Genomic DNA, 72089 nt, shown 5'->3' with positions numbered 1-72089 from the left:
TGTATAAGAGAATGATAAGATCTCCCACTTTTCTTATGGAGACGTTATGAGGCTGAGACGAGGCTGAGACGAGGCTGAGACGAGGCTGAGACGAGTTAATCCACGTGTGGGACAGTGCTTTGATCATCTGAGTTTTATTTCTCAGGAGACGAATTTCAGATTCAGGAGAAAACGACTTGATTTCCAACCAAACTGAACCAGGTTTAGCAGAAGAGCCTGAGACCAAGAGTCTGTCTCATTTAGAGCATTTCTGACCTCTGCGTATCGACGTTGTGCTGCATTACATAATCAATTCAATGTAAACATATGATTAAATACATAATTCCACGATTATCAATTACATTTACTTTTGTATCAGCAGCTTTGATTCCGCACTGCACTGTAAAGATTTGGCTTTTTCACGACAGAGCACACAGAAAAAGCACCTCATCAAATTCAGATCGCATTAAATTTGATGAAATGTGGACTGAAGCTTTAGAATCTGCTGCTTCCACACCACTGTGTCTCCTGCGAGTCACAAATCATTCATATACATGTGTAGCGTGATCATCGCCGGAGATGACCAGCCTGCCCTGGAGGTAGAAACCTCATGAAATGACCAGCGTAGTTATAAGTTCTAAGCTGTTAGTGTTTGTGCTGATTTGTCGGCGGACGTCCTGATTTCTCCTCTGTCCCTCAGGGTGACCCAGGTGCTGAAGGACCGGTGGGTAAGACTGGACCTGTCGGCCCCCAGGGACCCCCTGGAAAGGCCGGAGCTGAGGGTCTAAGAGGAATCCCTGGCCCTGTGGTAAGAGAGAAAGGATGTTTGAAGGATATTTCAGATGTTTGGAGAGATGGATCAATAAAACCTCCACGCAGTAACTCTAGTGCTTCGTCAGCGCTGACTAACTATTTAAGGCTTGATGCAAAGAAAGTGCCTATTTCTGGGGTTTACCTCTTAAAAAGATGGTTCTTCAGGTTCTTTAGTAAAGAAAATGGTTCTATATGAAACACATGAACACTCAAAACTATGCATGCCTGCCTAAATGGATCTTTGCATGGAGAAAGGGTTCCTCAGAGTGATGGATATGGAGATGTGCTGATGTAGAACCTTTTGAAAAGGGTTCTGTATAGGAACAAAAATTGTTCTGCTGCTGTTATGAACTTGCATAACAATATAAGAACCCATTTAGGTGCTACATAGAACCACATACAACACATTTTCCATTAATCTGAAGTCTGAAGAACCATTTCAAGATTCAAAGAACCACTTAATCATGTTCATGGTTCTATGTAGAACCATCTTCTTCACTGAAGAACCCTTGAAGAACCAACTTGTGTATCTTTCATTAATGATGTGATTTCTGAGTGCTACTGTTGGGTTTAGTTGATGTGTACTAACAGGCAGAAATCAAAAAGATTGTTCTTCAGTATAGGAAGTTCTATCTAGAACCATTTACATGCTAGAATGGTTCACTGCATAGTGAGATTCTTCAGATTGATGGAGAATGTGTGTTGATGGTTCAGTATAGCACCAAATAGGGTTCTTCTATTGATACAAGCTTGACATCGTAACTACACAAGATGGTGCCATAAAGAACAAGTTTCCACAAAGGAAACAATCTCAATCAATCTGAAGGACTATTTCACCATGCAAAAAAGGGGGGCGCTATAGTGGCAAGCATTACAGCAGGGGGCGCTATAGTGGCAAGTATTACAGCAGGGGGCGCTATAGTGGCAAGCATTACAGCAGGGGGCGCTATAGTGGCAAGTATTACAGCAGGGGGCGCTATAGTGGTAAGCACTACAGCAGGGGGCTCTATAGTGGCAAGCATTACAGCAGGGGGCGCTATAGTGGTAAGCACTACAGCAGGGGGCGCTATAGTGGCAAGCATTACAGCAGGGGGCGCTATAGTGGCAAGCATTACAGCAGGGGGCGCTATAGTGGCAAGCATTACAGCAGGGGGCGCTATAGTGGTAAGCACTACAGCAGGGGGCTCTATAGTGGCAAGCATTACAGCAGGGGGCGCTATAGTGGTAAGCACTACAGCAGGGCGCTCTATAGTGGCAAGCATTACAGCAGGGGGCGCTATAGTGGTAAGCACTACAGCAGGGCGCTCTATAGTGGCAAGCATTACAGCAGGGGGCGCTATAGTGGTAAGCACTACAGCAGGGGGTGCTATAGTGGTAAGCACTACAGCAGGGGGCGCTATAGTGGCAAGCCTAGCTTAACTGTTTGTTCTCGTCTACTGTTCACATGCTTAGTCATTGTGGCTGTGGGAATCACAGTAGATCCCGTTTTACAGACACTGTAAATAATAAGCCAGTAAGAAAGAGTGAAAATGTTAAACATTCTGTGCTGCATGCAGATTTCCCAGTCTGAATGCTGCTGAGGGTAAACAAACGTATCGTGCTCTTTCACGAATTCAGCAAAGTGATCGATTGGCCTGTTTATCCATTCGTTAAAAGAATCTGGTAGAATGTTCTTGCAGTGCTACGTAGAACATTGTGTCTATGAGTGACCAGCATGTACAAGCTGTATGTTGTGTGAGTTAGAAACTCTAGCACACTGGCGCTGGTTGAGAGCCCCCTAGTGTCCGGAGGTTCTAAGCCAGTAGACCCAGTTTGCAGTCTACCCCTGTTAAAAAGCCTGGAGCTCAGTCAATCTGATAGATGTTCTACACCTTCTCAGGGTGAACAAGGACTTCCTGGAGCTGCAGGACAGGATGGACCCCCTGGCCCACTGGTAAGAAAACATCACTAAATCTGCTTTACTTACCTCAACACTTCAGACAACTGCGTGGAATCTCTTGATTTAACATCACTGCTCATGGTGTATGATGATGTGTTTCTCCCTCACATTTAGGGTCCTCCCGGTCTGCCCGGCCTGAAAGGTGACCCCGGCAACAAGGGAGAAAAGGTGTGGTGGATTCACAGTTTTAACACAAAAGCTTAAATTAAACAATTAAAAAATACATTTTAAAACAAAAGCTTAAAATGTTTGAGCTCTGATGGGATTTTTGTGCACACAGATGAGCCGTTTCTCTCATTAAGCGCATTTCATTGTATCGTTTTATTATATTATGGAAAACGGCGCCGACGTGAATAAAAATCTTCAGTTTCTCAAGCAATAGTGCTGAGCTGAGTCGGCAGCGCTGCCGGCGTTTGAAGCCCTGAGAAATATACATTACCGAGCTGTGCTTCCAGTCTGACAGATGATGATTAAACTGTTACTTAGCCTGCAATTCATAAGCAGCACAATATACGCTCATAAATCTGTTTTATGAGCAGACGTGGGCGCTGCTGAAGTGTATCAGTTACAGCAAGCCAGGAGAAAATGACTGCAGGAATACGATAATCAATTCTCCCAAACACTTCACACATCGCCCACTAAAACAGCTATAAACGCCTCTTTACGTCCAAAACTTACGACCCGGCTTTATTAGACATAGATTTCTGTTTATCTGCTCTGTGGTAGGGAATAAGTAGTGTTTATATGGCTGATTTGTGCACTCGCTCTAGTGCAGCAGCTTTCCAAGCCGTTTAAAAGTGGCCTGTATTTTTAGCCCTTTATGTTAAACATAAGAAAGTTCCAGGATGTTAAATAAAGCAGATTATATTGAACTAAATAAACACAGTTAAATCCTGCTGATTGTGAATTAAACAGCTGTGCTGGCGTCGTAAACGCTTCCTCCACCTGTGTGAAGGTTTTGGTTCCAAAATGCATTAAATGCCACTTTATTTTGGGGTTAAGCTTCACACATACAAGAAATATGAATTTTAAAAATTAAAAAATGCAATTATACACCAGCTGTTATTCTTTAAAAACTTTTCTCATTATAAATGTGTATCTCTATATCTGGCATTTTAGAGTTAAATCATTTAAAATGTTATTTATCTGGGCACTAAACCAAAAAAACACACTAATATTAGAATAAACTGAATAGTATTCGTATATTTTAGTGTGTCAGTGTGGTGCTTAACCATAACGTGTCCTCCATCATTCAGTATCTGCTTTATCTAATCAGTGCATCATTACATTAAAAACGGGTGATAGAATTGGACGAATCCTTGCGAGTGCAGGGAAAAGTCAAGAACCACACCTGTGTTCTTTTTACCCACACTGACTACTGTACCTCTTTTATCTGTATTTATTCTAATATAACATATAGCTTCACTGGCAAAAACTGCACCCAGATAAATCATTTTAAACCGTTTCATTTATTCTATATGACAGCGGTTGTTGTGCACTGTAGGGCTTCAGAGATGCCTGTGACACTGTTTGATTCTCTGCTGTTCTTCCGTCTGTACTGTAATCTACTGTCCTGGTCTGAGGTTCCATATAAAGTGCCATTTAACCTTTTCTAGATCACTGGGCCGATACGGGCACCTGTCCATCAAATCGTTCACTTCCGGTTTATTATACATCATTTTTATGCATCACATGGTTCAGCAGTGAGTGAGTCATCTGTTAGAAAGCTTCACATCTCGGGATTCGACTCCCACAAACCATCTTATGATCCGCTGTTCACAGCAGTTACGATCGTCTCATTGGCACCATATGAACAAACAGACACCATCACCCAAAAACGTGGTCTGATAACACGGCAAGAGTCAGAGATCAGTGTAGAGATCTGTGAGTGAGGTGGAAACAAACTCCTACGTTCTAGACTCTGTACCTCGGTGTCAGTGATTCATACAGGTACTCCAATAAACCTGAGAGTGTTTCCTTTCAAATAAGACGGAGATCATAACTGCAGCCCAGAGTCTGTGGGAACAGCGCCCCCTTTACTTTGGGAACACCGTTACAGGCTAAAATGGGGCCAAAGTTAACAGTTTAATGTGTTGTCCTCCCTCGGCAGGGTCATCCTGGGCTGATTGGTCTGATTGGGCCTCCAGGTGAACCAGGAGAGAAGGGAGACAGAGGCTTACCTGGACCTCAGGGAACAGCGGGAGGCAAAGGTGACACTGTAAGTGATGCACCAATCTGCAAACACCATGATATGATGATCTTAATGCTGATGTCCTTCTAAACTGTGTGCAGTAGGTGTTGTCCATCTTCAGATAATGATGTATGTATGTTATTACAGCAGTTATTGTTCAGATCCTTGACGTCAGGATGTGTTGGTTTGTTTTTGAATGCAGGGTCTCGGAGGTCCTCCTGGTCCTCTTGGTCCTCCAGGTCCTCCTGGTATTCCTGTAAGTTATTATTACATTATTTTGGTCAATATTGAGAGCACGATTATTTAACATGATGACTCAGTGACTTTGGAAAGATCATGCATTTACTGATCTTTAAAAAACTAAATGAACTTTTTTACAGTAGAACTGTAAATGTACTGTAACTCAACTGTAAATATAATTCAATTGAAAAATGAAAGGAAAGAGGTGCAAGATTTATAACGCAGGACAAGAGTGTCATTGAGAAAAAGAATGCGGCACAATAATTGTTTCATCTCAATTACAGTGTTTTCATAATCGTTGGAATCAAAAATTGTAATTATAATAACAGGTCAGTTAATGACCCAGCCCTAACTGCCATACACAGTTCCTGCTTTTATTCCTGCTTTAACCCTTTGCCGACCATGATTCATCGTTTTCTCTGTCCATAATTAGGGAACACAAGGACAAAAAGGATCTAAAGGATCTTCTGTAAGTAACTGAACCTCTAATATAATATAATATTATGTATATGTGTGTATTTTGCTGCTGTCGGTACAAAACCTCGTATCTCCAAAACGGTAACTGCACAGGAGAAGGAAAAAACCTGCTTTACTTTAAATGGAAGTCAATGGAACCAGAATTTTCTCCATGTAATTTTGGGCCGTTTCTTTTGGTCCATTCTTTATGAAATTTATACACAATGTAAAGAACAACAGGCGCTTTCAAAACACATCAAAAACTGAAAAACAGCTAAATTGAAGATATAATGTTTTGTTCTGACAGCGATATGTATATTACACTTTATAAACAATATATTTTGTTTACCACTCTGCCATCCTTAACTGTACATATTGTACTACAACATCACTTTACCACTGTTACTTTCCTGCACTTTATATAAATTATGCTGTATTTTGCACTTCTGGTTAGATATTAGCACCACCATCCACCTAATACGGGTGATTCTGTGTACACTCTCAGAAATAAAGGTTCTAGACTGTCACTGGGGTGGTTCCCTCAGGGCTCCATCTCAGCACCTTTAGTCAGGGAACATAACTGAACCATAATCCACTGAGATGATGTTCTAAGCTGGACTGACTCCACACACCCCGCCTCGCCTCGCCTCCAGGCTTTTACTCTACTGCTCTGTTTTAAAACATTCGGTTATGAAAAGGAACAAATACCAACTTTTCACCTGGAGAACCTGATTTAAGCTCCACTATCAGACCTTAAACCCACTGCTGGAGCTTTGAGGAACATCTACACTGTTTGGACCTTGATGAACGAATCATGTACCTGCACAGAACCTTCATTTCTAACTGGATACTGGTGGGAGAATTTACTGAACCTGCCAGTCACAGCGGTAGATAAACAAAAACACACACAAATAATCAACAGTAAGAGCGATTTGTGACATTACGCAATACAGAGCGAATCACTCGGGAGACTCGGGAGGCCACAGAGGCAGCCTCAATGCTAATTCACGACCAAACGGTTAAAAAAATCGCCTCAGGTCCAGCCGCCTCAGCTAAAGCAGACAAACAAAAACAGTGTGGGGTTACATCACGGGGGTCAAGACGTCTGCAGAGAAAACCTCCCCGGAGGAGACAGAGACCGAAGAGGTGAAGGTCAAAGAACTTTCTCATTTTCTTTAATGAGAAAAGCCAAAAATGGAGAGTCCAGCGATTGGTTAGTTTACAAGAAGACAAGCCAGATAATGTTTCTCATCCATGAATATCTCCCCATGTGGTGAAGGTCCCAAGAAAAAGTCTCCGTCAGGTTCATGTTATGTTCTTAAAGTGCAGAACCGTTCTCTCCTCTGTGCTCTTGAGTGTGTCGAGATTCTGTTCTTACCAGAAAACAAAGAACACATCAGAACGTCAGAACTGCATGTGTGGGTTTAAGAAGGAATTTCTTCTTGAGAACGGTCGGGGAACGAGGCCGTTGTTCTGTTCGGTATGCCGCCGCTTCACGCCAGCAGAGGGCGACGGCAGCAAGGTGTCCAGCCTGCACCGACTGCTGCCAGCAGAGGGCGACGGCAGCAAGGGTCCATAACGTCAGGGAACTCCAGTTCCCCGGAGCCCTCGGGCTGATTAGATCCAACTCGGCACACCTGCGGACTCCTCTGCTTAAGGCTGTGGCAACAAAAAACTAGTGCTTGTCACACCTTTGTAGAGGGGTGACCGGTACGGTACTTAGACAAGGAAAAAGCTGTAAACGGCTTCAAGAAATGGAAAAGTTGCTGCTCCGCCAAGAGCAGACAGCTCAACCAGTCTACCTCCAGTTCGTTCTTACAGAGGAGGTGTGTTTCGCCTTTCCAGTTCAGCTTTGGTTTTGACGTTTCCGGCCTTTTCATTTCCCCTTCCTTGAGGTGCTTTACCCGCCGTCACCCGTGTGTCCCGGTGGTGCAGCAGTAACTCCACGGACCGCCGATCAGTACAGTGGCGGTTCGAGCCTGGCTCCGGGTCACATTGGCAGCGTCCCAGACAGACACTCCGCTGGCCCGATGTTTAATCCTCTTTCTCACTGGTTTCCAGTTCTGCGCTTGGGTCCGCCTCGCCGCCGCCTCGCCGCCGCCTCGCCTCTTTCCCTCAGTAATCACACTGTAGATCTTGTGTTATTTTTCATGCGCAGCCGCACAGCGCGGGTCAAAACAAAGTGTCTGCTAAACAAATGAAGTGGCAGGTGGATCTGCTGAGAGTTCATTTGGAGCCCTGACTCCCGAACACGGGAATATCCACCTCTGCACTGATTGTACACACACTTCCTAAAATCTGGGCACTTCATCCTATTTTAATTCATTTGTTGCTGCAGTTTTCTCTCCAGGATCAATGTCGTCTGTGCGTGTCCTTCAGTAATGAACTGTTTGTTCCCAAATGATCCTGATGATCTGTGTTTCTGAAGGGTCCAGCAGGTCAGAAGGGAGAGCCTGGATTGATAGGACCCCCCGGACCACCTGTAAGTGATAGACTCCGCCCTTAGGCTGACTTGAATGTAGTTTTAAAGCTTTTTATCAAATCTGGATGACAGTGTTTCAGTGAAGAGCCACAGGCCACAGCACACGTCTCTCATCTTCACTTCTAAGAGTCGAAATAACAATCATGCTTATAAACAGAACCATTTCCTTCACACCCTCCAAACGATTTGTCAAGGGTTCTTTAGCAAAGGCGGTGGTTCTGTATACAACTGTGGTTCTTTGCTGGATGAAGCAGTTCTTCAGATTGATAGGGAACAAGTTGTGTGTGGTTCAATATAGCAGCAAAAAAGGTTCTTCTGTTGTTACAAGCTTGACATCGTAACCCTAGAAGAACCATTTCTGCTGCTATGTAGAACCCTTTTGGAAAAGGTTTATAAAGAACCATATGCAACACATTCTCCATCAACCTGAAGAACCATTTCACCATAAACTGGCTCTACATAGAATTTATCCTTCTATATAGAACCATTTTACACTCTTTAAAAAGATGGTTCTTCAGGTGGTTCTTTTTAGAGCCATGTGTTCTATGTAGAACCCTTTGCTTGGTGAAATGGGTATTCAGATTGATGGAGAATGTGTTGTATGTGATTTTATGTACACTCTTAAAGATGGTTCTTCAGGGGTTCTTTGGAGAATAAAATGGTTCTATATAGAACCATGAGCACTCATAGAACCTTTTGCTCTTGAAAAGGTGGTTCTTCAAGTGTTTTTTAGAACCATGGGTTCTATACAGAACCCTGTGCCTGATGAAGGGAATCTGAAGATTGATGGAAAACATGCTGTGTATGGTTTTATCTACCATTTAAAAAGATGGTTCTTCAAGGGTTCTTTAGAGAAGGAAATGGTTCTGTATAGAACCATAAGCACTCAAATAACCCTTAAAGAGTTCTTTGCATCATGAAATGGTTCTTCAGACTGATGGAAAATGTGCATGTATGTGCTCTAGATGGTTCTTCTGTTGTTGCAGGCTTGACATCATAAAAATTGAAGAACCTTTTTTAGGGCTAAATAGAACCCTTTTCATAAAGGTTCTATATAGAATCATATGTAGCACATCCTCCTTAAATCTGAAGAACAAGTTTTACCATACAGAGAACCATTTACGCATGTGAAAAGTTCTTTGAGAGTTCATGGTTCTATATAGAACCATTGTCTTTAGTAAAGAACCCTTGAAGAACCATTGATTCTGTTAGTTCTAAGAGTCTCTCCTCTTAAATGTGATATTATGTAACTGGTATTTGGAGAAATTGATCTGTGATTCCGTTTTAATCAGGGTCCTGCTGGTGACATCATCCAGCCACTGCCCATCCAGATGTCCAAGAAGTCGAGGAGGTCACCAGACATGCAGGACGATGAAGCGGCCGGAATGATGGACTACGGCATGGAGGGCATGGAGGGAATAGAGGACGTATTCGGTTCCCTCAACAACCTCAAACTGGACATCGAGCGTATGAAGTTCCCTCTGGGCACGCAGGACAATCCGGCCAGAACCTGCAAGGACCTCCAGCTCAGCCAGCCGGACTTCCCTGATGGTGAATTCACAGAACATAAGGACAGGACGATTAGCACACTTAAAAAAAGATGGTTCTTCAAGGGTTCTTTAACAAAGACAGTGGTTCTATATACAACCATGGTTCCCTACATGGTGAAATGGTTCTTCACACTGATGGGGATCATATTGTATATGGTTCTATGTGGCACCAAAAAGTATTCTTCTGTTGTTACAAGTTTGACGTCATGACTCTAGAAGGAACCATTTTTGGTGCAATATAGAACCTGTTTTCAAAAGATTTATACAGAACCATATACAGCACATTCTCCATCACTCTGAAGAACCATTTCACCATGAACTGGCCCTATATAGAATCTATGCTTCCACAACATCTTTAAAAATTGGTTCTTCAAGAGTTCTTTAGCAAATACAGTGGTTCTATATACAACCATGGCTCTTTGCTGAATGAAATGATTCCTCAGATTGACATTTTGTGTATGGTTCTGTATAGAACCAAGAAAGATTCTTTTATTGTTACAAGCTGGACATCATAACACTAGAAGAACCATTTTTGGGGCTATGTAGAACCCTTTGGAAAAAGGTTAATAAAGAACCATATACAACACATTCTCCATCAATCTGAAGAACCACTTCACCATTTATCCTTCTATATAGAACCATTTTACAAAAAGATGGTTTTTCAAGTGGTTCTTTTTAGAACCATGCACTCTATATAGAACCCTTTGCATGGTGAAATGATTATTCAGATTGATTGAGAATGTGTTGCACATTTTTTATTTTTATATACAAAGGGTTCTTTGGAGAAAGAATGGTTCTATATAGAACCATGAGCACCAAAAAAACCCTTTGCTTGATTTTTTTTGCATCATAAAAGGTTCTTCAGATTGACAGGAAATGCACATAGTTGTGCTATAGATGATTCTTCTCTTGTTAGAAGCTTAAGTTGAAGAACGTTTTTGGTGCTAAATAGAACCTTTTCAAAAAGGCTCTATGGGGGATCATATGCAACACGTTCTCCCTCGACCTGAAGAACCATTTCAGCATGCAGAGAACCATTTGAGAGGTAGAAGAACCCTTGAAGAACCATCTTTAAGAGTGTTCATATGATTGTATTTCAATCCTAATGTAAAAAACAAACGAATCAGTTTCATTTATACGAGTAATTAATGAGTTTCATGCTGTTAAATTGCACTTTAGTGACCGGAGGATCAATATGTGTATAAATGTCCGTGTTTAGTGACCTGATATCGTGGGATATTGGAGTTACGGAGTGTGTGCTGTGCTGTGTGTTTGTAGGGGAATACTGGATCGATCCCAACATGGGATGCATAGGCGACTCCTTTAAAGTGTACTGTAACTTCACTGCAGGAGGTGAAACCTGCATCTACCCTGATAAAAAGTCCTCTGGAGTAAGTACTGTCCACTAATTACACTGACCTCTAAGCTCCGCCCACAAATGCTTTCCTTCATAGGAACTGTTGTGAGGTCAGACAAGCTTTACAAAACACTGAAATGACATCATACCAAGAGAAATCATCTCAAATCTCGTCTGAATATCTAATGTTGCTCATTCTGAAGGTTTTAATGTTAATATGTAAAACCCTTTCACTGTAGTGGCAGATACATTTTGATTGTTTCAAGCACAGTTTCTTAAAATAAACAAAAATATTTGTTTTTTTGGTGAAAATTTGGCTTTACATAATTACTCAAAACACATAAAAATGTCTAGAAATTAGTTAATAATCTTATAAGCTTACAGCTGATCTGCACATGAAGAATATCAGATACATGGACCAGATTTTAGAAACTTTCCCTTACCATGAGACCAAGAGACAGACTCGGTTTATATCACAACACCTACACTTAGAGCCGGTTATTCATATAAATATAACAGTAATACATATAACATATAGTATGTATACTAGCTAGCAGTGTAGGCCACACAGATAACTTATCTAGCTAGCAATTCTAAAGCAGTACCTTATCCCTCTGTGGTCTGAGTTCCTCTCTTCTTAAACCCTCCTCTAAAGGTTCTTCATAGAACAGGATCCTCATGTGTTTCATATCTAAACGCTCCGTTATCTTCATCACTACTTTCCAAACCCGCTGCAGCAGCTTCAGCAGCTGGAAACTCTCTGACGCCGTTTCTCACTAGTCTCCGATGTGGACTGAATGAAGAATGAAGGGTTTCCGGCGTGACGGTCAGTCCTTAGTGACCTCCTGAACGTCCGTCGGTCAGTTTCACTCAGAATGTAGACGGACACACGAATCCAGCAGCTCCACACGGTGAGAGGCAGATGACGTGTGTCTCAGCCCCTCTTCACAGGCTCATAACTCCAGCTGTGAGTCTCGTATGATCTCGAGATAAGATGCCATGGAAAGGGCGGCTCTACGGATTCAGGAAGGGTTTGAACTGGATTTCTGTGCTGGATCATCACAAAGAGACACAGACAGAAACAGTTCTTGGAGGGTTCATGAATAATGAATGGGATATTTAAAGCTTGTCTAAACTCACTTCAGTAGCTGTGAAAGAGCAGATTTGTGGGCAAAGTCTGAAAGAGGCACATTCGATTTGTGTTTCAGACCAAATCAAACAAATTTCTGACTCTGTTTATTTCTTTCTCCAAACAGGTTAGAATATCTAACTGGCCGAAGGAGACGCCAGGCTCCTGGTTCAGTGAATTCAAGCGTGGGAAAATAGTGAGTATCATTTGTCATGGATTTGAAAGGAGACGTGTGAGCAGACAGACGGACAGACAGCAGCTTGTTTTCTGTTTAGTCTGGCAGATTCTGCCAGCAGATCCTTCCCCTGTTCGTTTCTGTAACCCCTGCTCTGCTTCACAGCTTTCCTACGTGGACGTGGAGGAGAGCTCGATCACCTCGGTCCAGATGACGTTCCTCAAGCTGCTGAGTTCTTCAGCCCGGCAGAACTTCACCTACATCTGCCACCAGTCCGTGGCCTGGCACGACGCCAAATCCGACAGCTACGACAAAGCGCTGCGCTTCCTCGGCTCCAACGACGAGGAGATGTCGTATGACAACAATCCGTTCATCAAGGCCGTCTCAGACGGCTGCTCGGTAAACCTTCACACACACATACGGTGGATCAAGTTCACCACCAGCAGCGACAAAAACCGTGGAGTTTTAGATGATTTCTAATCTGATTGGATTAAATCACAGCAAAGCTTTTAAAAGTCCCTATCATATTGTGTTTAAGTAAAAGAGGAGATATATTCTGATTTTAATTAGACAAACATTGTGTCATTGAAACAGAGGTCAAGGCTGCGGTGTCCATACTGAGTGTAAATCAAAAGCAGGGCGGGTCTAGATCATTAGATTTGAGTCCTTGAATAATTAGATGAGTAATCGTTTGTTAAATTCAGTTTTTTTGTTTTTTAGAAGATTTTTTTTCATTAATTTAATTTAACTTAATAATTTAATCAGCAAAGGACTTTGAAACAGTCCGTGGAAGTGTGAAACAGTGTGGAAGTTGCTGGTGATAAATTGATTAATTATGATTTGCTGCAGGGATGCAGGGAAGGCGTTTTAAGTTGTGGGTGCTGAAATTTTAAGCAGTGTGTTTATGACGTGACCGATGATGTCATGCGAAACATAATTTGCATCAATCAAAGCGCGTCGTACAGCGCTGTAACGTCACGACTGTGCTGGGGGGAGCAGTTCCAGAGCTTCTGACCCGATGCCCCAGGAAGACGATCTGAGCCGGCAGACAAACAGTGAATCGTTTAAACACCTTACTTCACTGAAAACTGAAGAAATTTGACTTTTTTAAACAAAAATATGTTTTTGTTTTGAATTTAATGGCAGAAACATGTTCCAGACATTTAGGACAGGGCCGTGTTCACCACTCTGCTGCATCACCGCTTCATTAATTCAACATTTGATATGTTGTCTGTATTATTTTCAATTACATAAAGGGTTTTAATGATTTGGACGTCAAAACAACAACTATAACTCTGGACTTCTAAGGGTTAAATTATTGGTATTAGTGGTTTTTGGGTTATTGATTTTGCTGATTGAAGCATCTTTTTTGTTGTTGTTTTTAGCTGAAGCAGGGCTACGCGAAGACCGTGCTGGAGATAAACACGCCCCGTATCGATCAGGTGCCCATCATTGACGTCATGTTGAATGACTTTGGAGATGCTAACCAGCGGTTTGGTTTTGAGGTAGGCCCGGTCTGCTTCCTCGGCTGAAGGGCTTCCTCAGGTCAGGACGGGTCGAGCAGTGTGGACAGCTAACATCGCCACACAAGCACATACATACACACACATACACACACGCACACACCTACACACTCTTTTGTTGGCTAACACCAGCGCGGCACAGTCACCACGGGAATGTTCACCGTCCTCGTGTGGCCGCAACGAAAACGACTGAGACCTGCATCCGGAGAACCAACGTGAGGAAAGACGTGAACTGACTGGAGAACAGTGGTGCACTTTCAAAAAAAACAGAGGATCACTTCCTTTCTCCATCCATCCATCCCTCCATCCATCCCTAACCAAGCCGAATCCGTCCATCTGACCCCAGCCAAGCCCAATTTTACAGTTATGCAAAATCCCAGTGCCAGTCTTAATCCCAGCATCAGTCTAAATCCTAATCCCAGTTTTACAGCTGATCTTAAACCCTAAATCTCTAAAGGTCTGTACCAACACAATTTCATAGCAGAGAATGAATAATTTATAACAATAAGTCTAATCATAAGAATAATTCGCCTACTGGCAGGTTATTATTTACATTGTTCTTATCGGTGCTTCTTCACATTCATCCATTTATCTCCAACATTTTAGACTTTTCCTTTAAGATTAATAACCAAGTAAGTCATTTTGGGCATTTTCTCTCCCAATCCTAATCCCAATCCCACTGTCCTTGGATGTTCCTCCAGGTGCTTCCTAGAAAACACCCCCCAGCAGCGGCTCTCGTCCTAAATACCCGAAAACTTGAGGTGCTATGGAAAGTGCATTGTTTAAATATAACTGTAATTATTATTTTGTACATTGCTGTTCTTTCTGATTCAGCCTTCAAACCTTGCATGTGTATCAGAAATGCATCTGACTCTTTCATCTGATGAAATGTTGGTACCTATACAGAGAGAGTTTTTCTCCAGATATGGTTCGTTTTTTTAATGTTTGTTTTTTATTTTTACCCTGATGTCATCACTCCAATAAAATCAGCATTCAAAAGCATTCCATATTTGTAATGATAGAGCATCCCTCTTGTAGATATTGTCCACTTTAAGCAAAGACGGGTGTCCAAATTTTCAATTGGCCGGCTGTTAAATTTCAGCAGATTGTGAAGGAGCAGCTCGAAAGTTTGAGGCATGAGATGTTTGTGGACTTTGATTTGACCCACTGATGTTCTGTGTTCTGACGTGGTGGCGTTGAGGCTGTGCTGATCTGAGCACTTCTCCCGTGCAGTCCTGACTCAGAGGAGAGCTCCACCCATCTTCTCCGTGGTTTGGTGTTGAATGGTTCTCAGAGTTCTTCACAGCGGTGGTGACGTGTTTGGATGTAATATTAATGGTGGTGAAATTGTGGTAAATCTGGTTTAATACGTTTCTGTGAGGGAGCTTTTAAAGGCGTTAACTGTCCTAATATCTTTGACCCCGTTCAGCATTTAGTGTCTTTAAATAAATTATTCTTTTAATGACTATTTCTAAATCAGGGCCGTCAATCTCAAACACTAACTGGCTATTGTTTGTTCAAAATACGCCGAAACTACAACGGCAAAAAACAGACGCTGAATACTTGAACAATTAAAAAGCAATTTTAAATAAAAATTCATTATTTTATATAAAATAACTAAAATCACTACATTAGTGGCATTTCACTGTCATTTAAAAATTCATTTAATTTAAAAATTAAAAGTCCCCAGAGTGCAGAGCTTTATTAAAACTCGAACTGGACGCCTGCCCTGGCATCTCTGTTCTGTTCTGTTTGTTTTTGTGGGGCAGACCCATAGATCATTGCTGGGGAGGGGGTGGGAGCACACATTTCGTTGCAGTGCATGCTGGGAACTGTAGTGCAGTCATAGAATAGTCATAGAAAATGAAAGTAATTTTGCTGGCCGGATACGACTTTTGTGTTTGACACATGGGTCCTAAATTAATGAGCACAACTGGGCATCAAATTAACCTGTTTTCAATGTCCTGTACTTATTATTAGCACATCTTCAGGGTTCTTTGGGGTCACGTTGACCCCAGACTGTTTTAACTGTACAAAACACAAGACGTTTTAATATTTCAGACACATTTGGCTGTTCTGGATGACATTGATGCCACTGTTACAGCCGATTATATAATCTCCCCTCTACTTTAGGGGCCTGACCTAATAGAACCGCATCCGTAGCAGCGCTAGAACCACTGATGGGTCACACCACGCCAGATCTCTGATTTTTAGACGTTGAGATTTAATTGCTCAGGGCAAGAATAAAAGATGTTAGTAAATCTGAGAGCTATTCCACATCGGACCACTCTGACCGACTTTGTTTACACCTTGACGGTTAAATTCCGTAGAAATTTGGAAAGATCAGTGGAGCCGTCCTTTTCTCAGACTGACTCTAGAGGTATATTCCTCTTTAAGGAAGTGCGAGGAACCCTGTCCTCACTGAAAAACATGACGAATTAACGTGATTGAAATGTGTGCATCATTTCTGCGTGAAAAAACACAGTTTGTTTACTTTTAGTGTATTTTATTCACGTGAAAATGACGGGAATCGAGTAAATCCAGCTCATTGCTTGAGTTTATGTCTATATATGTGGGGAGGGAGGTGATAAACACCTGTTCTGCTCTGTTGTGAATGGCAACACTGCCCAGCTCTCAGATGCTCTGTGATCAGAATGGGGACGTGATTTTCGTCAGTTCATCAATATTAAAACTGGATTTTGCCCAGCTCTGTATTAGATGTGTTAATTGTGGACTGTGTGTATGAATCGGTCAGCCATGCATTTTTGTTCTGTGTGCTGTTTTTACTACAAGGCTTTGCTGCATTCCTCGTATTTAAGCTTCTGTGGTACGATGTGTTCAGATGGTGTGGTTTTATCTTGCAAGGCTCCGGCCGTTTTGTTTGATTTCTTCATATTTCTTTTGTTTCCTCTCTCTGGATCTGTGTGTGTCCCTCAGTCCCCCTCCAGATACATGACAGTAGACTTCTAAATTTATACGCTCGTGTAATTTTGCCTATAATTTATGTAAAACCTGGAATAAATGATTGGTACAAATAGGTAGTTCTGCTCCATTCTAGTGCTGGTGTGCTTTCTTCAGGAATCTTCGACCCACTTGCGGGAAGGTGAAGTGAGTAAACACCATGATGTCTTCATGCCGTTTCGGCTGGTTGAGGAGAAACAGTCTTTTGTTTTGTTTTGTTTGGTCAAATCACTTGGAATTGATTTTTTTGTAGAAGAGGATTCCAACGCACTTTGATCCGTCCACGTCTGCGAAGCCAGACTTAAAGCAGAAAAACTGGAGCGTTTTTTTTCCTTAGTTCCAGAAAAAAGTCCAAACCATAAAGAACACAAAGGAAAGTCCATCTGTAGGTTCACATGCATGAAGATCTCATTCATCTTCAGCGTGTTTGGGACGTTCTGTGCTGCTGTTCTTTAATGAACAGCCTAATTAAGCATTAATCAGAGTCGAAATACTTTATTGATCCCAGAGGGAAATTGCAGATGAAAATGATATAAAACGGAGGTTAGGGAACCGGCCCTGTTTAGTCCCACAACAGGGAAATTTGACTTCCGCATTTAACCCGTCCGTGCTGTAAAACACCACACACACACTAGGGGGCAGTGAGCACACCTGCCCAGAGTGGTGGGCAGCCCTATCCACGGCGTCCGGGGAGCAGTTGGGGGTTAGGTGTCTTGCTGAAGGACACCTCAGTCATGTGCTGTCGGCTTTGGGGATCCAACCAGCGACCTTCCGGTCACAGGGCCGGCTCCTTGACCTCCATGAACCACGAACACACACACCCCTTTAATGCTTAAAGGCTCCTCTGCACGGTGAAGTGGTTCTTCAGATTGATGGAGAATGTGTTGTATATGGTTCTATATAGGACCTAAAAGGGTTCTGCTAGTGTTACAAGCTTCACCATGCAAAGAATCATTAAAGCATGAAAATGGTTCTGAGTGTTCATGGTTCTCTTTTTTAAAGAACGTTTGAAGAACCAACTTTTACAAGAGCTGTGGAGTTGTGGAGATCTTTTTTTTCAGAATGTCGCATTGAAAATGTGGCTTATAAACATGAACATTTATATAGTCATAAAAGTTTAAAATAATTGAAATTATTATTATTATTATAACAATAATAATAACAATAATAATAATACTTTCATGACCAGGTCATGTCCAAGTACAATTACAATTATAAATAAAAGCCACAAACAAAAAATATGTAAAATTCTGTGTAAAAAATTTGAGCCATTTAATTTTAAATATTTTAAATGTAGCTAAAAGTCTGAATTCCTTACATGATCATTTATTGATTTTATGTAATACTTGTATACGTGGTCAAAGCAGGCCGGACACAGCGGTGCACTTGTGTGTGTGAGTGTAATCATTTGTAATATATACTGCTATATATTACATTCATTCATTTATTGCCAGCTGCATTATTTTTGCATTATTTTATTTTTAGATAAGTCTTTATTCCTATCCCAATCCCGTTGTCCTTGGATGTTCCACCAGGTGCTTCCTAGAACCCCCCCAATCAGTCTTCCATGAAACTACCACCACCATGTTGGTGGCTCAGTCTGAACTCGCTGAATGTGGCTGTGTTCAGCAAAGACTGAACAGCAGTGAGTTCCTGTTTGTTCAAACAGACAGAACTCGAGATCTGTATAATGATGTTCTTCAATCAGGAGAACCTGCGGCCGCTGTGACTCTCTTCCTTCACACTCTAAAGCCACTTATACACACTTAAAGACGGTTCTCCAAGGGTTCTTTAGCAAAGGCAACAGTTCTAATCAGAACTAATCTTATCCTGCGTTTCCTGATGGGTTGATTTCACAGTGTAAATGGTTTAACAGGAGTTCTGACTTCAGATGCAATTGATCGCTCCCAATGGGATCTACCGTAAATTAGTGGTCTCTAATGGAAACCATCAAGCCAATTAATTGTTCTAATGGCATTTCTTCAGCAGGTGTCAACAACAACATTCAGAACATCTCAACTTCTGAATATTTACAGGTAAAGATGGTTCTTCAAGGGTTCTTTAGTAAAGACAATCGTTCTACAAATAAACATGAGCACTCGGAGAACCTTTTGCGTGATTAAATGGTTCTTTGCATCACGAAAGGTCTTCTTCAGATTGAGGGGGAATGTGCTGTACATGGATCGATATAGAACCTTTTGAATAAAGGGTTCTTCTATTGTTAAAATCTCAAGCAAATAATAGCAGAACATTATTTTGTGCCGTATAGAACCACATACAACACAGTCTGTCTCAGTCTGAAGAACAATCACACAATGCAAAGAACCAACTAAGCATGCACATAGTTATTTAAGCGTTCATGGTTCTATATGAAACCACTGCTTTCACTAAAGAACCCTTGAAGAACCATCTGTGAGAGCTTGTATTTTAAACCTATATCTAGCACATCAGTGAAATAGTGCTGCACTCATCGTGTGCAGGAATTCTGGAGCTCTCATTAACTCCAGCTTTGGATGATGTAAATTATTAGTCTAATTATATATTCATTTATTTTGGTTTTGATACAGTTTGGTAATTATTTGCTTTGTGAGATGAGAGAACCCGAGTGCAAAGTGTTCCCTGGTTTTCCTGGTATAGTTCAGGTTCATTTGAGTGATGTGGGTCAGGGAGAGTGGCCCGTGATACAGTGTAAATATTAATTAGATCTAATTTGCATTATGCTAATTGGACTCTAATAGCCTGCATTGATCATTAGTAGTGACAGCAATTATGGTTGAAAAATCTGGATCGGTTCCAGCCGGAGACGATGAGTGGATCAGCCCGGAGGTCAGTCTCCAGATTGGATGCATTGTCTAAGAGGTTTGATGGACTGACCAAACTAATTCATGAAAATGAATCAATTAATAATCGACGTTAATCCCAGAAGAGAGTCAGTAACGATGAAAGCCTGAACGCCGGACTGACTCTGGAATGAAAACGTCTTTCTGAATTAAAGCTGAAAGTTTAGAGCAGTGGGATTGATTTTTACTCACCGCTCCACATCAGCTCTACCAGACCCAGTCTACCCCCCCTAACCCCCAACCCCAACCCCCAGGACCCTCAGGTTGGAACAGAAATCCAAACACCTACAGAAATGATTTCAAAACAACATCAAAAAATGACACCTTAAGAATAGAAATCGTCTTAAATCCAGTCTAAATATTTTATATTTCCCCTTGTGAGGCGTTTGTACCAACATTATGAGATTATTCCATTTATTTTTAGATGTTTTTGCTCATTTAGGGTCATTTTATTTAGTAAATTTCTTGAATTTAAATAAAAATATGGTTCTTTAAGGGTTCTTTACTAAAGAAAATGGTTCTATAGTGAACCATGAACATTCAAACAACCCTTTGCATGATTAAAAGGTTCTCTGCATGGAGAAATTGTTCTTCAGACTGATGAAGAACGTGCTGTAGACGGTTCCATTCGGAATCTTTTTGAAAATGGTTCTGTATTTGTCAAAAATACGTTCTTGTTAGGGGCATTGTTATGGTGTCAAGCTTGCATACAATAGAAGAACCCTTTTGGGGGCCATTTACATCCCTTGTACCCTTGAAGAACCATCTTTACATATTTAGAGCACTTTTAGAACACTTACCCACTGAATGAAAACGTGCGATATTCAAAAGAAACACCATTAATGCATGTTTAGCTATTATCTATACTTTTTTAAAATAGATGGTTCTTCAAGGGTTCTTCAGTAAAGACAGTGGTACTATATAGAACCATGAGCACTCAAATGTTTAGGGTTTGCTGCATGGTAAAATGGTTCTTCAGATTGATGGAGAATGTGCTGTAGATGGCTCTACATAGCACCAAAACCGACTATGATCTGCGCTGTACTTTACATGAACCACGTACGTCTGCAATCAGACTCTCATACACAATGTACTTCACATGAACAAGATATCAGATCAGACCTGCATCTCAGAGTATCAGTACCTACAGCCCTCACTTCTGTCCTGCTAAAGGACCATCAGATCAGATTTAACATGAAGAGACTGGAACACAAACTCATTTCTAAAGGAATCAGACAGTGAAGAGCATCAGACAGGATTCTGGAGATGTTCCTCCACTTTCAGATGGAGCTGATAAACATGTTTACATACATTTATGTTTTGTCTGTGTGTAATATTTCACCATATATTTTAAAAGAAATATATTTTAAAATACACAAAAAGTTTTCACTCCCCCGTCCAGATCACTGAATCCAGGTGTTCCAGTCTCTTCCATGGCCACAGGTGTATAAAGCCGAGCCCCTCGGCCTGCAGACTGCTTCTACAGACATTAGTGAAAGAATGGGTCGCTCTCAGGAGCTCAGAGAATTCCAGCGTGGTGCCGTGATCGGACGCCACCTGTGCAGCAAGTCCAGTCCTGAAATTTCCTCACTACTAAATATTCCACAGTCCACTGTCAGTGGGATTATAACAAAGTGGAAGTGATTGGGAACGACAGCAACTCAGCCACGAAGTGGTCGGCCACGTAAAATGACCCCTGTTCCAACATGACTGCACACCAGTGCACAAAGCAGGTCCATAAAGACACGGATGAGCCAGTTTGGTGTGGAAGAACTTGACTGGCCTGCACAGAGTTCTGACCTCAACCCCATAGAACACCTTTGGGATGAATTAGAGTGGAGACTGTGAGCCAGGCCTTCTCGTCCAACATCAGCGTCTGACCTCAAATGAGGTTCTGGGAGAACGGTCAAAAATTCCCGTAAACACTCCTAACCCTTGTGGAAAGCCTTCCCAGAAGAGCTGAAGCTGTTATAGCTGCAAAGGGTGGGCCGACATCATATTAAACCCTATGGATTAAGAACGGGACGTCACTCAAGTTCATATGCGTGTGAAGCCAGACGACCGAATACTTTGGGAAATATAGTGTATATTAGGGTGAATATGGCAAAATATTCTGAAATACATTGTATTTGGAATGTATTTCAGCGCCGACTGCAGTGTCTTTGAATTGTCCATATATTTCTTTCCATATAGGAAGTGTTGATCTGTCTTTTACTGTCATGCTTTTGTCTGTATTTGACAGGACAGTTTAATCCCTCTGTTCTCTTAAACATTCTCTCGGCTCGCAGTGAAACGTCATGACGGTGATGAAGTTTTAAATCAGTAAAGCCTGAGATCACATCAAATACTCTGACAGACGCTGGTGACTGATTGCTACTGAACGCCTTCAGCCTTTATTGCATTATTAATCGCAACCCTGAAAAACTTCTCAAAGGCATCAGAACAGTGGTCTAAGTTTCTTCTCTGGACTCTTTGAAAAATCTGAATATGAGGCAAACCTCCACATGCTAAATATCCATGAATATAGTACAGGCAGTGAGTCGACTAGGCTCTGTGAACTGGTGCTCCTCCAGGAAAGCCCCGGGCTATGGACTTCCAGAAACTCTACTTACAGAGAACTGACCTCTTCAAATACTCAACATCCACTGAATATTGCAGACAAGACTGAAAGACAAGTTCCTCTAAAGCACTCACTCCAAATGTAGTCGATCAAGCAAGACGTTTAGTGTCTGAGGTTTGCTTCCTAAATAGTTAAATCTCATTTCTCTACATTTTAAACGGTTTAGACATAAAATAAGTGGTTTTAGATGTAAACAGAGCGGTTCTGAGCAGTTCTGAGCGGTTTGGTGTGAAACTCTTTGTTCTAGATAAACTGACAGACTCAGAGCTGCTCACAGTGGTGGTGATGGGAACCAGACGTCCCCCTCTAAAAGCTCCTCACAGTGGTGGTGATGGGAACCAGACGTCCGTCTAAAAGCTCCTCACAGTGGTGGTGATGGGAACCAGACATCCCTCTAAAAGCTCCTCACAGTGGTGGTGATGGGAACCAGACGTCCCTCTAAAAGCTCCTCACAGTGGTGGTGATGGGAACCAGACGTCCCTCTAAAAGCTCCTACAGAAAGTTCCTACATGAGCTGGTTCTGAATTCACTGCCTGATGACTGAGACGCTGTTTTATGAGAGTTTAGAGAACTTCAACTCCATTCATGGTGGAGGGAGACATGCAGGGCGCTGTGCGGCAAAATAGTCCCCAAAGAAAACTCATTATTCCAGATTTTCCACTGTTTTCCATCATCAACATTCCATATAAGCTCAGAAGACTGGTGTAGGTTCTCTGGTGGTTCTGGATGGTAAATAAAGTGTCTATATCTGTTTCACACCAAACCGTCTGAATCCCTCTGTTTACATCTCACTCACTGAAATCAGGCAGAATTTTGGAAAAATTGGTGGAATTCCCGTTTACATATGCTTCTTGTTGAGGTATAAACTTTCATTACTTGTTAATTTCATTAGCAGCTGCACATAAAAACATGACTGAAGTTATAAATATCAATTAACCTATAACCTATTAACCTTTTCTCAGGAGTGTTTTGGTGTGTAAATGAAGTTTTTAAGGATGAATGTCTGATTGATGGTCTATACTGAAAGTTCACTGTTTCAACATTGCCAGCTAGGTAAGCTAGCATCACCACTAGCATGGTGAACATTTCAAATTTTTATTTTTTCAAATTATCATCAGTTAATTTTGATTATTTCGTTCAGGACCTCGAGACAATTACTATTGTTTTGTGAAAACAATGTTCATGACGTAATAAAAGTTATACAAGTAACTTGAGAGCTTGAGAAAACTAAAAATAACAAATAATTCCAGTATTATGAGGAATAGGCAGGACGACTGTTGTGTGATATTAGCTGTGCCTGTTATTTTAATGTTTATCCTAGCCTGAGGCACCAGAATACAACTGCTGCACTACTGTAACAGGAAAACGTAAACAAGAAACTGGCAAACAGACGACGACTTCAGCTTCCTCGAGAGATGAAAAGCTTGAAAACGGATGAGGAGGCTGCTTTGTTTCTGGGTAACATTAACTTAGCTTTGCTGTTTCACAGAACCAACAGGTTAGTATTATTTTGTCCCGTTGGCCAATGTTTGTGATCGCTAATCACAACTGATTAGCCTTGCAGCAGCAATTGTAGCAACAGTTTGCTAACCCACAACCGAGCTAACACTAGCTACAGTACTTGCTGTGCTGATGTTTGCTCTATGTTATGTTATGTTATTATGGTATTTGTCCAGACAATGTTTGTGAAGAGTTTTCTAGCCAAGAAAAGCTCAAAGTGTGGTTCTGCTTAGAAATGCAATATATGTGGCTTCCAGCCCGGTCCTCGATCGGTATCAGCTACCGGCCCCACAAACGCTGATCGGTGCGTCTCTAGATTTTACTGAGCGTTAATTAACATAATATCTTACTGCATTTCAAAGCATGAACATCTTCAAAACATCCCTCTCAGTCTGAACATGTTTCTGGACACTTTTTGACAGATTAATTGGCTTTAGGTTCAGGTCTGAAGTTTAGTCTGGAAAAAGCATAAGATAACATAAAAATGTGTAACATCAAACAGACCCCAGTGCTGAGCCACCGCACAGAGATTCAGGTTAAACTAACGCAGATTATTAAAAAGAGTGAAGGAAAGCTAAAGCCCACAGGAACACGGCGCTTCCAAGAATCGGCTCACAACCCGTCTGCTTTTGTTTTTCCTTTGCCGACTCTGAGTCCTAAAAGGCTTTGCTGGATTACAGTCATTAGGCAGCAGTAACAGACAGTAACGCAGAACAAAAGTAAGAAAAGCTCTTTCACACGACTGAATGCTCAAATGAGAACTTCTGAGTGAACCAAGGCTCAGCTGTTACCAAGCAACTGACTGAGAGTGTAGACTCAACTTCTCCATTCACTCCGTAAATACAGCCCAATAATGTGCGCAGATGTATTACAGCCCACTGAGGTTGCAGTGGATCTGGGTTAATAGTCTTTTTTCTGATCAGGGCACACGCATTAGCCTTTAGCTACGAGCCCTTGACAGCCAGGGGGGTACAAACCACAGGAATGGCGCCCCCTGGACACTCACTTTTAAAGTACACTCCTAAAAAATGTGGTGATGAAGATAACGGCTCCATGAACAGTAACTGCATGATTAAAAGGTTCTTTGCATTGTGAAATGGTTCTTCAAGTTTTGCTGCTATAGAACCATGTGCAACACAAAGGGTTCTTCTGGTGTTACAAGCTTCTATATAGAACCATATACAACACATTCTCCGTCAAGCTGAAGAACCATTTCCCCATGCAAAGAACCTTTTAACCTCTGAAATGTCCGGCAGGCCCAGAGTTTTATTACACACTTCTATAGTCTGAGAACAGCTCAGCCGGTTTGCACTGAAGTCCCTGTAGTTACTGAATAATAGGCCTTAGTGTGTAATTAACACTGGGATTTTAAGGGGTTATTCTAAGCCATCAATGCTGAGAGGATCAGATCAGTACTGACTGTCTGCACCTTCACACACTAATCTACAGCCTTAACCCTTGTGTGGTGCTGGTGTGTGTGTTCCTCAGTGTCTGCTGGATCCACAGCATTACTGTTTATTAAACATACAGCCATAACAATTTATATAAAAATACCAGGTGTTTAAAGTATCACAAGTGTCCAGCGTAGGGGTCTACTTTAGCAGCTATAGCCAGTCAGCAGCACATATTGTCTACACACACACACTCACTAACAGCAGGCCATGTAGGAGAACAGAGTGAAGGACACAGCACCTCCACACTTTCACTCCCCGTGGGTTCAGCCCAACACCACATGTGTAGCATAAATATGTGGGGGGGTGAACAGAGTGAAGACCCTGAAAATGGGTTATTTTATATGTTTTTCACAGAAATGAGCAAAGACCAAGAATCTGAGATTGAAATAATCATTTTTTTCTGTTGGTAAACACTGAACATGAGTCCCTCAGCCCTGGACAGCACACTAGGGTTAAAGAAATCAGAGTGAAAATGTCTCCACACTGACTTCCTGCAGCTGTTTGTTTAATGATTAGTTATCAAGACCATTATAGGCTTAATGCTCTGCCATTTTGGGCTTGGTCCCAGGAACGTAATAATAATAATAATAATAATAATAATACATTTTTGCATTATTTTGTTACTATTATTAATGTTACCATAATGCTCTTTCGGTTTATTTAATATCCTGATATCGTTATCATCTGATTAGTAGAAAATACCGTGATAGAAATTTGAGTTCACCTCATCCACCACTACCATTTCGCTGTGGTCGGAAGAAAACCTCGTATCGCCCAACGGAAACTTTACAGGAGAAAGAAAAAACTTTACTTTACTTTTAATGTAAGTCAATGGAACCAGACGTCTTTCCAAGTCATTTTGGGCCGTTTCTTTAGGTCCATTCACCATGAAATTAACACACAATGTCAAGAACAGGTTTCCTTCCCGACAGCAGTGAGTTGGATAGTAGCAGTGCAGATCTTTGTTTATAGAGGCAAATCATTGCATGTGAAGATCTTTTCAAGCCCCTTGCTCCTTGTTTTGTTTGCTGATCTGTGTTGGTTTGGAGCCAAACTACAGATATAAGCCCTTCCTGAGACACCGGACAAATCTAAACATTTTTAAGCAATTATCTGCTAATATCAATCTGATTCTGAGCTCGTCATGTATTGTTAATAGATTACAGAGGCAGGTTTCAGCATCTGTGCTCTGACATGCTCAGCTCCATTAACTACTGCAGTCTGTAGTGTGTGATGCTGTTAGCTTCGTCAGTGCTGCTGGAAACTTTCCCGCTGCACTGCTGGCGGAGCTGCGACGCCGGTGAGGCTGCCCTGAGTGCGCGTGTTCGTGTGTATGTGTGTGTGCTCGGAGCAGGCGGACAGGAGGAGAGGAGGAGATGTTGCAGTGAATGAGGGGGTTTATAGCTGAGGATGCTGCCGCTGTCCGTGGTGCTGAAACTGCTGCTGCTGATCTGCATCCAGCGACCTTCTGCCGTGAGTACATCACCAAACACGCATTAAAGCGCACGCTGGACACACCAAACACACGGTCACGCTTGCTGTTCTAGATCAGAGGCAGAGAAACGCAGGCAGTTCTGAGTCGTTTACAAAGCTGTGGAGTGATTCAGTTGAGCTGCATCATAATATCCAACTTATTCCGCTGTTTGAGGTTGTTGATGCTGTCCTGGAGGAACGTGAGCACAGGGTTAAAGGCAGACTGGGACTGTTTAGCACAGGTATTTGCAGCCTTCATGTGTTTTACTGCATGTAGCCCAAAACAGAGTGACATGCCACCAGCAGAGGTGGGCGATAATGCAAAAACAGAATACTGCAATACTATTTTCACTATAGCCAACATGTCCCAGTGTTTCTGGGACATCTGATCAGGAACAGAGAGAAAAGTGGTCCATTTTAAAAATACAGGGTGTCCCAGTCAACTGAGATCATCTGAGGTGTGAGTATCTGAGTAACTGCACGTCCGAGGCAAACGACACGAAATGGGCTTCGTGTTCAACAACACAAGGTTTACTTATCAAAATTCGAACAAGGAATTCCGAGGGAGGGATGTAGGTTTTATAACCGATTTCACAGCTTCACAAAGGTTCCGTATGCGCACCGCCGGTGACGCGACACACGTCCAGTCGTAGTCCAGCTCCTGACAAACTCACTCGCATGACTTTTTTGTGCCGTGTCCAAATCTGCTGTCCAGTTGGTGCATTTTTATTGAATTTCCTGGAAAATGCGCTTCTCACTTCTGTTTGACCGCATTCGAGCGTTTTCTAACTCACAACATGCCTTTTCATTTCTAATGACCGCCGTTCTTCAACCTGAAGAACAATTCAGAATTAAACTTCGTTTGTTTTTACGCATTTTGTTGAAATTTGAGGTCGTTTGAGGGAGAATTGGCTACGATGTTAGGACTAAGAAATCATGTCAATTATTTGGGACACCCAAAAAAAAAAGATATATATATATGTGTGTGTAAAAAAAAGCCACTAAATCCAGTCAAACGGGACTCATTGATCATTAGTGCTGTACATGCAGTGCGGTTTTATATGGAATTTGATGCCCAATGAAACATTGAGGTGGATCACCTAAATCTGCTCATCTAAGTTGATGCATGTCATTTAAAGTCACTGGCAAAGCTGTTCAGCATATGTGTGTGTGTGAGTGTGTGTGTGTGTGTATATGTATATATGTAATAAACCACCTCGTGACCCTGAGGGAGAAGCAGCTTAGAACATGCGTGTGTATAATAAACCATGATTAAAACAAAAAAGTGTATATTAACTGTAATTTTAGTAAAAAAATCAAGAGAATTGTTCTATATAGAACCCTGAACACTCGCAGAACCCTTTGTGCGATTGAAGGGTTCTCCGTATCATGTATCTTCTTTGTATTGATGCAAAATATGCACAAATGTGCTTTAGGTGGTTCTAGGTAGACACTTTGGTTCTATACCACTCAAAAGGGTTCTTCTGTTGTTACAAGCTTGACACAGTAATAATAGAGGAACCCTTTTGGGTGCTATTTAGAACCATTTTCAAAAAGAAATGTGTACAGAACCATCTAAAGCACATTCTCCATCAGTCTGAAGAACATTTTAAATAACAAAGAACCTGTTAATCATGCAAAGTCTTCTTTGAGTGTTCGTGGTTCTATGTAGAACCATTTATTTGAATGTTGACTTATTTATTTCTTGGCCATTTTTCTGTGTTTTCTATTCAGTGCTTTGTCCAGTTCCCTCTGGCTTCTCTCTGTAGTGAAATGTAGCACCATCCGAACACAGTGTCACTGACCACTGACTGCTAACTCTGTTACATCAGCTAACAGATGCCTGTGCTGGCTAACATTGCTGTGAGTAATCTAAGGAGAAGGAGGACCACCCATCCCACCCAGAGAGAGAGAGAGAGAGAGAGAGAGAGAGAGAGAGAACAGTTACGATCTCTATATCAGCTCCTCCCTTCATCTCATCATTAACTCCAGTTAAACATCCTGACTGGACTAAACCTCCTAAATCCTGTCCTAACTTCAGGATGAACCCCAGCAGGGTCCTGACTTCTGTTTAAGGCCCGTTTCTCTGGTTCTGAGGCGGCTGAGTCAGGCAGCGTAGTTCACTACCAGCATAATGAGCTCCATTTATTCCTACTGTAAAACGCGGCTTTCACTGGGAGATGATTTTCTCTTCTAACTCTGCGTTTTAAACATCTCAGACGCTGCCGACTCGAACTCCACCGCCCCTCTGACCACCTTCCTGTGTTAATGTAGATGATGGAGTATTACAGTGATGGTGGTGAATAATGAGGAGGCGGAGCTGAACGTGTGACTGTTTATTAGGAGGAGGAACGTTAGCGCGCTCAGCTAAAGCGTTTGGGAAATGGAGACTGAAACTGGGAGCGGCGACACTCTGATAAACAGCAGGGGGCGCTCTGATAAACAGCAGGGGGAGCTCTGATATACAGCAGGGGGCGCTCTGATAAACAGCAGGGGGAGCTCTGATAAACAGCAGGGGGCGCTCTGATAAACAGCAGGGGGAGCTCTGATATACAGCAGGGGGCGCTCTGATAAACAGCAGGGGGGACTCTGATAAACAGCAGGGGGCGCTCTGATAAACAGCAGGGGGCGCTCTGATAAACAGCAGGGGGAGCTCTGATAAACAGCAGGGGGCGCTCTGATAAACATCAGGGGCGACTCTGATAAACAGCAGGGGACGACTCTGATAAACAGCAGGGGGCGACTCTGATAAACAGCAGGGGGCGACTCTGATAAACAGCAGGGGGCGCTCTGATAAACAGCAGGGGGCGACTCTGATAAACAGCAGGGGGAGCTCTGATAAACAGTAGGGGGCGACTCTGATAAACAGCAGGGGGCGCTCTGATAAACAGCAGGGGGAGCTCTGATAAACAGCAGGGGGCGCTCTGATAAACAGCAGGGGGTGCTCTGATAAACAGCAGGGGGCGCTCTGATAAACAGCAGGGGGAGCTCTGATAAACAGCAGGGGTAACTCTGATAAACAGCAGGGGGAGCTCTGATAAACAGCAGGGGGCGCTCTGATAAACAGCAGGGGGAGCTCTGATATACAGCAGGGGGCGCTCTGATAAACAGCAGGGGGGACTCTGATAAACAGCAGGGGGCGCTCTGATAAACAGCAGGGGGCGCTCTGATAAACAGCAGGGGGAGCTCTGATAAACAGCAGGGGGCGCTCTGATAAACATCAGGGGCGACTCTGATAAACAGCAGGGGACGACTCTGATAAACAGCAGGGGGCGACTCTGATAAACAGCAGGGGGCGACTCTGATAAACAGCAGGGGGCGCTCTGATAAACAGCAGGGGGCGACTCTGATAAACAGCAGGGGGAGCTCTGATAAACAGTAGGGGGCGACTCTGATAAACAGCAGGGGGCGCTCTGATAAACAGCAGGGGGAGCTCTGATAAACAGCAGGGGGCGCTCTGATAAACAGCAGGGGGTGCTCTGATAAACAGCAGGGGGCGCTCTGATAAACAGCAGGGGGAGCTCTGATAAACAGCAGGGGTAACTCTGATAAACAGCAGGGGGAGCTCTGATAAACAGCAGGGGGCGCTCTGATAAACAGCAGGGGGCGCTCTGATAAACAGCAGGGGGAGCTCTGATAAACAGCAGGGGGCAACTCTGATAAACAGCAGGGGGCGCTCTGATAAACAGCAGGGGGAGCTCTGATAAACAGCAGGGGGCGCTCTGATAAACAGCAGGGGGAGCTCTGATAAACAGCAGGGGGAGCTCTGATAAACAGCAGGGGGCGCTCTAATAAACAGCAGGGGGAGCTCTGATAAACAGCAGGGGGCGACTCTGATAAACAGCAGGGGGCGCTGTAATAAACAGCAGGGGGCGCTGTAATAAACAGCAGGGGGAGCTCTAATAAACAGCAGGGGGCGCTGTAATAAACAGCAGGGGGAGCTCTGATAAACAGCAGGGGGAGCTCTGATAAACAGCAGGGGACGCTCTGATAAACAGCAGGGGGAGCTCTGATAAACAGCAGGGGGAGCTCTGATAAACAGCAGGGGGCGCTCTAATAAACAGCAGGGGGAGCTCTGATAAACAGCAGGGGGAGCTCTGATAAACAGCAGGGGGCGCTCTGATAAACAGCAGGGGGAGCTCTGATAAACAGCAGGGGGCGCTCTGATAAACAGCAGGGGGCGCTGTAATAAACAGCAGGGGGCGCTGTAATAAACAGCAGGGGGAGCTCTGATAAACAGCAGGGGGAGCTCTGATAAACAGCAGGGGGCGCTCTGATAAACAGCAGGGGGAGCTCTGATAAACAGCAGGGGCGCTCTAATAAACAGCAGGGGGAGCTCTGATAAACAGCAGGGGGAGCTCTGATAAACAGCAGGGGGAGCTCTGATAAACAGCAGAGGGCGCTGTGATAAACAGCAGGGGGCGCTCTGATAAGCAGCAGGGGGCGCTGTAATAAACAGCAGGGGGAGTTCTGATAAACAGCAGGGGGAGCTCTGATAAACAGCAGGGGGCGCTCTGATAAACAGCAGGGGCAGCTCTGATAAACAGCAGGGGGCGCTCTGATAAACAGCAGGGGGAGCTCTGATAAACAGCAGGGGGCGCTCTGATAAACAGCAGGGGGAGCTCTGATAAACAGCAGGGGGCGACTCTGATAAACAGCAGGGGGCGACTCTGATAAACAGCAGGGGGCAACTCTGATAAACAGCAGGGGGAGCTCTGATAAACAGCAGGGGGAGCTCTGATAAACAGCAGGGGGCGCTCTGATAAACAGCAGGGGGCGACTCTGATAAACAGCAGGGGGCGACTCTGATAAACAGCAGGGGGCGTTCTGATAAACAGCAGGGGGCGCTCTGATAAACAGCAGGGGGCGCTCTCTCAGCATTCACTACTCACAGTTTATCACACTTTAGTTCAGTTTGACATTTTTTACATCAGTAACAGCAGCTCCCCCCGGTTACGGATGGCTGTGGCATCACCAGGGAATAAACTTGCTGTCTCTTGGAACTTTAGCTCTGTTTACATACAGCATCAAACTCTTATTGAAAAGTAATGATGTGGGCTGTTTAATATAACATGCACAGTGTGGCCTCAGGCGTCCGCCGGTTTAGACGGTCTAATCACGTCTGCAGAGACTTCTTTAATCAATAAATCATGGCGATCAGTGAAAGGAGCCATTATCTGATGTAATGCGGCTGTGGGCTGTGTTTGCGTTTCATATTTCATGGCGGTGTGCAGGAGGTTTATAACAGTTGTTTTGGTGAATATTTCACTCCACATGACTCATGGCCACTGCCAACTTGCATCAGCTTGTGTTGGTGGACGTTAGTCACAGTGCCAGCGCTCTGGCTGTGAGGAGAAACGCTGGACGTGTAGGAGTTTAACTAATGCTGCCATACTGACCATTTATCCACACTGTGAACTGTTAAAGGGCCCGTATCACAGAAAAGCCCTCACTGTTCTGAAATAAGAGTTTGATTCGGTCCACCCTTATAAACAAGGGTCCTTATAAACAAGGGTCCTTATAAACAAGGGTTCTTATAAACAAGGGTCCTTATAAACAAGGGTCCTTATAAACAAGGGTTCTTATAAACGAGGGTTCTTATGAGCGAGATTTAGGGTTAGGGTTAGGGTTAATGTTCACCACCGTTAATGTTCACCACCGTTAATGTTCACCACCGTTAATGTTCACCACTGTTAATGTGCACCACTGTTAATGTTCACCACTGTTAATGTTCACCACTGTTAATGTGCACCACCGTTAATGTGCACCACCGTTAATGTTCACCACCGTTAATGTTCACCACTGTTAATGTTCACCACTGTTAATGTACACCACTGTTAATGTTCACCACTGTTAATGTGCACCACTGTTAATGTTCACCACCGTTAATGTTCACCACTGTTAATGTTCACCACTGTTAATGTTCACCACTGTTAATGTGCACCACCGTTAATGTTCACCACCGTTAATGTTCACCACTGTTAATGTTCACCACTGTTAATGTACACCACTGATAATGTTCACCACTGTTAATGTTCACCACTGTTAATGTACACCACTGATAATGTTCACCACTGTTAATGTTCACCACCGTTAATGTGCACCACCGTTAATGTTCACCACTGTTAATGTTCACCACCGTTAATGTTCACCACTGTTAATGTTCACCACTGTTAATGTTCACCACTGTTAATGTACACCACTGATAATGTTCACCACTGTTAATGTTCACCACTGTTAATGTTCACCACTGTTAATGTGCACCACCGTTAATGTTCACCACTGTTAATGTGCACCACTGTTAATGTTCACCACTGTTAATGTTCACCACTGTTAATGTACACCACTGATAATGTTCACCACTGTTAATGTTCACCACTGTTAATGTTCACCACTGTTAATGTACACCACTGATAATGTTCACCACCGTTAATGTTCACCACCGTTAGCCTGGCACTGACTTAACACTGCATATCCAATAGAACGCCAGCAGAAACCAGCATTACTGTACTGTAGTGTTGTGTAGTGTTGCAGAGTGAAGGGTTCTAGTGCTCGATGTTAGAACCACTGAGGGAACAAATTACAAAGCCAGCGCTCGACTGTCTCGCCCCTCCCTCTCCAGGCCTTCACTCCACAGCGACTCCATGCTCAGTGTGATGTCAGAGGAGGATCAGGGGAGGGGCTGATGGGTGCTCGGTTTGTTGTGATGTAATGTAGTGTAGCATTTAAAGTGGGGCGCTGGGTAAGAGAAGCTCACTGTAGCAGTGATTCTAGGCTGGACGGCCGGTTTGGAGCATCTGAATATTCAGGACTGAAGCTCTGAAGATGATGCAGCTCTAACAGCTCCAGCGCTGAGGAATAAACACTGGAGATCTCAGTGAATAAACTTTATATTAGTCTTTAAACTCTCCAAGCTGGGACTGAGGTCTATGGGACAGACAGTATAACATGTTATTAACACTACTTATAATGCATTATACTAACAATTCCTAAAGTATAATAAACATGGCTATAAAGTGTAATTCAGTTTAAATCATTTTTATGAATATGTATATTTATATGAATGCATTATAACATGTTATAAATGTGTTTATAGATGCTTACAAACGTGACATTCATATAAAGTCGTACCGCTGCTGCAACCAACCCGGACCTCTCCAGGCCCCACAGTCGCGTAGCTGCTGTTGTGAAGTTGAAACCACTTTACAAAATCCCGTCCAGCCTAAAGAGAGTCAGGCACGTACAGCTTGGTGTTCGGCTGAGTGAGGACAGGAGATGAAACAGATTTGAGAGTAAAACTAAACTCCAGCTGCTCTTTCGACACTTGACGAGACTCTACTTACTTGGGCTGTACTGGATTCGGACGTGTCCTCATGAATGAGACGCATTACATCTGTAGAGTCCGTGTCTGTGGGTAAACGCCCTACTGGCAGTGACTGTGCTGATCTTGTATATGTTGTTGATGTGAAACTGATGGGCACATAAGAATCCAGTGAATTTAAATCTCTTTTATTCAGCATCGATCCACAGTTGACAAAGCTGGTGAAGCAGCACCGAGAGGCCGAGAGGCTCAGATGTCTTACAGCCGAAATCGCCGCAGGCCATGTGTCAGAAAACCGTCAGTCAGCGTGTCAGAGTGACTCCAGCTTTTTCCCCTCCGTTCTTTTAAAGGCAGTCCCCTGGAGGCAGCCTTTCATTTCCCTCTGAAAAAGAATGAAAATGGATGAGAAAGAATACAGACCCCTTTCATTCCCCCCTTTTAAAACACAAAGGGTGCACTGGGTTTTCCGAGTCCCAGATTATATCAGCTCAGTTCATGCTCTGATTGTTTCACGTCTTTCTCTCTGTAACCCGAACAGACAAACAGTCTAAACAGCAATAAATTTGACCTGTGGCTTAACGCTGGAGCGCTGGAGCTCTGAGGCTAATGTAGCTAAACAGTAATGCAGTCTCTACACCAATTCACCAGTTTGCCTGCCTGAATCATCAGATACGCTGAGTGGGTTTACATGCACTTAATAATCTGATAACTGCAGTAAATCTGACTGGGTCAGTAACTGGTTCAGTGGGTTTACATGCACTTAATAATCTGATAACTGCAGTAAATCTGACTGGGTCAGTAACTGGTTCAGTGGGTTTACATGCACTTAATAATCTGATAACTGCAGTAAATCAGACTGGGTCAGTAACTGGTTCAGTAATCAGACAGTGGGGAAACTCCGGGTTTACGTGACTCAGACAGTAATCAGATTTCTGCTTTATAACCAGCCGATAAACTCACAGAACCAGCCGATAAACTCACAGAACCAGCCGAAAACTCACAGAACCAGCCAATAAACTCGCAGAACCAGCCAATAAACTCGCAGAACCAGCCAATAAACTCACAGAACCAGCCGATAAACTCGCAGAACCAGCCGATAAACTCACAGAACCAGCCAATAAACTCACAGAACCAGCCGATAAACTCGCAGAACCAGCCGAAAAATTTGCAGAACCAGCCGATAAACTCGCAGAACCAGCCAATAAACTCGCAGAACCAGCCGATAAACTCGCAGAACCAGCCAATAAACTCACAGAACCAGCCAATAAACTTACATCCAATAAACTCACAGAACCAGCCAATAAACTCGCAGAACCAGCCAATAAACTTACATCCAATAAACTCACAGAACCAGCCGATAAACTCGCAGAACCAGCCGATAAACTCGCAGAACCAGCCGATAAACTTACAGACCCAGCCGATAAACTCGCAGAACCAGCCAATAAACTCGCAGAACCAGCCAATAAACTTACATCCAATAAACTCACAGAACCAGCCAATAAACTCACAGAACCACCCAATAAACTTACATCCAATAAACTCACAGAACCAGCCAATAAACTCACAGAACCAGCCAATAAACTCGCAGAACCAGCCAATAAACTCGCAGAACCAGCCAATAAACTCACAGAACCAGCCAATAAACTCGCAGAACCAGCCAATAAACTCACAGAACCAGCCAATAAACTCACAGAACCAGCCGATAAACTCGCAGAACCAGCCGATAAACTCACAGAACCAGCCAATAAACTCACAGAACCAGCCGATAAACTCGCAGAACCAGCCGAAAAATTTGCAGAACCAGCCGATAAACTCGCAGAACCAGCCAATAAACTCGCAGAACCAGCCGATAAACTCGCAGAACCAGCCAATAAACTCACAGAACCAGCCTATAAACTCACAGAACCAGCCAATAAACTTACATCCAATAAACTCACAGAACCAGCCGATAAACTCGCAGAACCAGCCAATAAACTCACAGAACCAGCCAATAAACTTGCAGAACAAGCCAATAAACTCGCAGAACCAGCCAATAAACTCGCAGAACCAGCCAATAAACTCACAGAACCAGCCAATAAACTTGCAGAACCAGCCAATAAACTCACAGAACCAGCCAATAAACTCGCAGAACCAGCCAATAAACTCGCAGAACCAGCCAATAAACTCACAGAACCAGCCAATAAACTCGCAGAAAACGTGATGTAAAACTCAAACTTCATGCTGCAGCTTTTTTAAATCATTGAGCCACTTTACCTGAAAATACGAGCAAACATCATTTAGAAGACAAAGAATATTGAAGTCCTTCATTTCGTCAAGCATGTAGTTGTTTTCAGCTTCGCTGTTCTGCTGCGTCTTGTGTCGACGCTGCGGCTCATTTCTGAATCCGCTGTCTGTTCACGCTCATGCTCAGACTGAGAAAGTAAGAGTTCACAGCACTGAGAAATCTTAAATAAACTTGATCTGATTTCCAGACCTTAAACCGATCTAAGACATCAGAGTGTGCTGTTTGCACGGCCTCTTGAATAATCAGATAAGTGCAGAAACCTAGATTATAATCAGATTATTGAGTGCATGTAAAGACACTCAGTGTCTAGACTGTGCGGAGGTGCTTAGTCTCTCTAATAGACTCGATTATGTGGTTTCTGACACTCGATGACTCGCTGTTCTCTATAAACATGGACTGAAGAGTGTTAGCATGGGTTAAACAGGTAACAGCCATAGTAAAGCCTGAATTTTGTCTGTGCAATAGAGACTTTTGAACGCTTTAATGGCTGGTCAGGAGTGGATGATTCCAAGAGTGTGTGTTTGTTCTCGCTCTAGGAGAAGGGTTTAGTATGATATGAAGCAGATGCAGTAAATCCAGCTGTTTGGATACACGTGCGTCTTCAGAACCTTCAGTTAGGGAACATGATTGTACCACTTCTATATGCAGCTATATTCTCAGCGTGTGTTGACTCTGTTCACCCTGTCTTGTCTTCAGGGTTTTAGCTGTAAAATATTAGAAAAGGTACTTTTCCCTGGAGAAAAACATTTTAAGTTGTATGATTGGACCTTAAAAGCAGAGTTGTGCCTTTGAGGGCACATCTGTATGAGTCCGTCATTGGTTTAGTTAGCACAGAACCACAGAACAGGTTCGATTCTGACTAACTAAAGCTTTACTGATGCTTTACCTCTCCCAGTTAACTTAACAGCCCAGTGCAGGCTTGACTCGACTAACTGGGGCTTTGATATCGTAAATAAAAACAATAAAATCTTACAACAGTAACTGGAGTTACAGAAACGGAACCTGTCCTGTACTGACCAGTGTGGAACGGCACAGTACGGCCCTGAGAACCACTTGGCTCCACAGTGGAAAAGAGGCCTCTGTTCTATCCCATAATGAGCTACCAGTAATTACAAAATCCAGGGCCAGAAACTGGACACAGGATCCAGAGCTGAAGACCTCTGCTCCACATCCTCCTGCAAATGTCCATGAGAAATCTCAAAACGATACATCCCAGAAAGCTGTTGGAGGTAAAAACCACATGAACACGTAGAGAATGTTGATTTTCAACGTTTGGATTGAGAAGAAATCAATTTCTCTGGCTCTGGCAGGCGCGCCGTGTTATGAGAAGCTCTCGCCCCCAGACGCCAGCAGCCCATTGGAAATGCAGGACTGGAAGCTGTAAGATGATGATTTATAATCAGGCTGCGTTTAAAAAGCAGTGGGTTTGGATTTATTAGACAGAAAGAGCATTTCCTCAAAATGCCGAGGAATACTGCCAGATTCCCAATTCACCCCTTTAAACGGCTCATATCTGGAAACGTCCACAGACATCACTCAGTTTCATTTTCAGCTGTATTTTTATTCTGCTTTCTACAAGTGACGTTCTCCCACAGCAGCTTGATCAAGAACGCAGGTGCAGCCCCTTAATGAGCGTCTCAAGGGGGCTATATTAAAATGTGCTCCCTAAGACAAGGTGGGGGGTGACTCAGTCAGGTGACCTCCTGCTTTGTTGGAGTAAAAACCTGAAGCCACACCAGCACTTTGTGGGTAGGATTGGACACCCCTGCCCTAAGACCATAAGGAAGAACCACTGAGAGGAAGCAAGACTCAAAAGAAGAACACACTAAGATTATGGGGAAGAACCACCTAGAAGAACCATGATTCAAAAGAATAACATCATCCTCCTAAGAAGATGAGGAAGAACCACTGAGAGGAACCAGAACTTAAAAGAAGAACACCATCCCCCTAAGAAGATGAGGAAGAACCACTGAGAGGAACCAGAACTTAAAAGAAGAACACCATCCCCCTAAGAAGATGAGGAAGAACCACTGAGAGGAACCAGAATTTAAAAGAAGAAAACCATCCCCCTAAGAAGATGAGAAAGAACCATTGAGAGGAACCAGAACTCAAAAGAACGCCCTTAGATTATGGGGAATAACCACTGAGAAGAACTAAGACTCAAAAAAAGAAGTCCAAGGCTATGAGGAAGAACCACAGAAAGGAACCAAGGCTCAAAGAAGAACACCTTAAGATTATGAGGAAGAACCACTGGGAGGACCTGAGACTGAAAATGAGAACCTCCTTAAAAGCACACTGTTAAATAAAAACAGACACATTTATTTCTAACATAAGTGGATAAATTCTTGAATTCAGACTGAATTGAAATTCCTGAAAAACTCCGGACAGTTCGTAGTGAGTGTGTGATGATTTAGTCATGGTATTAGCATCAGGCCAACTGGCGGGTATAATCCTCCAGAAGTTGTCGGCTATATTAAAACTAAAGATGCAAAATTCTGACATGAAGCACGTTTCGGCTGCTCGGCTTGGTTTGAGGCAAGAGGAGGGAAAACGGGGGGATTTGATGTTGGGCAGCTCCAGTCATTTCCACAGAAGCTCTTTCTTCTGAACATTAATCTCAGAAAATCTGAGCCTCATTTAAAAAGCCTTTTCTTGTGGAATTGGAATTGTGGAAGGCTACAATAACAGCAGCACTTTTATTCTGCAGATGAACAGATTTAGTTGATTCAAAACTTGTTCATATTCAAGCCGGAGTTTCAAGACAGAGAGAGAGAGAAGAGTCATCAGTGGAAACAGAGTCTGGAAAGGCCTTAATCAGTATTACTTTTATATCAGATTGGAGTGAAGACTGACGAGCAGCGCTGAGGAACACGTCCCCTCAGGATGATGGAAATTTGAAGTACACTAAAGTCACAATTTAAATGATAAAGAAAAGCTGTGTTGAATAATACATTTTTCAGTAATTCTGTGTATTATTATTATAATTTCCAGGAAACTAAAGGTCTTTAACCACAGAACTTTTAACCGCAGGACATTTAAGGACAGGACTTTTAACCACAGGACATTTAAGGACAGGACTTTTAACCACAGGACATTTAAGGACAGGACTTTTAACCACAGGACATTTAAGGACAGGTCTTTTAACTGCAGAACTTTTAACCGCAGGACATTTAAGGACAGGACATTTAAGCACAGGACATTTAAGCACAGGACATTTAAGCACAGGACTTTTAACCACAGGACATTTAAGGACAGGTCTTTTAACTGCAGAACTTTTAACCGCAGGACATTTAAGGACAGGACTTTTAACCACAGGACATTTAAGGACAGGTCTTTTAACTGCAGAACTTTTAACCGCAGGACGTTTAAGGACAGGACTTTTAACCGCAGGACATTTAAGGACAGGACTTTTAACCGCAGGACATTTAAGGACAGGACTTTTAAGCACAGGACATTTAAGCACAGGACTTTTAACTGCAGGACATTTAGGGACAGGTCTTTTAACTGCAGAACTTTTAACCACAGGACATTTAAGGACAGGTCTTTTAACTGCAGAACTTTTAAGGACAGGACTTTTAACCGCAGGACATTTAAGGACAGGACTTTTAAGCACAGGACATTTAAGCACAGGACTTTTAACCGCAGGCCATTTAAGGACAGGACATTTAAGCACAGGACTTTTAACCACAGGACATTTAAGGACAGGTCTTTTAACTGCAGAACTTTTAACCGCAGGACATTTAAGGACAGGACTTTTAACCACAGGACATTTAAGGACAGGTCTTTTAACTGCAGAACTTTTAAGGAAAGGACTTTTAACCGCAGGACATTTAAGGACAGGACTTTTAAGCACAGGACATTTAAGCACATGACTTTTAACCACAGGACATTTAAGGACAGGTCTTTTAACTGCAGAACTTTTAACCACAGGACATTTAAGGACAGGTATTTTAACTGCAGAACTTTTAACCGGAGGACATTTAAGGACAGGACTTTTAACCGCAGGACATTTAAGGACAGGACTTTTAAGCACAGGACATTTAAGCACAGGACTTTTAACCACAGGACATTTAAGGACAGGACATTTAAGGACAGGACATTTAACTGCAGGACTTTTAACCGCAGGACTTTTAACCGCAGGTACAGCACACACACTGCAAAACGGTATTTTCTCAAGTAAAAAGATCTAGTCTATTAATCTAATATTTCTCCTCTATTTAATCCATTTCCAAACATTATTTACTTGTTTTAGGTGATTATATTAACTTAAACTATTTCATTATAATGGCAGATAATTTTGCTTGTTTTAAGAAATGAACTTGAAACCAGCAAAATTACATGTTTCTCGTTAGACTGAATGAATAACCGACTCTAAATGTAGGTATTGTGATATAAACCGAGTCCGTTCTACAGTTTCTCATTAGACTGAATGAATAACCGACTCTAAATGTAGGTATTGTGATATAAACCGAGTCCGTTCTACAGTTTCTCATTAGGCTGAATGAATAACCGACTCTAAATGTAGGTATTGTGATATAAACCGAGTCCGTTCTACAGTTTCTCATTAGACTGAATGAATAACCGACTCTAAATGTAGGTATTGTGATATAAACCGAGTCCGTTCTACAGTTTCTCATTAGACTGAATGAATAACCGGCTCTAAATGTAGGTATTGTGATATAAACCGAGTCTGTTCTACAGTTTCTCATTAGACTGAATGAATAACCGACTCTAAATGTAGGTATTGTGATATAAACCGAGTCCGTTCTACAGTTTCTCATTAGGCTGAATGAATAACCGGCTCTAAATGTAGGTATTGTGATATAAACCGAGTCTGTTCTACAGTTTCTCATTAGACTGAATGAATAACCGACTCTAAATGTAGGTATTGTGATATAAACCGAGTCCGTTCTACAGTTTCTCATTAGACTGAATGAATAACCGACTCTAAATGTAGGTATTGTGATATAAACCGAGTCCGTTCTACAGTTTCTCATTAGACTGAATGAATAACCGACTCTAAATGTAGGTATTGTGATATAAACCGAGTCCGTTCTACAGTTTCTCATTATGCTGAATGAATAACCGACTCTAAATGTAGGTATTGTGATATAAACCGAGTCCGTTCTACAGTTTCTCATTAGGCTGAATGAATAACCGACTCTAAATGTAGGTATTGTGATATAAACCGAGTCCGTTCTACAGTTTCTCATTAGGCTGAATGAATAACCGGCTCTAAATGTAGGTATTGTGATATAAACCGAGTCCGTTCTACAGTTTCTCATTAGACTGAATGAATAACCGACTCTAAATGTAGGTATTGTGATACAAACCGAGTCCGTTCTACAGTTTCTCATTAGACTGAATGAATAACCGACTCTAAATGTAGGTATTGTGATATAAACCGAGTCCGTTCTACAGTTTCTCATTAGACTGAATGAATAACCGACTCTAAATGTAGGTATTGTGATATAAACCGAGTCCGTTCTACAGTTTCTCATTAGACTGAATGAATAACCAGCTCTAAATGTAGGTATTGTGATATAAACCGAGTCTGTTCTACAGTTTCTCATTAGACTGAATGAATAACCGACTCTAAATGTAGGTATTGTGATATAAACCGAGTCCGTTCTACAGTTTCTCATTAGGCTGAATGAATAACCGACTCTAAATGTAGGTATTGTGATATAAACCGAGTCCGTTCTACAGTTTCTCATTAGGCTGAATGAATAACCGACTCTAAATGTAGGTATTGTGATATAAACCGAGTCCGTTCTACAGTTTCTCATTAGGCTGAATGAATAACCGGCTCTAAATGTAGGTATTGTGATATAAACCGAGTCCGTTCTACAGTTTCTCATTAGACTGAATGAATAACCGACTCTAAATGTAGGTATTGTGATATAAACCGAGTCCGTTCTACAGTTTCTCATTATGCTGAATGAATAACCGACTCTAAATGTAGGTATTGTGATATAAACCGAGTCCGTTCTACAGTTTCTCATTAGACTGAATGAATAACCAGCTCTAAATGTAGGTATTGTGATATAAACCGAGTCCGTTCTACAGTTTCTCATTAGACTGAATGAATAACCGACTCTAAATGTAGGTATTGTGATATAAACCGAGTCCGTTCTACAGTTTCTCATTAGGCTGAATGAATAACCGACTCTAAATGTAGGTATTGTGATATAAACCGAGTCCGTTCTACAGTTTCTCATTAGGCTGAATGAATAACCGACTCTAAATGTAGGTATTGTGATATAAACCGAGTCCGTTCTACAGTTTCTCATTAGGCTGAATGAATAACCGGCTCTAAATGTAGGTATTGTGATATAAACCGAGTCCGTTCTACAGTTTCTCATTAGACTGAATGAATAACCGACTCTAAATGTAGGTATTGTGATACAAACCGAGTCCGTTCTACAGTTTCTCATTAGACTGAATGAATAACCGACTCTAAATGTAGGTATTGTGATATAAACCGAGTCCGTTCTACAGTTTCTCATTAGACTGAATGAATAACCGACTCTAAATGTAGGTATTGTGATATAAACCGAGTCCGTTCTACAGTTTCTCATTAGACTGAATGAATAACCAGCTCTAAATGTAGGTATTGTGATATAAACCGAGTCCGTTCTACAGTTTCTCATTAGGCTGAATGAATAACCGACTCTAAATGTAGGTATTGTGATATAAACCGAGTCCGTTCTACAGTTTCTCATTAGGCTGAATGAATAACCGGCTCTAAATGTAGGTATTGTGATATAAACCGAGTCCGTTCTACAGTTTCTCATTAGACTGAATGAATAACCGACTCTAAATGTAGGTATTGTGATATAAACCGAGTCCGTTCTACAGTTTCTCATTATGCTGAATGAATAACCGACTCTAAATGTAGGTATTGTGATATAAACCGAGTCCGTTCTACAGTTTCTCATTAGGCTGAATGAATAACCGACTCTAAATGTAGGTATTGTGATATAAACCGAGTCCGTTCTACAGTTTCTCATTAGGCTGAATGAATAACCGACTCTAAATGCAGGTATTGTGATATAAACCGAGTCCGTTCTACAGTTTCTCATTAGGCTGAATGAATAACCGACTCTAAATGTAGGTATTGTGATATAAACCGAGTCCGTTCTACAGTTTCTCATTAGGCTGAATGAATAACCGACTCTAAATGTAGGTATTGTGATATAAACCGAGTCCGTTCTACAGTTTCTCATTAGACTGAATGAATAACCAGCTCTAAATGTAGGTATTGTGATATAAACCGAGTCCGTTCTACAGTTTCTCATTAGACTGAATGAATAACCAGCTCTAAATGTAGGTATTGTGATATAAACCGAGTCCGTTCTACAGTTTCTCATTAGACTGAATGAATAACCAGCTCTAAATGTAGGTATTGTGGTACAAACCGAGTCCGTTCTACAGTTTCTCATTAGACTGAATGAATAACCGACTCTAAATGTAGGTATTGTGATATAAACCGAGTCCGTTCTACAGTTTCTCATTAGACTGAATGAATAACCGACTCTAAATGTAGGTATTGTGATATAAACCGAGTCTGTTCTACAGTTTCTCATTAGACTGAATGAATAACCGACTCTAAATGTAGGTATTGTGATATAAACCGAGTCCGTTCTACAGTTTCTCATTAGACTGAATGAATAACCGACTCTAAATGTAGGTATTGTGATATAAACCGAGTCTGTTCTACAGTTTCTCATTAGACTGAATGAATAACCGGCTCTAAATGTAGGTATTGTGATATAAACCGAGTCCGTTCTACAGTTTCTCATTAGGCTGAATGAATAACCGGCTCTAAATGTAGGTATTGTGATATAAACCGAGTCCGTTCTACAGTTTCTCATTAGGCTGAATGAATAACCGACTCTAAATGTAGGTATTGTGATATAAACCGAGTCCGTTCTACAGTTTCTCATTAGGCTGAATGAATAACCGGCTCTAAATGTAGGTATTGTGATATAAACCGAGTCCGTTCTACAGTTTCTCATTAGGCTGAATGAATAACCGACTCTAAATGTAGGTATTGTGATATAAACCGAGTCCGTTCTACAGTTTCTCATTAGACTGAATGAATAACCGACTCTAAATGTAGGTATTGTGATATAAACCGAGTCCGTTCTACAGTTTCTCATTAGGCTGAATGAATAACCGACTCTAAATGTAGGTATTGTGATATAAACCGAGTCCGTTCTACAGTTTCTCATTAGGCTGAATGAATAACTGGCTGAATGTGGTTTTATGTCCAACCTCTCATTGGATTATGGGCAGAGCCAGGAGATGCAGGAGACACCTATATCTCTTGAATTTTCCTGGCTCCCTGTTCCGTGTTGTGATTATTTTGATGTGAAGGAAAGTGTGTATTATTTGAGAGTGAGTATTCAGATGAGGAGAGTGCTCTGTAGAAGTGGGAAGATTTAAAGCAGGTCATTAAACTCGAGCATAAAATCCGTCTTTTTACTGGGGGGTCTCTCTTTAAAGCGCTGCATATTTACTGCTGGAGAAGAGGCTTGTGGGGAATAGAGAGAATAAATTGGTTTCTGTCACGGTAGCTGAGGAGTAAAGTTTAAGGAACTTCTGTGGCTTTGAATAATACGAAGGCTGTTGGCGGAGTTCAAAAAGACCGTGGTAATGACTCTCTCTCTGAATCCCCCTCAAAAATACACGAAAATTTGATCTGCATTTCCATCCTGGCATCTCTCCCACACACAGTCATTTCACGCAGCAGCTCAGAAAGCCTTCGAGTCCAATTTACACAGCCGTGTTATCGGGGGGGGGGCAGTGTCTGAGTTCAGTGTCTGAGGTGGGCTTTTTAATATTGCACTATATTGTGTTACCCTTAATGTGCATTTTGTACATATGTAAATGAGCTCTGTTCTTATTGGGTGATCTGTATAGTGCATCATTCAGAAAGCAGTCAGGCCTGAAACACTGCTCATACCTTCAGTGCGCATGGGTTTGGCTAAACCACTGGAGGTTGAATGGGTGGGGCTAAACTGCTGTAGGATGAATGGGTGGGGCTAAACTGCTGTAGGATGAATGGGTGGGGCTAAAGTGCTGTAGGCTGAATGGGTGGGGCTAAACTGCTGTAGGCTGAATGGGTGGGGCTAAACTGCTGTAGGCTGAATGGGTGTTGATAAATTGCTGTAGTATGAATGGGTGGGGCTAAAGTGCTGTAGGCTGAATGGGTGGGGCTAAACTGCTGTAGGCCGAATGGGTGAGGCTAAATTGCTGTAGGATGAATGGGTGGGGCTAAACTGCTGTAGGCTGAATGGGTGGGGCTAAACTGCTGTAGGCTGAATGGGTGGGGTTAAACTGCTGTAGGCTGAATGGTTGGGGCTAAACTGCTGTAGGCTGAATGGTTGGGGCTAAATTTCTGTAGAATAAATGGGTGGGGCTAAATTGCTGTAAGCCGAATGGGTGGGGCTAAATTTCTGCAGGATAAATGGGTGGGCCTAAATTGCTATAAGACGAATGGGTGGGGCTAAACTGCTGTAGCCTGAATGGATGGAGCTAAACTGCTGTAGGCTGAATGGGTGGAGCTAATCAGCAGAAGCCTGAATGGGTGGAGCTAAACAACAATAGGCCGAATGGCGTCACCAGCTCTGGTGAACTGCATGCCCAGGAGGGTTCTGTCAGTGCTAGATAATCATGGTGGTCACACTAAATATTGACCCTTTGAGCCCAATCTGGACACGTCCACTGTGAGGTGGACTCACTTGTGCTGCCAGCTGTTTAGACATTAATGTCTGTGTGTTGTTCTTTTCAGAGGACAGTAAATCTGCACTGCTATACAAGCTGCACACTGACCACTTTAACTTATATCAGAGTTTCAGTTCTACAGTGACGTCCCATCAGAAGATAGAATAAACTATCAGAAATGTGAGGGGTGCTCAGTTTAGTGAGGTACTGTAAGTATATATCACTCATCAGCTTTGGGCCAAAAAAACGTCTTCATGCCAAGAAGAGCTCCGAGCTGCTTTCTGATAAACTGAACCTGCGCAGGAGTTTTTCTGACCTGACCGGCGTGTTCTGTGTGTTTGTAGAGCGTCTGGCTGAAGGAGGGCTGGCAGGTGTACAGTTCAGCGCAGGATGCCGACGGCCGCTGCGTCTGCACCGTCGTCGCTCCAGAACAGAGCCTGTGCTCCAGAGATGCGAAGAGCAGGCAACTCCGACAGCTCCTGGAGAAGGTCTGTGTGTGACCGTCCTCAGTCTCAGACAGACAGACAGATTAGTCAGACAGACAGACAGACAGACAGACAGACAGACAGATCGATCCTGAAGGACGTTTAGCAGACAGTATGAGTCTCACAGCACAGTTATAATAATCAGGCTGATATAAAAACAATAGATACTAAAAAGTATCTACAGTCATAAATATAACTAGGAATATACACAGGTAACAGCATATAATGATAATACTGCCTGACACGTCATTATTTTGAGAAAATACGTCATTATTATAAATACGTGCATATATTGGTACTGAAATAAAGCGTCCAGATGTGCGACCCCCCTGGGAAGAGTTGGAGAGGCAAAGGATCAGAGGCTCTTATTCGTTTGGTCAGTGAAGGAAACAGAAAGACTACTGCAGCCGTCTGAAGGCTACCACACACTGGGCGAGTCTCTCAGTGTGGAGTCTCTGAGCACAACAAACGGAGTTAAACCCTCTAAACAGCTCCAGAAATGAGCCAGACTGAGACCACCTCTCAGGATGGTCTGAGTTCGGTTTGTTTGTGGTCTGACGAAACGGCCCCGGTCTGCTTCTGCTTTGCTTTATGGTGAAGACCGCGAGGCTGACCGTACACACAGTCACAGGGTTCAGCACTGAAGCAGGTGAAACACACCATCAAGGCTCGTTCATTAGGTGCTCAGCCTGACCCTGATCTCCCGACAAGGTAAGCGTTAGATGTTGAAGGCTGATGCTGGGCGCACATCGCTGAGCTCAAAGCTGCTCTCACACTGAACTCTGAGTGAATGAAAAGTCAAGGTTGCTCTTTTAAATAAATGATGTTCATAGCAGACATGGATTTTCACCCAGAGGAGCCTTTTCCAGTTTTGTGCGTTGTGCTTTCTGGCCAGTAAGAGAGCAGCAGGCAAGTCTGCAGTTCCTCTCGACACCCGAGAGGTCCATTTTATCAGAGGACGCTGCCCATTTGTAGTTGCTTCCTTTTCAGGTTCACACTAACAGAACTTACTTCAGTTCATCTAAAAAGAACTACATGTGAAAACTCTCTGTGTCTGTTAGCCTCCACCCGACGTGTCCAGCCTTGGCCTCAAGAGGCATTTTTGTTGGGGGTGGGGGCGGGGGTGGGGGCGAGGGTGGGGGGGGCACTATTTCAATACAAAATCCCTAATTTTGACCACAAATACGTTCTTGTTTTACACAGTGGGATGATGTTTGTTTTGAAATGGTTTGTCCTGATTCTGTGCTCCTCTCCAAAACTTGCCACGGGGCTTTTAGAAGCTGATTCTGAATAATCATAAAGATGATGTAACCGCACAAACAAGCCTGAGGGGCTGATCCAGGCCGTCTCAGGACCTGCCTCGTCCACTGCACTTCCACACTACCATGGTGTTGTCATGGTGCAGCACTGTTCTCCTCCAAGAGCAGCTTAGAATTTACTGATCATGCTTTCTGCTTTATTAGTGTAGATTGTTTTTCTCCTGCTGAGTTTCATCATAGCTCCTTTTAGATCCACCTGATTCCTCCATTCAGAAGCTCCTGAAGGTCCATCAGCTCAGTCAGGTGTTACATTAGGAGCAGGTAAAGAATTAAAAGCTGCCGACTGTAAGGCTCTGTTATCAACACGGAGAGTAAAGAAGGCCTTTCCCATAAAAATGGGTCAACAATAAAAAACAAGCCCTTACTAAAGAGATGTTCATTTTTATATCTGCATATTTATTCACATTTATATCTCTGTGTATTTTCTATCTTAAATATATTGAGTGTTATCAAAGCTTTAATTGCCTGTTTCAGTGATTGAACTGTGCTGGTCTGTTTGCTGCGCCGTCTGACTTTTCAGACTCATTTTAAATGAAACAGGAATCTACTTAAACACCCGTAGAACCCTTTGTCCTGCAACTAGAGTTTATAGCTATTTTTTCCAGATAAATAAATATTATTGTAATAATTCTACATTTTCTTGGTTCTCCTGAGCTCAGAACACCTGACATGGTGAACAGAACCGTTCTAATCGTGACTCAAACATCACGTTTTACTAAATCTGTGACCTGGGCATTGCACCATGAAGGTCACTTGGGGTTTTCTTTACGATGCAGTCCCCTGGCCCCTCTAAACGCATTTCAAAATAAAAGTCTTAATTTTTCAACGTGCTGTTTGATATTTCAGGAAGTCAGAACTTGCAGACAAACGTTTTTCAGTGAGTTGAGCAGTTTTAAAGTTTAGCAATTACAGCAGGGTTTTTAATTTAAACATAAAACCGTGAAAAATGATCTTATTTAGAGTTTTTATAACTGATTTACCCTTTTTAGGTAGTTTATTAACTGATATTTTTAGACTTTTGGAGGCAAATAGAAACTAAAATGAATTGTATATGGATGCACTGACAATTGTTTCACATAAAAGAGACCGTTTTAAATATTTTGGTATATATCATATGTTTATTAAACCATGGGGGGGGGGGCGTAATAGACTTGGACACCAAAAATGAACGTCAATTATTCAAATATAACCTCAAACGAAACCTCTATCATTTTGGCCTGCAGTGTATTTGGGCTGATAAACTCAGGGCTGCATGGCGTTGCATGTTTACTTTTACTCATGTTTACTAGAGTTAAAAAACAAAGAAAAAAAAATAAAATAAGGCTAATAAATATAAACAAATGGGGCTTCTGTGCTTTTGTGCACCAGTTCAATCAGCCAGATGGGAAACAAACAACTGTTTACTGAACTAAAAGCTTGTAGCAAGCAGTTGTAGTCGCTGCACACCTGTGAGATACAGACACTCAACTGAAAAAGGTTCATGCTGTTGTTTTTTTAAAGGTGGTTTATTGATTTTGTTTGGTCTGGTTTATGAGACTGTATTTCAGATTGATTATAGTATTTCCACACTAATAAAGTTCTTTGTTCTTTCTTTTGTTTAGGAGAATAACACATTTCTGTTGTCTCCTCTTTCTCTTCTGTTTTTGTTTCCGTTACTGAACTCAAGCACCATCCTCTACTAACTGACTGCTGAATTTAAAGAAGACCTCTGCTGATTTTTCAAAATTCCTGCATAATTTAGTGGTTTAGATGTAATCAGGGCCGTTCTGAGCGGTTTGGTGTGAAACGCTCCGTTCTAGATGAACTGACTGAGTCAGAGCCGCTCACAGTGGTGGTGATAGGAACCAGACGTCCCTCTAAAAGCTCCTACAGAAAGTTCCTACATGAACTGGTTCTGAATTCACTGCCTGATGACTGAGACGCTGTTTTATGAGAGTTTAGAGAACTTCAACTCCATTCATGGTGGAGGGAGACATGCAGGGCGCTGTGCGGCAAAATGGTCCACAAAGAAAACTCATTATTCCAGATTTTCCACTGTTTTTCATCATCAACATTCCAGATAAGCTCAGAAGACTCGTGTAGGTTCTCTGGTGGTTCTGGATGGTAAATAAAGTGTCTATATCTGTGTCGTAGTCATGGCAACACCTGGTTCCCATCACCACCACTGTAAAGACGTCTGAACCGTTTCACACCAAACCGCTCAGAAAAATTGGTGGGATTCCACTTTAATAGTTGACTAGTCAGAGAGTCTGTGCATCCCCTCATTTCCTTGCAGTGTCTGTGAAAGCTTTTTACAGCAGCTGTTAAACTGGAGACGCTGCTAATGTTCGTTCCACCGGAGGCCGAATTAACTTGCCCTGTTTTCCTCTCTTTAAGATTCAGAACATGTCTCAGTCCATAGAGGTTCTGAACCTGCGGACTCAGAGGGACTTCCAGTACGTCATGAAAATGGAGAGCCAGATAAAAGGACTGCGATCAAAGCTCAGGCAAATAGAGTCCAACCGGAGAACGCTCTTGACGAAAAACTTTCAGGTGCGCTTCCATTAAATCCATTACAAGACCCTGAGAAGAGAACAGGCACAGTGCGGATCACTCTTTTTCCACATTGATCTTTTTTCCAATGTTTTTCCTTAGATTAATAATCTGAACTCATTATGTAATTATACCATATAAACCCCTTATTTGCCTACTGTTACAGCTGGGCAGTATGAATATATATTGTATTTATGATAATAATAATAATAATAATAACAATAATAATAATAATAATAATAAGAAGAAGAAGAAGAAGAAGAATTTATTATTATTATTATTATTATTATTATTATTATTATTATTATTATTAGAGCACTTTTCTTGCCAGTGGCAGCTCAAAGTGCTTTACAGACTGGAGATAAAACATATCTGTGTTCAAAATTATTCAACCCCCACTGCAGTAAAGTGTTTTCGCAAGTTTGACATTTATTTTTTATCTTGTTCACAATCAGATCAAATAAGGACTTGTATAAAACACAAATGCACCTTAAATTACAACGATATTTTTTCTAATATACAAACAAATGTGATTTCCTCACTGACAAAATTATTCAACCCCTTAGTCTCATACATCATTAGCACTTAGTGCAACTCCCGTCGGCAGTGCTAACATCCGTCAGATGTGAAACACAGCTTGACACAAGTGCAGCAATCAGCAGGTATCTCAGCCCATTCCTCATTGGGCAAAGGCCTCCAGTTCATTGACATTCTTGGGCTTGCGTGCTGCAACTGCCTTCTTCAAGTCCCACCAGAGATTTTCTAAGGGATTTAAGTCGGGCGATTGCGATGGCCACTCCAGAATCTTCCAGCCCTTCTTCTGCAACCAAGCCATGGTAGAAGCTTCAGCTTTGTCACTGACTGCATGCCATTTCCACCCAAGATCTCCTGGTAGTTAACTGAGTTCATGAAACCTTCCACACAGTGGAGATTCCCTGTACCTAAAGCAGTGAAACAGCCCCTGACCATGAGTGACCCACCGCCATGCTTCACAGTAGGCAAGATGTTCTTTTCTGTATCGGCCTCGTTCTTCCTCCTCCAGACATATCGTTGAGCCAAAGGCCCAAAGAGTTCCAATTTTGTCTCGTCGCTCCAGAGAAAAGTATCCCAAAACTTTTGTGGTTTGTCCCCATGGTTTTTGGCATACTGGCGTCAACTCTTCTTGTGCTTTGGAGTCAGCAGGGGGTGCGCCTGGGAGTTCTGGCACGGAGACCTTCATCTCGCAGTGTTTGCCTTATTGTCTGGGCTGAAACCTGAGTACCTCCCTCTGACAAGTCCTGTCGCAGCTCCTCAGCTGTCAGCCGGGGATGTTTCGCCACCTTTCGTTTCGGGTACCGGACAGCAGTCGCCGACAGCATCCTCTTTCTGCCATGTCCAGGTGGCGTTTCCACTGTGCCTTTAGCTTTAAACTTGCGAATTATGCTTCCAGTTGTGTCTCTTGAAATGTTGAATGTCTTTGCTATATTTTTATACCCATATCCTTGCTTATGAAGAGAAAGTACCTCCTCTCTTGACTTCTTTGACCATTCCCTGGACTGAGTATCTCAGTCCTATTAAATCTGCTTAACTGCTGCTCATTATGGTTCTGTTCTCATCTACAGGTGCTTTCAATGCCTGATTGAAAACACCTGATTGAAACCTCTGTTCTTGAGAGTGATAATCTTTAAGGGGTTGAATAATTTTGTCAAAGAGGAAATCACAAAAAGGAAATTTGTTGGTATATTAGAAAAAATATTTTTGTAATTTAAGTTGCATTATACAAGGGGGCAGTCGTGGGCTGGAGGTCAGGGAACTGGCCCTGTGACCGGAAGGTTGCCGGTTCGATCCCCAGAGCCGACAGCACATGACTGAGGTGTCCTTGAGCAAGACACCTAACCCCCAACTGCTCCCCGGGTACTGTGGATTGGGCTGCCCACCACTCTGGGCAAGTGTGCTCACTGCCCCCTAGTGTGTGTATTCACTAGTGTGTATGTGGTGTTTCACTTCATGGATAGGTTAAATGCAGAGGCTAAATTTCCCCGTTGTGGGACTAATAAGGGTCTCTTAATAATAATCATAATAATAAGACCTTCTTTGATCTGATTGTGAACAAGATAAAAAAGAAATGTCAAACTTGCTAAAACACTTTACTGCAGTGGGGGTTGAATAATTTTGAACACAGCTGTAGTTATAGAAGAAATCCTCAGTATTTATTTAGAATCAGAAGAAAATGAAGATCAAATTAAAGATAAAAACCACGAGACATTCAGGTTTAATTAAATGCTGATTTAAAGGGAGACATGTTTAGGTGCTCTGAGCTCGACTGTCTAATAAAAGCTGAACTGAGCTCCACAGTTTAGAAGCAGAAGAACTGAAAGAGCCTCTCCATGTTCTCTGTGTTTTACAGAGGGTGTCTGTAGAAGGTCAGTATCTTCAGATCTTAGATTACGTGCCAGACAGACATAAACAGACAGACACTCTGTGATGTAAGCAGGTGCTTTAGGGTTGTTTAGAGCTTTGAAGACCAGTAGCAGAGCCTTGAAATCTATCCTGAGTGATTCAGGCAGCCAGCGCAGCTCTTTTAAAGCAGGACTGATCTGATCTCTCTGTGCTGTTTTTGTTAGGATGCTGCTGCGTTTTGTATGAGTTGTAAAGGAGTGCAGTTTTCTTAGTAAGCCCAGTAAGAAGACCATTACAGTGATCAACTCTGACTGGAATAAATGCATGAACAAGTTTCTCTGCGTTGCTCTGAGAGTGAAAAGTCCGAACTGTAGCGACATTTCTCAAATGATAAAAGCTACTTAGGGACTGTGTTTACATGCGGGGTAAAAGAGAGATCAGAGTCTGATGCAACCCTATTCCCGAAAAAGTTGGAATGCTGTGCAAAATGTAAATAAAAACCGAATACAATGACATCCAAATAATTGAAACCCTATATTTCATTGACAATAGCATTCTCATTGAAACTGAGAAATTTTATTGCTTTTGAAAAATGTATGCCTATTACTTGCAGCTAAATAGGATACCTGGCAACAGGTCAACAACAAGATTGAGTATGAAAGAGCATCTCAGAGAGGCGGAGTCAGAAGTAAAGGTGAGGAGGGGTCACCACTCTGTGAAAGACATCATCAAATAGAGCAACAACTCAAGAAGAACGTTCCTCAACATAAAACAGCAAAGAGCTTCTGCTTTTCATCATTTACGGTGCAGAATATCATTAAAGACTCAGAGAATCTGGAGAAATCTCTGTCTGTGAGGGACGAGGCTGAACACCAGTATCTGCTGGCCGTGATCTTTGGGCCCTCAGGCAGCACTGCATTAAAAACAGACATGATTCTGTAGTGGAAATCACTGCATGGGCTCAGAAACACTTCTGAAAACCACTGACTGTGAACACAGTTCATCACTGCATCCACAAACGCTGTTAAACTCTAAAACACAAAGAAGAACCCAAATATAAACAGGATCCAGAAACACTGCCACCTTCTCTGGGCCTGAGCTCATTTAAAATGGACTGAGGGGAAGTGGAAAAGTGTCCGGCGGTCCGACGGATCAACGTTTGAAATTCTTTAGGAAATCATGGACACTGTGTCGTCCGGGCTGAAGACCACTCAGCTGGTTATCAGTGCTCAGTTCTAAAGCCAGTATTCATGATGGTTTAGGGGGCATTAGTGCTCATGGCCTGGGTGACGTGCTCATCTGTGAAGGCCCCATTAAAGCTGAATGATATGAACATGTTTTAGCAACATCTCCTGCCACCTTGATGTCAACATTCGATTTGTTGTCATTGTATTATTTTGAGTTAAACATTTGATTTACATAATTTGCACATAATTACATTGTATTTTTATTTACATTTTGCACATTTTTTGAAATGGCGTTAATGTATTTTAGTCTGTTTGTAGAAAACAGTGAGTCATGCAGTGTCAGAAACCACATGCTGAGGTCTATTAGAGATGCTGAACACCTCCACACAGTGATGTAGGCATGCAGTTAGCACTACGCTAATTGGTGGGGTATAAGCTTCCTTCACTCAGCTACATTAGCCTCGTAGCTCCAGTTCTTACACTGAAGAAGCAAACTTCAGACACCAAACACGACTTGGCTGATCAACTACATTTGAGTTAAGGGGGGAAGTGATATGAATTTGACTGCTGAGTGAGTGAATCTCAACATCTCCTCCTCCTCAGGAGATGAAGGGTAAGATGGCAGATCTGCAGCCCCTGATTCCTGTGCTGGAACAGTATAAAACAGACGCCAGGCTCATCTCTCAGTTTAAGGAGGAGGTGAGGAACCTGTCGATGGTGCTGCTGGGCATCCAGGAGGAAATCGGAGCGTACGATTACGACGAACTCCAGCACCGAGTGGCCAGTCTGGAGGGGCGACTGAGGAACTGTATGAGCCGACTCAGTGAGTACCAGACTAAAGCTTTCACCATCCACAGACTGGCTGGATAAGCCGGCTGACTTTTCAGACTAATTTCAAATTAAACCGGCATCTAAACTGTAACGGTTTTAAGGGTTTATGGCTCTCAGGAGCTTTTTTGGAGTTTACTTGTAAAAAAAAAAAAGCTTGTTTTATTTTGAATGTGTTAAGAAGGGATGTGCATTTTGACAATGTTGATATTTGAGTATCTGTGAGAGTTAACGAGCACACGTCCTGGAAACTGCAGGAAACAAAAAATCTTTGGCCAAAAATACCATAACACCAACGTTTATCAGCGCCCAGAGGACTGCGTTTGAAAACATGATTTGTCCGTGTTGAGAAAGGTGTTAAATAAATTGAACTTAGCAAAAAACTGCATTCTCAGTCACATCCGTCATAACACGCCAGGCACTCTGTGTTTCGTAGTAGTTATAATATAATATATGTAATATACATAATTATATAATATGATCTATATTGTTGCTGTCGGAACAAAACCTCGTATCTCCAAAATGGGAACAAACACACTTCACTTTTAATGTAAGTCAATGGAACGAGGTTTATTTCCATGTAAATTCGGGCCATTTGTGTTGGTCCACTCATCATGAAATTTGCACGCAATATAAAGGACAACAGATATTTTCAAATTGTGTCAAACACTGAAAAACAACTAAAATGGAGATGCAAGGTTTTATTGCGATAGCTGTGATATAATACAGAATAATATAATATATATACTTACGTAATGAATACCCCAAGATTATGAATACTGCCACCTTGAACAGTTAACCAAGTTCTCCAGTACCAGTGCAGAGCCCTAATGTAGGAGTCTGGACACAGGGATATAATGGTGCTCTAGTACTTGATTTGCATTGATCTGATCTAACGACATGTAGACGCTTCAGAGCTCAAAACTAATTTAGTAAAATCTACAATTAAGTATTTCTGTTGCTTCTTAATTGAATAGCATGTTGCTGTACCACAGATGTAAAACAACAAAATTGGAATTAGCACAAATAACTGACATAATTCTGGTTGAGTGTCAATGACTGTGTAACAAAAGGCCAAATCTATCTAAACACCCATATGGAAATGAATGAATGAATAAATAAATAAATAAATAAATAAATGAATGAATGAATGAATGAATGAATGAAATATATTAGGCAACACGGTGGCACGGTGGTTAGTGGTGGTTAGGAGGGCCTGGGTTCGGTTCCCTGGCCAGGTGACCGGGATCCTCTCTGTGTGGAGTCTGCATGTTCTCCCCGTGTCTGTGTGGGGTTCCTCCGGGTTCTCCGGTTTCCTCCCACAGTCTAAAGACATGCAGTCAGGCCAATTGGACGTGCTAAACTGCCCCTGGGTGTGAATGACTGTCTGTGTCTGTCTGTCTGCCCTGCGATGGACTGGTGACCTGTCCAAAGTGTATCCTGCCTTCTGCCCGATGACCACTGGGATAGGCTGTGTGTGTATATATATATAAATACATTTCAAGCACACAGCAGTTGAGGCTGAAATACATTCCAAACACTAGATATATATTTCTAAATATTTTGCCATATGAACGGGGAAAATGTATGGGGAAATATTACACTCAGATACACATAAATGTATGTAAACATGTTAATCAGCTCCATCTGAGGAACATCTCCAGAATCCTGTCTGATGCTCTTCACTGTCTGAATCCTTTAGAAATGAGTTTATCAGCTCCATCTGAAAGTGGAGGAACATCTCCAGAATCCTGTCTGATGCTCTTCACTGTCTGATTCCTTTAGAAATGAGTTTATCAGCTCCATCTGAATGTGGAGGAACATCTCCAGAATCCTGTCTGATGCTCTTCACTGTCTGATTCCTTTAGAAATGAGTTTATCAGCCCATCTGAAAGTGGAGGAACATCTCCAGAATCCTGTCTGATGCTCTTCACTGTCTGATTCCTTTAGAAATGAGTTTATCAGCTCCATCTGAAAGTGGAGGAACATCTCCAGAATCCTGTCTGATGCTCTTCACTGTCTGATTCCTTTAGAAATGAGTTTATCAGCTCCGTCTGAAAGTGGAGGAACATCTCCAGAATCCCGTCTGATGCTCTTCACGGTCTGATTCCTTTAGAAATGAGTTTGTGTTCCAGCCTCTTCATGTTAAATCTGATCTAATGGTCCTTTAGCAGGACAGAAGTGAGGGCTGTAGGTATTGATACTCTGTGAAATGCAGGGCTGATCTGATATCTTGTTTATGTGAAGTACATTGTGTGTGAGAGTCTGATTGCAGACGTACGTGGTTAATGTAAAGCACAGCGCAGATCACTGTCAGTACGTTTAGCTACATCTGGAACCTTCATTACACTCAACACAGATAATCACTCATACTGATAGTCATTTTTCACACATTTGATAAATACATTTGGAATGTATCATTTTTCCATGCTAACCTGTAGGGTTTGTGATGTGTCAGTGTGAGTTATCATTTCTCTGATTGCTGATTGTCTGTTTTTTAAGAATGATCTAATATTAAAAATCTCTGCCATGCCAGCTTGTGGCAAGCTAATGAAAATCAGTGGCCCTGACACCATAAAGACGTCAGGAACCAGGTTCGGAGCGTGGATGACTGACCCGCAGGCGCCTCCTCAGAACCATAAGGTAGTGAGATCTGTATCGCAGCTAAAACTGCATCAACATAAAGCTTTAAATCTCGCTTTCTGGCTGAAGTAACCATTTACCGAATGGTGTGTTGCAGGTTTGGTACATGGACAGCTACACCAACAACAAGATAGTCCGTGAGTACAAGTCAGTGAGTGACTTCGTCGCCGGGGTCGAGTCCAGAACCTATAATTTGCCGTTTCACTGGGCGGGCACAAACCACGTAGTGTACAACGGCTCCCTGTACTACAACAAATTCCAGAGCAACATCATTGTTAGGTACAGTTTTGAGAGTGGACGTGTGATGACCCAGCGTGCTCTGGAGGCTGCTGGCTTCCACAACGTTTATCCGTACACCTGGGGCGGATTCTCCGACATTGATCTGATGGCGGACGAGCTGGGGCTTTGGGCGGTTTACGCAACCAATCAGAATGCTGGGAACATTGTGATCAGTCAGCTGGACCCTATAACCCTACAGGTTCTAAACACGTGGAACACGGAATACTCTAAAAGAAACGCCGGAGAGTCCTTCATGATCTGCGGCACACTTTATATCACCAACTCCCATCTCACAGGCGCAAAGGTCTACTATTCCTACTCCACCAAAACGTCCAGCTACGAGTACACGGACATCCCCATCCACAACCAGTACTTTCACATGTCCATGCTGGACTACAACGCGAGGGAACGCGCGCTGTACGGCTGGAACAACGGCCACCAGGTGCTGTTCAACGTCACACTGTTCCACGTCATCAAAACAGATGATGATTCTTGAGAGACACTTTTTTCCAGAGTTGCCAGTTTGGCGATTTTCTTGTTCAGTCACACCTGAAACAGGCAGAAGCGATGCTCGAGTTTGTTAATGAAGCTTGTGTTTATCCACATGGTCCACAAAACTAAACAGTGCAGTCTTAAAGACAGTTCTTCAAGGGTTCTGTAGGAAAGAAAATGGTTCTGTACAGGGACACTCAAAGAACCCTTTGCATGGTTAAAAGGCTCTCTGCAATATGTAAGAGTTCTTCAGATTGATGGAGAATGTGCTGTGGAGGGTTCCAAATGCAACCTTTTTTAAAAGGGTTCTTCTATTGTTATAATGGCAAACTTGTCATAATAGAATGACCCTTTTTGGTGATATACTGTATATATAGAACCATTTACAACAAGGTTCTATACAGAACCGTGTACAGCACATTTTCTATCAATCTCCATTTCCATGAATCTTTCACGAGAACAAGAACTCTTTAGTCTTTGAATGTTCATGGTTCCATATAGAATCGTTTTCTTTACTGAAGAACCCTTGAAGAACCATCTTTTTTAAGAGTGACGTCATGAAACACAGTCCAGGTCAAAGAGAGTCACACAACACAAAAACACGACAGTCAATGAAACCCAAACAGGCAAAGAATAACCCAAGTGAAAGTTCAGGCACATGACAGATGTACAAATATTCCGAATACTCAGAAACAGTGATGAGTTGTGGATATTCATTTATTATAACTTAATTCTCTACACATTCCTCTGTCGTGGTAGAATCTTCTACAGCTGTTCTTCTTTCTGGGCACATCTGACTCTTCTTCATTTTTAATTATATCCTCCTGGAGTTCTCCTGATTATCCGAAACCTGTGAAGATATACATGACAAGCAGTTAACGATCATTTTGCACATCTTTGTGCCACCAAATTAGTTTAGTATTCTTGATAATATTAATTCCAAACTTCTGAACAGTAGTGAGTTTTGTTCCCGTGACAGATTTCCAGATTTCCAGTCACAACCCAAATGCTAGGATTTAGGGACATGAGAATTTTCCAACTCTACCAATTTAGGAGGACCATAAACCAACTGCTAAGTTGAATCAGATGTGTTTGAGCAGGAAAATCACTAAACTGAGTTGGACTAAAGTTTTCCAGAAACTCGGTTGGTTGAGGACCACCACTCAAAGCAGTTTGGGGTCCACGGTGTTGTTTTCTGGACAGTTTGTCCAACATTGTCTAGTACTGATAATCCAAGGTAACTGGTTTAATCTGGAAAACATTTCCCTGTTCATCTGAGAGGCGTCAGTTCAAAGTGGTGGAGACCTAATTTCACAGTGCTTTATCATCTGCTGCCTTTCAGTGATGTTTATATTTTCATCAGTGGCTGTATATTTACATCCGAAGATAATCTTGAATGGACCAGCTTGTTTACACAGTTTCTCTCAGCAGTGTCCTTGGGGATGAAAATGCCTTATTTGAGTCACAGGGTCATTCTGACATGTTTGGGAGAAAAACTTGTGCTTAACGTGACACTATATGGCCAAAAGTATGTGGACACCTGACCATCACACCTATATGAGCATTTTGGACACCCCATTCCAAAACCATGGGCATTAATGTAGAGTTTGTCCCTCTTTGCGACTACAACAGCCTTCACTCTTCTTTCTACAAGATTTTGGACAGTGTTTGTGGGAATTTGTGTCCATTCAGTCTAAAAAGCATTTATGAAGTCAGACACTGATGTTAAGCGAGAGGAAGGTGTTCAGCGGGGTTTAGGTCAGGGCTCTATGCAGGCCAAACTGGACACTCCATGTCTTTATGTAGCTGCTTTGTGCTCAGGGTCTCAGTCCCCAAACTGCAGACGCATGTGTAAAAAGGCTTTGTGCTGCAGCATCAACATCACCCTTCACTGGACCTGAGAGCCCAAACCCTGAAAAACAGCCCAGCCCTGACACTTGGCATTGCGCATGGTGATCTTAGGCTTGTGTGCAACTGCAGGGGCATGGAAACCCATTTCATGAAGCTCCTTATGCAGAGTTTGTGTGCTGCTGTTGCTTCCAGAGACAATTTGGAGCTCTGTAGTGAGTTTTTTAATAGAGGATAGACTCTGTGAGTGTGCGTGGTCTACCACTTTGTGGTTGAGCTGTTGATGCTTCCAGTTCAGTAATAGCACTGACTGTTGTCCAGGACAGCTCTAGCAGGACATAAATTTCCCAAATTGACCTGTCAGTGTTAGATTTAAAGTCACTGAGCTCTTCATTACAACACATTCTACTGCCAGTGTTTGTGTATTGAAACTGCAGGGCTATGTGCTTGGTTTTATACACCTGTTAGCAATGGGTGTGGCTAAAACACCCAAACTCAGTAATTAGGAGGGCGTCCACAAACTTTTACCATATAATGTTTACAGAGACAATATAGAGTGTGTAAAGCTTCAGTGTATAAAAGTAATATACAGAAATACTTAATGAAGACTGTAACAAGCTTAAGGTTTGGAAATACAGTATATATTTAAAGAGACGGGCCATCCATGAATATCTTCTATTCTTTGGCCTTGAGAGTGGTAAGTATTAGTAAAAGTGATTCTCATCTAGAACTGTGTCTAGTTATAATACAGCAGTGCTACAAGTTAATATGTATGTGCTGTACATCTAAAAAATTGCCAACACTGGATTTCCATTAACATTCACAACAAGGCTCAAACCCCATCCAATAAACTATCCCTACTGCTGTCCCAGATGGAAGTATTTTATTATTATTTATTGTTATTTGAGACGTGTAATATATAAACCACAGCATGTGACACTTTTATGAGTGGCTGAAAGAGGCTTGGGTCTGCCAGCCACTGTTATTTCACTGATGTGTCTTGCTGTGAGATGGAGTGGTTGCCTGTAATGTTTACCTGTCAAATGTTCCACTTTTTTCATTAATAATAGAGGAAATGTTTATTCTTCTTGTTGTTTTGGACTGTTTTACATCCTCAAACTGGTGTCTTTTAACTACACTGCTTTCCCAAAGACTCTAAAACCCAAACTGATTTTCATGTTTAGGTGGGTTGTCACACTATAGCTCTTTCCTCAAACCAAATTATCAACACGTTATCATTTCATTTCATTGGTAATTATTATGGTTTATATCCAGAGGCGGTTCTGACCTCCCTGGGGCCTTAAGCAAAATTCTGCAAAGGGGTCCTCGTACCTGATCTGTGATCCATGTTAACTCTTTGCAGTGGCCACACAGTCACACCTGATGCCCCAGTCCTCTCACTACAATCCTCCCTCCTTTAAATCAGTCTGCTCCATCTGTCGCTCTCGGAATAAGTTGACCTGTACAGAACAGACTGAGCTATAAACAAACCATATTTATCAGTCAATTAGTATTTACTCCTCTACTGACAGACCTGAGCAGATTATAGATAATACTATTGTTAATTAAATCAGTTGCATCATCAGTCTGGCTCCCCCAGGGTCCCTTTCAGCACATGTTAAAATATACTTTTTAAAAATGATATTTATACTCTGGCTTGGCTGAACAGTTGATGGTTGTTATTTATTGAGAGATGTGTCCATATTTTCCAACATGTCCAACTAATCAACATTATAAACACAATATTTAATCAGTAATCAATGTCGGTCCATTGCTGTCCATTCTGCATTCATCAGAGCTGTAACTAAACCCTGACTGAGAGTCTAGATCATCACTGTCCTGTTTTGTCCTGTGGGGGCAGTCGTGGGCTGGAGGGTAGGGAACCGGAAGGTCGCCGGTTTGATCCCCAGAGCCGACAGTCCATGACTGAGGTGTCCTTGAGCAAGACACCTAACCCCCAACTGCTCCCCGGGTGCTGTGGATAGGGCTGCCCACCGCTCCGGGCAAGTGTGCTCACTGCCCCTAGTGTGTGTGTTCACTAGTGTGTATGTGGTGTTTCACTGCACGGGTGGGACTAATAAGGGTCACTTAATCTTAAAATGATGAGCTCCTATGAGGAGTGAACCATCCCACACAGATACTGGCCTGGACTCCACAGAGGCTGTGGATAGCGCATTTACTGATTGGTAAAATGTTGCTGTTATTTTCTTTGTTATGTTTTGTTATGTTGTTATGTTGTTATTGTTATGTTACTATTGCCTGCTCCATTTAACAGCAACCCCCATTATCAGAAGAGCAGAAGCACTTTTGGTGGCAGAATGAGAACAAACGGCAGCAGAACCTGAAGATCATTATTTAAACAGAGAGAAAAACTACGGAGCATCAATAAGCTTTACTGCTCTTTAACAACTCGGATTCAGCGATTTCTAGCATTAATTCAGAGGAGCGTAGAGACAAAACTACACACAGGCAATAGTCTTTAGACAGTGTGCAGTAGCCTTTAGACAGTGTGCAGTAGTCTTTAGACAGTGTGCAGTAGCCTTTAGACAGTGTGCAGTAGTCTTTAGACAGTGTGCAGTAGCCTTTAGACAGTGTGCAGTAGCCTTTAGACAGTGTGCAGTAGTCTTTAGACAGTGTGCAGTAGCCTATAGACAGTGTGCAGTAGTCTTTAGACAGTATGCAGTAGTCTTTAGACAGTGTGCAGTAGTCTTTAGACAGTATGCAGTAGTCTTTAGACAGTGTGCAGTAGTCTTTAGACAGTATGCAGTAGTCTTTAGACAGTGTGCAGTAGCCTTTAGACAGTGTGCAGTAGTCTTTAGACAGTGTGCAGTAGCCTTTAGACAGTGTGCAGTAGCCTATAGACAGTGTGCAGTAGTCTTTAGACAGTATGCAGTAGTCTTTAGACAGTGTGCAGTAGTCTTTAGACAGTGTGCAGTAGTCTTTAGACAGTATGCAGTAGTCTTTAGACAGTGTGCAGTAGCCTTTAGACAGTGTGCAGTAGTCTTTAGACAGTGTGCAGTAGCCTTTAGACAGTGTGCAGTAGTCTTTAGACAGTGAGCAGTAGCCTTTAGACAGTGTGCAGTAGTCTTTAGACAGTATGCAGTAGTCTTTAGACAGTGTGCAGTAGCCTTTAGACAGTGTGCAGTAGCCTTTAGACAGTATGCAGTAGTCTTTAGACAGTGTGCAGTAGCCTTTAGACAGTGTGCAGTAGCCTTTAGACAGTGTGCAGTAGTCTTTAGACAGTGTGCAGTAGCCTATAGACAGTGTGCAGTAGTCTTTAGACAGTATGCAGTAGTCTTTAGACAGTGTGCAGTAGTCTTTAGACAGTGTGCAGTAGTCTTTAGACAGTATGCAGTAGTCTTTAGACAGTGTGCAGTAGTCTTTAGACAGTATGCAGTAGTCTTTAGACAGTGTGCAGTAGCCTTTAGACAGTGTGCAGTAGTCTTTAGACACTGTGCAGTAGCCTTTAGACAGTGTGCAGTAGCCTATAGACAGTGTGCAGTAGTCTTTAGACAGTGTGCAGTAGTCTTTAGACAGTGTGCAGTAGTCTTTAGACAGTATGCAGTAGTCTTTAGACAGTGTGCAGTAGTCTTTAGACAGTGTGCAGTAGTCTTTAGACAGTGTGCAGTAGTCTTTAGACAGTGAGCAGTAGTCTTTAGACAGTGTGCAGTAGCCTTTAGACAGTGTGCAGTAGCCTTTAGACAGTGTGCAGTAGTCTTTAGACAGTGTGCAGTAGCCTTTAGACAGTGTGCAGTAGCCTTTAGACAGTGTGCAGTAGTCTTTAGACAGTGTGCAGTAGCCTTTAGACAGTGTGCAGTAGTCTTTAGACAGTGTGCAGGAACCTTTAGACAGTGTGCAGTAGCCTTTACACAGTGTGCAGTAGTCTTTAGACAGTGTGCAGTAGCCTTTAGACAGTGTGCAGTCGTCTTTAGACAGTGTGCAGTAGTCTTTAGACAGTGTGCAGTAGTCTTTAGACAGTGTGCAGTAGCCTTTAGACAGTGTGCAGTCGTCTTTAGACAGTGTGCAGTAGTCTTTAGACAGTGTGCAGTAGCCTTTAGACAGTGTGCAGTAGTCTTTAGACAGTGTGCAGGAACCTTTAGACAGTGTGCAGTAGCCTTTACACAGTGTGCAGTAGCCTTTAGACAGTGTGCAGGAACCTTTAGACAGTGTGTAGTAGTCTTTAGACAGTGTGCAGTAGCCTTTAGACAGTGTGCAGTAGCCTTTAGACAGTGTGCAGTAGCCTTTAGACAGTGTGCAGTCGTCTTTAGACAGTGTGCAGTAGCCTTTAGACAGTGTGCAGTAGTCTTTAGACAATGTGCAGTAGTCTTTAGACAATGTGCAGTAGCCTTTAGACAGTGTGCAGTAGTCTTTAGACAGTGTGCAGTAGTCTTTAGACAGTGTGCAGTAGTCTTTAGACAATGTGCAGTAGTCTTTAGACAATGTGCAGTAGCCTTTAGACAGTGTGCAGTAGTCTTCAGACAGTGTGCAGTAGTCTTTAGACAGTGTGCAGTAGTCTTTAGACAGTGTGCAGTAGCCTTTAGACAGTGTGCAGTAGTCTTTAGACAATGTGCAGTAGCCTTTAGACAGTGTGCAGTAGTCTTTAGACAGTGTGCAGTAGTCTTTAGACAGTGTGTAGTAGCCTTTAGACAGTGTGCAGTAGTCTTTAGACAGTGTGCAGTAGCCTTTAGACAGTGTGCAGTAGTCTTTAGACAGTGTGCAGTAGCCTTTAGACAGTGTGCAGTAGCCTTTAGACAGTGTGCAGTAGTCTTTAGACAGTGTGCAGTAGCCTTTAGACAGTGTGCAGTAGTCTTTAGACAGTGTGCAGTAGCCTTTAGACAGTGTGCAGTAGTCTTTAGACAGTGTGCAGTAGCCTTTAGACAGTGTGCAGTAGTCTTTAGACAGTGAGCAGTAGCCTTTAGACAGTGTGTAGTAGTCTTTAGACAGTGTGCAGTAGCCTTTAGACAGTGTGCAGTAGTCTTTAGACAGTGTGCAGTAGTCTTTAGACAGTGAGCAGTAGCCTTTAGACAGTGTGCAGTAGCCTTTAGACCTGAACATTAGAAGCCGTTCCCTCAGCGCAGATAAGCCTTTGTAAAGCCTAGTCGTTAACGAGGTACATCATCACTATAAATAATGCTCTAATTGAGGGCTGTAGGCTTTGCCTGTGTCTGTAGGACTGTTGGCCTGATGGTGTGAACGCTGTAAACAAATCAACTCATTACACTTTATTATAATAATAATAATAAATTACATTTATACAGCGCCTTTCACAAACCCAAGGTCGCTTCACATAGCAAAAAAAAAAAACTACAGAGGAGGAGGAAGACAAATGTGCATTAAACAGAAAGTCTTTAAGTCAGATTTAAAAGAGGAAAGAGAAGAGCCTCCCTGAGGGATTGATGAAGAGAATTCCAGAGTTTGGGGGCCGTGGCACTGAAGGACCTCCCTCCCAAGGTGGAAAGTCTGGTGCTGGACAGCAAGTAAGTTACTGCTAGAAGACCTGAGAGAGCGAGAGGGAGTGTAAGAGGTCAGCAGTTCTCTGAGGGAGGGGGGAGCAGGTTATGTAAAGCTTTGAAAGTGAGAAGTAAGATTTTAATCTTTATTCGGGACGAGACCGGCAGCCGGCGTAGCTGAGACAGAACGGGGGTGATATGAGCTGAACGCTTAGTGTGGGTGAGAACTCCAGCTGCAGAGCTCTGACTGTCCAGGAGCTTCTGGATAGACTTTACAGGGAGACCAACAAAGAGGGAGTTACAGTAGTCAATGCGGGACATGATGATGGCCTGAACGGTCGGAGACAAGCAATGTTACGTAAATGAAAGAAAGAGAAATGAGAGTCGAGTAAAACACCAAGACTTCTAACGACAGGTGCAGGCTTAACGAGCAGGCCATCAATACTAACTGAAAAACTGGATGACTTTGATAATAAACCAGTAAGACTTCAGTTTTATCAGTGTTCAGCATGAGAAAGTTATTGTACATTCAGAGCTTTAAATCAGAAATACAGTGAATTATTGTACTGGGAGGGGAATCTGAGGGGGTGTGTACTGAGATATAACTGAATATCATCAGCAGAACAATGGAAGTTTAGGCCATGGCTACGAATGATCTGGCCAAGGGGTGGCATAGATTAAGAAAAGTAGGGGTCCAAGAACTGAGCCCTGCGGGACACCACATGTAACAGGAGAGGAGGAGGACTTATGTGGGCCTAGTGTAATAAACTGATGTCTGTCTGTAAGATATGACCTGAACCACTGTAGGGCTGTGTCAGTGATGCCAATAGAGAAAAGACGAGAAATGAGAACATCATGATTTATAGAACCAAATGCTGTGCTTAAGTCGAGGAGAAGGAGAATACTGAGAGAACCACTATCAGCAGACCGGATAAGATCATTAACGACTCACAAAAGAGCCGTCTCAGTGCTGTGGTGAGGACGGAAACCAGACTGGAATGGCTCGTAGACGGCATTATCACTCAGAAACGTCTGGAGATGGGAAGCGACAACTCTTTCCATTACTTTAGCTAAAAATGGAAGGTGTGAGACGGGTCTGTAGTTAGAAAGAGAAGTCGGGTCCAATTCAGGCTTCTTAAGTATCAGAGTAACTGCAGCAGTTTTAAGGGCAGTAGGAACAGAACCAGAAGAGATACATGAATTTATCACTGTAGCAACCGGGGGGTGGATTACAGATGAACAGGCCTTGAGTAGAGGGGTGGGGGCAGGATGAACAGGCCTTGAGTAGAGGGGTGGGGGCAGGATGAACAGGCCTTGAGTAGAGGGGTGGGGGCAGGATGAACAGGCCTTGAGTAGAGGGGTGGGGGCAGGGTGAACAGGCCTTGAGTAGAGGGGTGGGGGCAGGATGAACAGGCTTGAGTAGAGGGGTGGGGGCAGGATGAACAGGCCTTGAGTAGAGGGGTGGGGGCAGGATGAACAGGCCTTGAGTAGAGGGGTGGGGGCAGGATGAACAGGCCTTGAGTAGAGGGGTGGGGGCAGGATGAACAGGCCTTGAGTAGAGGGGTGGGGGCAGGCTGAACAGGCCTTGAGTAGAGGGGTGGGGGCAGGATGAACAGGTCTTGAGTAGAGGGTATGGGGGCAGGATGAACAGGCCTTGAGTAGAGGGGTGGGGGCAGGATGAACAGGCCTTGAGTAGAGGGGTGGGGGCAGGATGAACAGGCCTTGAGTAGAGGGGTGGGGGCAGGCTGAACAGGCCTTGAGTAGAGGGGTGGGGGCAGGCTGAACAGGCCTTGAGTAGAGGGCTGGGGGCAGGATGAACAGGCCTTGAGTAGAGGGGTGGGGGCAGGATGAACAGGTCTTGAGTAGAGGGTATGGGGGCAGGATGAACAGGCCTTGAGTAGAGGGGTGGGGGCAGGATGAACAGGCCTTGAGTAGAGGGGTGGGGGCAGGATGAACAGGTCTTGAGTAGAGGGTATGGGGGCAGGATGAACAGGCCTTGAGTAGAGGGGTGGGGGCAGGATGAACAGGCCTTGAGTAGACGGCTGGGGGCAGGATGAACAGGCCTTGAGTAGAGGGGTGGGGGCAGGATGAACAGGCCTTGAGTAGAGGGGTGGGGGCAGGATGAACAGGCCTTGAGTAGAGGGGTGGGGGCAGGATGAACAGGCCTTGAGTAGAGGGGTGGGGGCAGGATAAACAGGCCTTGAGTAGAGGGGTGGGGGCAGGATGAACAGGTCTTGAGTAGAGGGGTGGGGGCAGGATGAACAGGCCTTGAGTAGAGGGGTGGGGGCAGGTTGAACAGGCCTTGAGTAGAGGGGTGGGGGCAGGATGAACAGGCCTTGAGTAGAGGGGTGGGGGCAGGATGAACAGGCCTTGAGTAGAGGGGTGGGGGCAGGCTGAACAGGCCTTGAGTAGAGGGCTGGGGGCAGGATGAACAGGCCTTGAGTAGAGGGGTGGGGGCAGGATGAACATGCCTTGAGTAGAGGGGTGGGGGCAGGATGAACAGGCCTTGAGTAGAGGGCTGGGGGCAGGATGAACAGGCCTCGAGTAGAGGGGTGGGGGCAGGATGAACATGCCTTGAGTAGAGGGGTGGGGGCAGGATGAACAGGCCTTGAGTAGAGGGGTGGGGGCAGGATGAACAGGCCTTGATTAGAGGGGTGGAGGCAGGATGAACAGGCCTTGAGTAGAGGGGTGGGGGCAGGATGAACAGGCCTTGAGTAGAGGGGTGGGGGCAGGATGAACAGGCCTTGAGTAGAGGGGTGGGGGCAGGATGAACAGGCCTTGAGTAGAGGGGTGGGGGCAGGATGAACAGGCCTTGAGTAGAGGGGTGGGGCAGGGTCAAGCTGACAGGGGATAGCATTAGACTTAGTGATGAGCTCAGAGACAGAAAAGGAGTCAACAGGTGTGAAACAGGTCAGCTTTGTGATCAGAGAAGGAGAATCTGTAAAGGAGAACGATCATCAGCCACATGACCAAATGTCCCTCCTGGATGCAATGGATGCCGGCTGCAGAGACGTTTCAGCTGAAGACTGCCAGGGGTGGATGAGGCATGCCAAGCGTCGCACAGCAAGGGACAATGTCAGATGTGATGAGGATGAAAACATGTGGCCAAACGCTGAAGACGGTTCGGATTAACAGGACTGCTCAGTTTTGCGTTCCGTTTTATTTCCAATCTTGTGCGCCGTTTTTTGTATATATGTATTTTTACACATATGAGACCAAGGCTAATTATGTTTATAATTACGGTAATTCTTTTTTGAGTTAGGCTGCAATTTAATGTCCCTAATAAAATGTAACCTTTACTGCAAGACTGTCACAGACTCCTTTATTGTCTAATCTACATTCCATACAGTACGTTACAGTAATATCACGCACTGTGTGGACAGCATGTTGCCAAAAATGCACACATTTGAGTAAAAAGTCCAAAAGTAGTGGATTACAGTAAAAATGATCTGAACAGCGGATGTGATAGTGTCTGTTTGCTGGGAGAGAGTAAAACCCTACACGCTGTACTGTTTCTGTGATGATCAGCTGTCAGTTTTTTGACAGTGGCTGTGCAGTGATTGGCTTTATGGTCCTCTTGAATAGAGAATCTGCGCAGGGGTTTTGAAAGAATGATTGGATACTGATCGCGGTTTGCTGTGTTTTCGCAGAGTTGGTGTATAGAGAGAAAACCTTGTTGGTACTGAGTTAAGGATATGTGCTTTTGAACAGGATGTTAACTCTGGCTGTTTGTATGAGGTAGGTGTGTTTAGAGTTTAGAAAAAGTATCTTAAGTATTGGTAAACGCTTGTTAGCAGCTGTAAAAACCTCTAGGACAGTAATAAATGAGGGTTCTCCTGTAATTTGTCCAGTTCTCTTGGACGCTGGCCGGCTTGCTCTGGGCGTTCCTCCTGCGCACTTTACTGTCTACGGCCGGCTGTTTGATTGACAGGTCCAGAAGTAAGAGCCACGGCCAACTGTCAGCTCAAATCAGGCTGAGGACAGAAGAGTGAGAACAGAGTACAAGGCCAACATTAAAATTAAAATAATAGTGCAGACAAATATCTGATTTACTCAGCCTCCCCACCCTAAATAGTTCGGTCAGCAGGGACACGTTTTGAGCTCTGACATTTGGCTCTTTACTTTTAGCTCTGGAGCTAAAAGGCTAGTGAAGCTAGCAAGTAACAGAAGCTTCTACTCCACCGGTTAGCATGGTCCAGCAGGCTTGGCCTAAACATGATTTGCTATTTCATAACCGATATCTGTGGCACTCAACTCCAAAATCAGTTTCAGCACAGCAGGTAATTCAGCAACACCCCAGAGAAGCCTTATAACTACAGTTCTTGCTATGGAAAAGTAGATGTTGCAGTGGTTTGGTAGTTCGTCATATGGTTGTTGTTTTTGGGTTGGTAGTTCTTGCTATGGTTTGATAGATCTTGGTACAGTTTGGTGGATCTTGATATGGTTTGGTAACTCTTGGTATGGTTTGGTAACTCTTGGTATGGTTTGCTGGATCTTGCTATGGGTTGGTAGTTCTTGCTATGGGTTGGTAGTTGTTGCTATGGTTTGGTAGATCTTGGTATGGTTTGGTGGATCTTGGTATGGGTTGGTAGTTCTTGGTACAGTTTGGTGGATCTTGGTATGGGTTGGTATTTCTTGCTATGGTCTGGTAGTTCTTGCCATGGTTTGGTAGATCTTGGTATGGTTTGGTAGTTCTTGATGTGGTTTGTTTGATCTTGCTATGGGTTGGTAGATCTTGATATGGTTTGGTAGTTGTTGCTATGGTTTGGTAGATCTTGATATGGTTTGGTAGTTTTTGATGTTTTTTGTAGTTCTTTGTATGGTTCGGTAGTTCTTGGTACGGTTTGGTAGATCTCTTTATGGTTTGGTAGTTTTGGTATGATTTGGTATTTCTTGCTATTGTTTCGTAGTTTTGGTATAATTTGGTATTTCTTGCTATGGTTTAATAGTTTTGGTATGGTTTGGAAGAACTTTCCATGGTTTATGATTCTTGGTTGGTTTAAAAGAAAAGTATGGTCTGCTAGGTCTTGGTAGGGTTTGGTAGATCTTGCTGTAGGTTTAATAAATTGTACTTATATAACCTATACAGTTCTTATTAGAACAATAATGTTAATATGGCCAAATCTTACTGTTTAAAACAGTATTACTGTTATAGTGGAGTATTATTGTTATTATTATTATTATTATTATTATTATTTGTTTTAATGTTCTGTGAATGGAAGGTGGAAAAATTGAATAAGAAGCTGGAAAATAACTTTGCTAACATATTTGAGGCATCTAAGGATTCAGTAATTATGCAAGCTAATTGGTGGAGTATAAGCTTCCATAACTTGTTAGCTACTTCATCCTCATAGCTCCAGTGCTAAAACCGAAGAGGCAGACAAACACGTCTTTGTTTGCCTACGTTTGGAGTGACTGGAGAAAAGTCCCAGACTATCGCTTTAACGTCCTGTGCGCTCCGTACGCAGCCAGTGACTCAGAGGTGCTGAGGGAAGGCGCTGATGCTGTTGTTTTGGATTCTGTGTGCAGCCGGACTCTAAACCTGCTGTGTTCCTCTCAGGGGAACCGAATCACGCGGGGAGTGAAAGTGCTTTGGTGGCACCCTGGCTGAAACGTTTACGTTCTCACCCTGAAGGCGTTGTCTGGGGCAGAAGAATTCACAGCCACGTCACTTTTTATTCTGTCGCCCTCCAAAACATTCTGTAATCAATCCAGGAATGCAGAGAAATAAACTCAACTGTTCTAGATATTATAGAATGTTTACTGGTTTAGGAGGTACAGGCTGTGCCATGTATGAGCAGGAGGGTTCTTCCTCATGTTCTTAGGGAGATTTTTGTGAGACTCAGTTTCCTCTCATTGGTTCTTCCTCATGTTCTTAGGGAGGTTCTCATTTTGAAGCTCAGTTCCTCTTAGTGGTTCTTCCTCATGTTCTTAGGGAGGTTCTCCTTTTGAGGCTCAGTTTCTCTTAATGGTTCTTCCTCATGGTAGAAAAGACAGACGAGCCTTGAAATAATAGCCAAGAGCTGTGTTTGATTCCTGACTGAGCACCAGGCTTATTATTGCTGTTGACTGTGGCGATGCTGATCCAGACGCCCACTGAGTTCAGTGAGGCTTATTTCACTAAAACGCTCAACACTAAAGAGACTCCAGACCAAACAGTGCAGCTCCAAATCACAGCCCACATCTACATTTACCGTTTCCCCCTTTTTGATTGAGCTGAAATGGACATCCTGATCTTTTCAGGACCGATTTCACCGGTTTTGAGTAATTAAGAAAAAAAAATAAAAATAAGTAAAAAAATAAAAGTTGATTTTAGTTTTTTCTGTGGGTTGCTGTGCTTTCTAGTTGTAAACAGGTGGGCCTTGGCTTGAAAAAGGTTGAGAAACCCCGTCTCACAGAACACAGAACGTTTTTTACTTTTCTGTCTCGTTTAAAGTGTCAATGCTAAGACAAAATCACAGAGTTTAAAAAGCAGTTGCATTTATTAATAACAATAATTGAAATAAGCAAATCTTCAGTGGAGAAATGAAAGGATCTCCTGCCAGTTCAGCGTGAGGGTCACTGCTGCCCACGTTTAGAACCGCCCGCTGTCCGACGTGTTTCGGTGAAAGTGATGATTAGACACAGT

At 42.8% G+C, this 72089-nt stretch overlaps 2 protein-coding genes across 3 annotated transcripts in view; both read left to right on the top strand.

The window, feature by feature from the left end:
- The window catches only part of col11a1b (collagen, type XI, alpha 1b), a 210906-nt gene extending 194031 nt beyond the window's left edge, over positions 1-16875 (top strand). For both annotated transcript variants that reach the window (XM_037547674.1, XM_037547675.1), the window contains 12 exons: positions 680-787; positions 2672-2725; positions 2846-2899; positions 4842-4949; positions 5125-5178; positions 5596-5631; positions 8047-8100; positions 9393-9651; positions 10929-11041; positions 12264-12332; positions 12477-12710; positions 13697-16875. In XM_037547674.1, coding sequence (XP_037403571.1) covers positions 680-787; positions 2672-2725; positions 2846-2899; positions 4842-4949; positions 5125-5178; positions 5596-5631; positions 8047-8100; positions 9393-9651; positions 10929-11041; positions 12264-12332; positions 12477-12710; positions 13697-13843 — 1290 coding nt within the window. In that variant the 3' untranslated portion in view covers positions 13844-16875. The remainder of the gene's footprint in view (positions 1-679; positions 788-2671; positions 2726-2845; positions 2900-4841; positions 4950-5124; positions 5179-5595; positions 5632-8046; positions 8101-9392; positions 9652-10928; positions 11042-12263; positions 12333-12476; positions 12711-13696) is intronic.
- Positions 16876-26459: 9584 nt separating this feature from the next.
- Positions 26460-61091, top strand: olfm3b (olfactomedin 3b). Its single transcript, XM_037547687.1, has 6 exons — positions 26460-26682; positions 46364-46507; positions 50200-50355; positions 54525-54744; positions 57286-57392; positions 57490-61091. The coding sequence occupies exons 1-6, from the start codon at positions 26620-26622 to the stop codon at positions 58165-58167; spliced, it is 1368 nt and encodes a 455-aa protein (XP_037403584.1). The 5' UTR covers positions 26460-26619; the 3' UTR covers positions 58168-61091.
- The last annotated feature ends 10998 nt before the right edge of the window (positions 61092-72089 follow it).

The sequence above is a fragment of the Pygocentrus nattereri genome, chromosome 19 (assembly GCF_015220715.1).
Source record: "Pygocentrus nattereri isolate fPygNat1 chromosome 19, fPygNat1.pri, whole genome shotgun sequence".
Lineage (NCBI taxonomy): Eukaryota > Metazoa > Chordata > Actinopteri > Characiformes > Serrasalmidae > Pygocentrus > Pygocentrus nattereri.
The sequence above is the reverse complement of the archived record's forward strand: the minus strand, read 5'-3'. Positions and strand labels throughout refer to the sequence as shown.

Excerpts from the sequence above, each read along its gene's own strand:
- olfm3b (XM_037547687.1), top strand. The coding sequence starts at position 26,620 with ATGCTGCCGCTGTCCGTGGTGCTGAAACTGCTGCTGCTGATCTGCATC. Across the intron at positions 26,683-46,363 it reads GCATCCAGCGACCTTCTGCC|AGCGTCTGGCTGAAGGAGGG; the intron begins GTGAGTACATCA and ends GTGTGTTTGTAG. Across the intron at positions 46,508-50,199 it reads TCCGACAGCTCCTGGAGAAG|ATTCAGAACATGTCTCAGTC; the intron begins GTCTGTGTGTGA and ends CCTCTCTTTAAG.